Source organism: Eleutherodactylus coqui, chromosome 1 (genome assembly GCF_035609145.1).
Source record: "Eleutherodactylus coqui strain aEleCoq1 chromosome 1, aEleCoq1.hap1, whole genome shotgun sequence".
In the NCBI taxonomy this organism is placed as follows: domain Eukaryota; kingdom Metazoa; phylum Chordata; class Amphibia; order Anura; family Eleutherodactylidae; genus Eleutherodactylus; species Eleutherodactylus coqui.
The window spans coordinates 449,799,840-449,871,928 of NC_089837.1; the positions used below are offsets into that span (position 1 = coordinate 449,799,840).

At 46.0% G+C, this 72,089-nt stretch overlaps 1 protein-coding gene across 2 annotated transcripts; it reads right to left on the reverse strand.

The window, feature by feature from the left end:
• Positions 1-4,119: 4,119 nt before the first annotated feature.
• GTF3A (general transcription factor IIIA) lies at positions 4,120-35,936 on the reverse strand. Of its 2 annotated transcripts, none has more exons than XM_066583321.1 (9): positions 35,845-35,936; positions 16,808-16,908; positions 15,713-15,809; positions 15,022-15,110; positions 11,980-12,053; positions 8,464-8,550; positions 7,395-7,621; positions 6,395-6,445; positions 4,120-4,523 (listed from the first exon to the last, which is right to left on the reverse strand). In XM_066583321.1, the coding sequence occupies exons 2-9, from the start codon at positions 16,891-16,893 to the stop codon at positions 4,350-4,352; spliced, it is 885 nt and encodes a 294-aa protein (XP_066439418.1). In that variant the 5' UTR covers positions 16,894-16,908; positions 35,845-35,936; the 3' UTR covers positions 4,120-4,349. The 2 variants fall into 2 exon arrangements, with proteins under 2 accessions (XP_066439418.1, XP_066439407.1); XM_066583310.1 differs by lacking the exon at positions 35,845-35,936 and adding an exon at positions 18,297-18,490.
• Between the last annotated feature and the right edge of the window lie 36,153 nt (positions 35,937-72,089).

Sequence of the window (72,089 nt, forward strand, 5' to 3'; positions counted from 1 at the left end):
ATAGATACTGACAGCATGAGTCAGTGATAAGACTTTGGACTTTGATAAAACCTTTGGACTTTGATAAAACCTTTGGACTTTGATAAGACTTTGGACTTTGATATGTCAAGGACTTTACAGTTACAAGTCAACGAGGAAGGAAAGCAGATGGGCTAAAATACGGGAGCGACAGCACAGGACGGCGTATGGCGAACAATCAACAGAACTTGCCTACAGAGGTCCCTGTTCCCCATGATGGCCCAGCTGGTATACAGAATCGAAAGCAGCGATGACGGCGACACTGAACAAGAATGGGTGACACCTGGGTTCTCTGTAGCTGCTGCATCATTTGTCCAGTTAGCATGATCTTTGCCATATGCGAGTCCGGACAGAAGTAAGGTGGCCATATAACACTTGCCTTGACCACTCTACGCATTTCAGAGATTGCCAATTTGACCACATTCAGCTCACACCTGTTGGGGAGTATGAATATGTGCTTGTTGTTGCTCGAGTCTTTTTCAGGTTGGAGGCCCACCCGGATACTAAGGCAAATGAGCAGATAACCACACAGAAATTCATGAATGAGGTAATCTGCAGATATGGGGTACCAGAAGTGGTTGAGTCGAACAAAGGTACACACTTCACAGGTGAAATAATGCAACACATCATGTCTGTTTTGGGTATATTTCAGGCTTTTCACACACCCTACCATCCACGGAGTAGTGGGAAAGTAGATACGAAAGGCAATAGAGAAAATGGGTAAATTTTGAATTGAGTGTCTTTCATTAGTTTTTCTTTTTCTTAGGAGGGTACATGCCACAGTAGCTGAATTTGGGGAATGATTTTCTTGTTAATCTTGTCATAGGCCTCTCCAAGGAATTGTTAGTAATGCATTCTGCAGTCTCTGCTTTTCCCCAGGTCCTACAGATGAGTGTCACAATCTAAAACCAGGTGACAGGGTCTATGTGGAAAAGTTTAAGAGTGGTGTTTCTGCCCGAGAGAAACCCTGTTTGAATGTCCCTACCAGATGTTGTTCACCACCCCAACTGCAGTCAAGCTCAAAGGAAAACCCACTTGGCTCCACATGTACACATAGATGTAATAGGAGTGCCAAGGGGGAAGCGAGATTAATTTAATTCTAGAGATCAGGTTAAAGCAGGTTTTGATTCCTCATTTGCTTTGTCACTGTTAGTAATAATGTAGATTGGATGAATTATTTCTCTTACAATCAGCAGAGGTTTGTAAACTACACCAGAGATGCTTTGCAAGGGTTAGCTAACCAGTTAGGGCCCACTGCATCCATGGCGTTCCAAAATAGAGTGGCCGTGGATATGATTTTCGCAGAAAGAGGTGGGGTATGTAATTTCCTGTACGTGTATTCTCCCTTTAATGTGACCAATGTTTCCCTTGTTTGAAAAAGATGAAGAGCCAGTTCCGATAATGCCAACCAGGTACGTTACCAGAAGAATGGAGAAATGTACCAGTACTGCGCCTACCTCAGTCTCATAAGATGGACTGTCAGTGGACTTCCCATTTGCCTAGGGAAAGTGCAGAAGACCTTAGGTTCCGGCGAGGGCACACCCTGTGGGGTGTTAACTCGTACAGATAGAGGGTATGGATGCCCGGAAATAAGCCCAGGGAATCCATGGCCTCCTTCTGAGGTGAGGTAGGGATCCCTCCCCTTTTAGGAGTAGGGACTTACGGGCAGTGGGAAAACCCTGACGCAAGGGTGAGGCGACCTGGACGTGTTCACCATTAGGACTATCTCCAGGAGGGACAATGGTGTGGGTGAAGATTAGGGAGTCCCACGCCGTGCGTACCTGTGCACACTACTAGTATGTACTTCTAGTACAACACATTAGAGTGAGAAGAGAGGCTCCTGGTGATAGTTTTGATCTACACGTATACATTGACATCATAGGATAGCCAAGGGGGGTACCTGACAAGTTTTAAAAATTAGAGACCAAGTTAAAACTAGATTCAAGTCCATTTTCCCGATCATTAGGGTAAATAAATGTTGACTGGATTAATTATGTTTATTATAATTAACAGCGGTTTATAAATTATACTAGAGACGCCTTATAGGGACTAGTCGACCAATAGAACCTACCTCGACTACGACTTTTCAAAATAGAATGGCACTAGGTACGATTTTAGCCAAAAAAGGGAGTGTCTGTAAGATGATAGGGGAGACTTGTACCTACATTCCAGACAAAACGTGACCCACAGGTAAAACCGCAGTTGCCATTAAGAAGCTGACCGCACTAACTAAAAAGAGCTAACCTTAGTCTGTTTTCCTCAGTTAGGTACCTAACAGGAGAAGGGAAAAATATAGGAAAATAAGTTTTAAAACATTGTGTGTTTAGAACACTGTGATAGGTTTTCGCTAAGATTTTGCTTTATTTTATCTGCAGTGCACTCTGCTCATGCCATGCAACATGCCGGTGTTACAACGCCCCTGGTCCTGTTACCTTGCCGCCTCTGGAAAAGGGAAGTGGGAATAATCACCTTGTAGCTCTTTCCTTCCAGACTAATATATATGATAATGCACTTACTAATAAGACAGGGGTTCAGTCATGTTGATCAGTTATTAGATAGTCCTGATTCTGCACTCTTGTTGATGAATCGAGGTAACGTCAAGAAGGCGGGGTTCTATACAAGTTATGCAGTGTTTACCTGAAATAATGAAAGACGCACCTCTCCTAACCTGATTATATTTGTCACCTTTATAGTCATCCTAATTTCTGTTTGTTGTTGCATACAGTGTATTCCGACCCTGATGACTACCTGGTCCACCCGTCTCACTACGATGTCCAACAAAAAGCCCACTGTCAGCGCAAACGTCGTCATCATGGATCCAGAATACGATGATGTCGAACCATCCTATACCCCCATGACAGCAATAGCTCCAGTGTACAACACAATGCGAGTCTAGGGTCAGCGGTGGGGGTGGGACAGAGCAGGGCGAGTTTAGTGAAACAGATAGTTTCAAGGGGGGGTCTGTGGTGGAAGCCCAGTATATATCTATATGGATCGGTGGGCCTTGGCAGTAGACAGTTGTCAATTTAACATTCTGTATACATATTTGCTTTCTGTATAATGTTCTCACAGTTATGCAATAGCTACTTCCGCTTATATGAAATATCTGTTTTACAAACTCTGCTGGATGAAATTTAGCACGCAACCAAGATATAAATATATCTGTTTGTCCGGTTGCATGGGTGATTAAAGGAACTAGGGAGTAGACAATGAACCGAATCTGAGACAAGCTTCCGCTTTCAAGTTACCGCGAAAATTTCCCCAGCGACTTTACTGGAAACGTATGCAAATAACATGGGAGGTTTGTGCAATTTATAGTTCATGATGTAACATCCAATCATATCGAAGGAACCACACGTGGCTCCAAGACAACCCACTCATTTCATCCACCACCTGATGGCCAATCACAGATGACCGGAGGATGGAAGAATTGCAAGATGCTTATCCAATAATTAAACAACACGTTGTATCTATGTAATCTTTGACCTGCCCAGATGGGCGGAAATGTTAAACTCTTAAAATAGGCTACACGCCGATCATTAAAGTTAGAATTGAGGAAGCTATGCATGCTGAACCTCGTGTCAGTGTGAAAAACTTCTTATGCGCATTATCAATTCAGAATTAATATGGAGGGCTGTAAACATTCCAAATTGAGTAAGCCGTGATTCCGCAAAGGAATTCTAAGGTGGTAAAGTGGACAAAAGACATTGCTGAGGCAGTTGCATAGCCATATTGCCAGCCTTGTTGACATAAGGATATGACAGATCCTCTGTTACTTGACTTGTTAGAGACCACTCAATATACCCATTAATTATGAACACAGAACACCAGGGTGGTTTGCTGGGTGAAGCTGCAGGCAGCCACACTTACCTTGCAGAATTAGGTCAAGAGATCCAATCTACACCCTTGACCTTTTTACAATGTACTAATAAGCCCCAGAATTTACCTTCTCCATGGGGTGCATGCTTCACACAACCCAGAAGCTGTCCAAAATAAGTGCACAAAATGATCAATTTGGCTCCTAAATGCCATTTTCTACTCAACTAATTCAAACAATCCAAACAGCAATAAAGAGACTGTAAAGACCACCAGAGCTTTGCATTTGCTCCACCTCTTTAATACATCATATAAAGTGCATCTTGTCTGTTGCATCTCCATGAGCCTCCTGCCAGCAGTTTAGGAACATTCATAGAAACTAGATACAAAACTGAAGCAAAAAGTCATAAACCAGAACAAAAACTATAAAAAAAACACAAACACAAAGATTCCCAAAGAAATTGGTGCGTTATGTAACAGTAACATTTTGTTTTTCTGTGCCAAATACTGAAAAATTATTTAAGGCTCAGGTTTTCTAGTACTGGTGTTGGGTCTGGTTGGCTGGAAGGAAGTGGCTGTTTCAAAGACTCAGCGGCAGGAGTGCTGGCCCTCTTCTTGGACGACTTCTTCTTAGGCTTGTATCCAGAGAGGCGAGAAGCAAGGCTCCTTTTAGGACGTGGTGGTTTCACCTAGAGGAGAGGCAGAATGTTAACTACATGAGGAGAGTTCATTGAGGATTCTCAGTATTGCAAACATACATTGAAAATCTCCACATACCAGATAATCTTAGAGTATCTTTAAGACAGGTCATTAATAGTTGATTGTGAGGAGTCTGCTGCTGAGGATACCCAGCAACCAGCCCTTGCACTTACTGCAGCAGGACTGGAGCCACAAGTGCAATAGAAGGTATTGCTCCTATTGATTTTAACGGGATATACACACACCTTCTATTGCGCTTCCGGCTCCAACCCCAAGGGTGCCTGTCCACAGCCAGGATGGAATATCACTAACGGTATTCTGCCGCGGATAGGCTCATCGCGGAGAATCGCTATGATTCTCCACTCATGTGCAGTAGGCTGCGCCTTCGATAGTTATCCTGTGGAAAGTGTGCCATCCGAGCTCTGCGTGCGATTTATTACCGCAGATCTCACTAGGACATATCGCCTGTGGACAGCCAGCCTGCCATCAATAATGCAAGAGATCAAATATCTGGAATACCCCTTTAATTCTTCGTGTACTGAAAAATGTAAAAATTCAAGTGAAGTGAGATGGACATAGTGTTCTATGGTGTACACTACAGCAAAACAACAAATATCTAACTATTTTATGGCTCAGTATACCAAGTTTTGTTTTTTTTTGCTGTACTACTTACAGGAAAGTAGTAAAATTTTTCTGCCACTAACTTATTCTTCTGCCAACAATTGTGAAGGCCTATTTTTTTGCGGGACATCCTGTAGCTTCTATTAGTATCACTTTAGAGGACATAATTTTTTTATTGTTTTACTACTTTTTATTGCAGAAGAGGTGACCCAAAAGATGCAATTCTGGAGTTTTCCTCTGAAGGACTTTCACCGTGCGGGGGTTTAAAAAACAAAACAAAACAAAAAAAAAGGAGCGGAGCCAGAGCGGACTTTTATATATGCAGGGGACACCAAATAGTTTTTTCTTTATTATAACTAAGGCAAGAGTCTTTTCCCCCCAGTAAAAATCAGCTTATTACACTTAAGTAAAAAAAATTTTTTTAGTCCCCATAGGAGACAAGAACTTGCTATGGTTTGATCGCTCCTGCAGTATGATGTAGTACCATAGTATTACATTATATCGCGATCTGACAGGGATGGCGTGATAGGCAATCTGCAATGGCAGCTCTGGGGGCTTATATAAGGCCCCCAGCTGCCATGGCAACCCAAAATGTCATTGCAGGGAGCCCTGAACTTTGATCGGGGCATTTAAAAAGGTTAACAGCATTGCTGATTGTTGCATGTGGGAGTGTTGCTGGTGGGTGTTGGCCAGAAGAAACAGCCTGTACCCACATTGTATAGAGTGGGACGGACCCCCCCCCCCCCCCCACACACTGGTCCCCCGCCATACAAACTCTGGAGAGTTAAATTAGCACTCTTCCATTCAGGGGGTGGTGGAGCTGATAATTTAGCTGCATATGACAAATAGGTAATGCCCTTAGTAATCAAGAATTTCTAATAAAAATAAATTGTGCTGAACTTCACTAAATCAGCTCCATTAAGCTCGACTCATACCATTTGAGTGTCAACTATAATGTAAAACATTCATAAAGCTATAGTGTGCTGTAAAAGAACATGCTATAAGTTTATTTGTAGTGGTACATTAGAAGTGCAATGTACCAACACATCAGCCGAACGGGTGTGTGTGGCCAAGTTACAGTGTGCGTGCCAGGAAAGCTCTTGGTGAATGTTGATTTGGGGGACATTGGCGTAGGCACAAAGAACAGAATCAGTTGTGTTCCACGTCAGTTTCTGCTTCTAAGCAGCTGGTCTTGCATCATCTCAAGTCTATGAGGCTGGATGAAAAGTTATATCCTTACCATCTTTTTCTTCTCTGGGTCATGGGTATTGGCATGTCTGTCCAGGCTTTGCTGTAATAGAATAAGTTTTACCTTCAGTTTGATGCTTACATACAGAATACATCGGATTAAGCAGGTTGCACTTATGGGTTGAAAGGGTATTCCCAGAATCCCAAATTACCTTGCCTACTGGTGGTGGGGTGTCTTACTGCTGGGAGCGGTACCGATCCCAAAAACTATGGAGCAGACTGTTCAGTAATGAATGCAGTGATGGCTATGTGTGTGGACCACCACTCTATTTCAATGGGCGTGCTAGAGATGGCCAAGTATGAACTCTTGGCCATCTCTGGCACTCCTACTGAAATGAAGGGGGTACTGCATTCATTACTGAACACTCTTGACACTTTCTCTGAATCATGGTGGTTCAAGCAGTCAGACCCCCTTTAACCCTTTCCAATCCAATTTCTATCTTGGTTTTCCTAGGGGGCTTACACTTTTTGTGCTGTTGTACAACAGCACTATATGCTGGCTAAAGCCAGTACTGCATGAGGTGACACGTTGGATAGGCACCGACAGCAGAGAGGCTGGCAATATACAGTAAGAGAACCCCGATGGACGTCTTCCAACATCAGAGCTGTACAGCCTTAAATCGTAATGTATACAGAGGTCAGACAGTGGATTGGAAAGGGTTAAGCAGCAAGTGAGCCCCTAACAGGATAGGGCATAACTTGTGATTCTGGGAATACCCCCTATAACAGATCGCTACAACTTCACAATTTCTTTAATACTGAAAACTTTGAAGTAAGCCATCCATTTGGCTTAGCTCAGGCAGTGAAGACAACAGGCAATTAAAGGGAAAAAAAAACTCAACCCTAGTAGCTTACAATCTGACTTCCCCCTAGGAGACTGGGTATGATTCGAGTAATTAGTCCATACAACTGATGAATGTGTGTGCTACCCTTCCCCCTTGGCCATTGCAGGGGAAGTGCCATGACCTCTATTATACAGTATAATGGCTCACCTTCATTGGAAAGGTTTTTCCGCAGCCTTCATGTTCACAAACAAATGGCCGCAAGTTTTCATGGAATGAAAGTATATGGCTTCTGAGGTTGAATTTTGTAGTATAGGTCCTGTCGCAGTCCTCTCGTGGGCACTGATACACAGTGGTCTCGTCTTTGTGGGTTCTCTTGTGATCCTTTAAGTTTGAGTTCTTCTTGAAGGCACGATTACAGACATTACAGGTAACTTCTGTATAGCAAGAGAAAGTCACATGTAATAGCAAGGCTTTTTGTCACTAGTAAGGAACAAACCCTATATTACTTCACTTGTTCTAGCAAGGCAGAGAGAATCCAGCTGACCTTGCCATAAGAACGTTAAGACACTAAAGGCCCTTTTACACAGTTTGATTGTTCAAAATAACCATTGGTTTGTGCGAGACTGAATAATCGCTTAGTATAAACAGCCAGCTATTGAGTGACAAATGATAAATTATTAGCCCTTCATTTTCTGCAGGCACACAAGTCATTGTTCACATTTTACAGTAAACTTGTAAACGACTGAACAGTCACTCATTTTCATTCCCTGAAAGGCCAATGATCCAGTCAATGAGCAGATAAAAAAAAAATATATATCTGTCTATCTATCTATCTATCAATACATGCAACCGGCACATCTCAATAGGCAAACTATCATGGCAGCCTTGGGATCCCTATAAAGGCACCAAGCTGCAATGACACCCTACAAGGTCATCATGGTTGGTGCCATTCATCTGATACCAGCCATGTATGGAGAGGACTTGGCTCCCAAGTGCGCTCCATACATAGAATGTATGTAGACTTCCACAGCATATGCTAACTGCATGGGGCATATACAGTTAGAATGTATTATAGCTGGTGTCAAGGGGTTAACAAGCTCACAATATGTACATATTACAGGAATGAAACCTAAATGACACAAATGCATGCAAATGCCAGCTGGCTTGGCAGCATAGCAAGCAACTTCAGCCAATGTACAGACCAAGAGTGGCAAAATCATATTGAGTGTCCAACATCTTACATTTAAAGAAAGGCCCAACAAGACATAGATCTTACCTGAGTGAACAGCTGCAGCATGCTTCAAGTAGTCTGACCAGGTCTGCCCCACAAATGGACATGTGGCATCTTTTCTGCATGGATACCCTGCAGAAGATACAAGAAGCTAAACCAACGTACTGAGAAGCCATACAGCTCAGTGGAAGCAGAAGTTACATAAATATGCTGGAGAGGTTTTCTCTTACTCAGGCACTGCCAACTATAGAGTTAATTCATTTAGGGAGAAACTCAAACTTCTGGGGGTACCTGTTACTCACAGATTTCACCGTCTACAAGCAGCCATTACTAGGTAGATGTTCCTGCATACCCTTATTGATGTCAGTGTCCATTACAATGTAGTACTACATACCAGTCCCTCAAGTGTATGACCAACCAAGTCAGCAATAGGAGCTTCTTGGGTGCCCATACAGACAAAGTTAATTTTAACCAAAAATCATTTGCCAGATGAAGTTTAATGGACTGTTCTAACCAATCACATTATGCAGAAAGAAGCCTGTGTGAAATTTTCAAGTAGTCGATGAAATGAGGCAACTGCCAGATACTAGTAGTCGCTGTGCTAAGTGACCTACTGAGACTAGCAGGGAGACATCTGCCCCTCCTATGAGGGAGCTAGTGGGGCTGCCTGTACTTCACGCAGGGCATGAACTGCAGCACCTAGCCATAACACGTGCCTTTAGAGATCGATACAGCAGTCGTTGCAGTCATGACCCGACCTACCTAGTTGGAAGTCAATGACTCGGCCCCAGTGAATGGTTAATGCGGTGACTAGAGACCGCCACAACCAGTTATGATTGCGGCAGAATAGAATAGCACCATTATTGCTCCCAATGAAGGATAATATGGGCGCTGCTGTGCGCCATAGTTGTAAAGATATGAGGCACATATAGCAGCTTAATAGCAGTAATGCTTGCCAAAGCAAGCTGGAACAACGGTGACAGAATAACTCATACCATGGATGTGTACTCATTAAGGGGTTTGAGTGAAATACTATTGATGACCCATCATCAGGATAGGTCATCAATTAGGCCTCATGTCCACGGGGAAAATCAGATCCGCTGTGGATTTGTAACGTGGATTTGGGCCGCAGATGCAGTGCGGATGCACTGTAATTGTCTTATTTTTCATGCGGAAGATCAATTGCGCCATGTGCTCTATGAGCTCCCGCACGCATGATCCGCACGAAAATGGAGCATGTCCATTTTTTTTTCATGCTCCAGAAATTTTTTAATTACCATCTGCGGGTATTTATCTACCCGCGGGTGGTCAATGCATTCCTATGGGGCGCGGATCCGCGTGTGGGAAAAACGCTGCAGATTTTAATTCTTATTTTCCCAGTGGACATGAGGCCTTAATCGGCCCAGGGTCTATTGCTTGGGACCCCGACCGATTAGCTGAGCAAGCGCATGCTGTCAGCACCGCAAACACAGAGGTCTGAGCAGAAGCCTCCACACAGACCTCCGTGTAGTGGCTGGCGCTTGTAACTGCAGGCACGGCTTTCATTGAAATCAATGCGGATAGGTCATCAGTAGTATTTCACTGGAAAACCCCTTTAACCGAAACAGATGTTATGACCTATGGAAGATGCAGTGCCACTGCTGTTTGCCATCTACCGTGTTTCCCCGAAAATAAGGCACCCCCTGAAATTTGCAGAAGTCCCAAATATAAGCCCCCCCCCCCCCCCCCGATAGTAAGCCATAGTAAAGTGTGCAGGCAAGTCAAGAGGCCTGTCCCCCTGCTGCCATCCCCGTTGTCTCCTACCTCCAGATGTATAGGTAGATCTGCAGACAGTCTGCTGTTATCCTGTCCCTGCTGTGCTGTACGAGTGTGCTGTTGTGAGCTCCCCTTGCTGGCTGGAAAAGGCCACACTGTACGTTCTGTTTCTGCTGTACATGTCTGCTGTGATGAGCTCCCCCTGGTGGCCGGAAGCTGCAATACCATCCCTGCTTACAAGTGGTACAGGAACTTCTGTCTGCAGACAGGTACATTACTTTACAGCCCTTATTTTTTTATGGCTCTGTGTGTGTCAGGCAACCTGTGTGTGATTCTTAAGGCTGGGTTCTCACAGAGCATATTCCCAGCGGAGATCTCGCAGTTTGGCCACAGCGATAAACAGCGAGATTTCCGCCGGGAAAGCGCTGTTTCAAAACCCACGGCACTCAGCCGCTTGTTTTGAAGCGACCTGGCTGCACACTTTTCCGTTTCTGTGGCCGGTGAATCTACACCACAACGCTGGCTTCTCCCAGCTTTGCCGTGCCAGATTTGCTGTCCCATGTGGACGAGATTTCTGAGAAATTTCGTCCACAAAGCTGGCCAATTGAGGGATTAGCGGCCACAGACAAATTTGCCGCGGCGAAATAAGACTGAAAATAAGACGTAGCGCATATTTGGGAGCAAAAAATTAATATAAGACGTGTCTTATTTTCAGGGAAACAGGGTATAAAGTTTTAAGATTTTGACATTAATACCATGAACCCCACTATGGGAAAGTAGTGTCGCGGTTAGGTAACCAGTAGTCGTGACCCTAACAGGGTCTAGCTGTAATACACGTACCCTCTATTAAGAGCAATGGTGTTGCTAGTACTCACTACAGATGTGTATGCATGTAATACGGATGCTAGGAGGAGCAACATATCCACCTCCCTTGGGAGGAATAATGGTGCAGCAGGTACACCGCCTGACCAGAGAGCTCATCTGGAGCAACACAGGGCCATGTGCAAAAGATTTCAGCTAGGATGTGAAGTGTGGCCCCTCATGTCAAAGGCAGCATTCTTAGGCACTCCACTGCAGGGGTGCTGCGAGGCTGCAGGCTTGATGACCAACTTCCTTGCCATTAACACTGGCTCAGAGGAGCTGCTGCAGCCGAGTCCGCTCATCAGAAGCTTACCCAATGGGCAGAAGATGTGAGCTGGGAAGAAGGAAACAGAGGAACTATTTCCTAAAAAACACACACCAGAAGTCCCACCAGAGATGTGCAGGCTGTAAAGGCCTGAATCCAGGGCCTAAAATAGTGAAGCGGCCGCAGCAGCGATCTGAGCATCTGGTAACTTCTGAACCAGTTTTCCCCTTTAACTACAGTCTTAACCCTTTCCAATCCAATTTTGGATTCAGGGTTTCCTAAAAGGCTCTATTTTTGCTGTTATACAACAGTGCCATCTGCTGGCTAAAGCCAGTGTGTGCACACCAGAGAAGCTCCGACAGTGGAGTGGCTGGCAATAGACGGTAAGAATACCTTGTCAGACGTTTTCTGACATTGGAGCTGTACAAGCTTCAATCAGAGTGTAGGAAGATGTGATATAGTGGATTGGAAAGGGTTAAGGACAATTACTACTTGCATTTCTATATGGAATCAAGCACCTCTTATAGTGCCAGTATACAGCGTTTGTCTACCACAAAATGCAGATGAGCTCTGGCCATCAGGGCAGCTCCACCTGCGAGCTGCATGTACTGGCAGCCATAACTATGCTTTACTAGGTTTTCATAAGGGGTAAAGATAGAGATTTTAGCAGTTGACGATACCTGCATGAACTTTTTCATGGCGTTTAAGCCTTGAGGGTGAACCGTAGCTTTTATCACATCCTTCATGACTGCATCTGTGAGAAAGATAAAATGGATCAAAATTTAGGGTAGTTCAAAAATGTAGCTTTTTGCATAACAGAAAATTCACAATTCCACTGCAAAACTTGCATGCATTACATGTGGCTTTGATATGGAAAGACAGTCTGCCAAGAAAACATCACCCAAAGGCCGCCTGCAGACGGCCGGGTCAGATCCGGCTGCGAGAATTCTCGCAGCAGGACCCGACCGTCTGCAGAGAGCAGCGTGACACTCACCTGCTCCCGCGGCCCTGGCTCTTTCATGTGCCAGCTGTCGGGCAGCCGGCGCATGCGCAGAGCGGAGCCGGTGAGTGACATTTCTCAGAAATAGAGGATGCTGCGATTTGTTTGGTTTTGCGCGGCCGTCTGCCTCGGATTGCATTTGTTAACGCAATCCTATGGCAGCTTCCAGGGACGGAAATTCTGCAGGAAAGCTTGTCGCGGAATTTCCACCCATCTGCAGTCAGTCATGACTCGGTGCCTGCACCAGAGACTTTACATTTACCAGCATCTACAATGCAAAGGGGTGAATTCTGACATAAGACTGCCATACTGATTGACATTCTGCGAAGTTGAAATCCGCATTACTGCATACCATTTACACTGCGGATTTCCTTTAGTAAGCGCTCGTCTTTATGTCGCTGCTGTAGATTTTCCACATGCAATTTTACCAAGAAAAATCCAGTGTTTAAGCTGCATGTGAACACACCCTTAAGCCTCATGTACACAGCAGCTGCGGAATCCCATACGGAAATCAGCCCTTACCGTGGCAGGTAACCCTCCGTACCCATCTTCTTCCAACTTCTCTGTACTGCGGATGGTCCACACTGCTCACTGTCAGACATGTGCACTACAGATTTTTTATTTATTTATTTTTTAACTCCTGCTTTTCCTGCAGAATACGCGGCACATCTGCAATGTCAGTTGCGGATGGGCTGCGGGTCGGATAGCTTGCACTGACTTCAATACAAGCCGTCGGTGCAAGAAAACGATGCATGCTGTGATTTTTCAGCCATGACGGAAACCACAATTGGTTTCTGCTCATGTGAATGAAGAGCCATTTTCCCATAGCATGCCATGGAGGGTTATTGCTGCAGAACCCGGAGACAGACACCATCTCTGGATTCTGCAGCAAAAATCCACTTGTGTGCCTTAGGCCTTACACCAGTGTTCTAGAACACCCATTGTATTACCACCAGTATTTATGGCTGGCCATAATAAGTTATAGGGTCAGTACAAGCCAACAGCTGCTTTGTGCTTTTATACCAGGAGCAGTTTCACTCAAACTAAAGCTTTTCAGCCACTTGGCTATTAAAGCAACAACAGGGGCCATTACTCTGCCTTCCCAGATCCCCTCTCCCTAATCATTCAGATGGAATACATTTAATTCAGCAGAAAGTCCAGTGGGGATCTGTGGTCAAGTCTACATGTAACATGGATTTTGAAATGGATTTGACAGCCTCATTTGATAAGCTGCAATGTAGATTTCACCTATGCAGTGGATTTTCAGTGTTGCAGATTTAGGCCGCCTGCACACGGGCGGAAATCCCACGGCGGGATTTCCACCACTGAAAGCCTGCATAGGAGTGCATTACAATACGCACTCCTATGCAGATGGCTGCGGTTCGGCCGCGCGAAATCTCGCGCGGCAAACAAACCGCGGCATGTCCTATTTTTGTGCGGGGCTCACAGAGCCTCGCACAGAAACGTCACTCACCCGGCCGCCGGCTCCGGTCTGCGCCGGCTGCCGGCACATGAAAGAACCGGGGCCGGTGAGTACGCGCTCATCTCTGCAGGCACTCGGGTCGGGTCCCGCGGCGAGAATTCTCGCTGCCGGATCCGACCCGCTCGTCTGCAGGCGGCCTTAAGAGCCACACAGCAGTTTAATTCACATGACTTTTTCCTACAGCATGCGGATGAGAATTTTGAAAGTCTCAGCCGCTTTGAGACTGTAAATGCTGCAGACTGTAGATAATCCACCCAGTGTGAATATGCCTCAAGGGAGACTTCAGGCTTTTGCAATACCACTTCATGAGTCAGTTTTGACGTCTTTTTGTGGTAGACACTGCTGCGTCCAAGCTTTACTGCAGATTAATAGTAAAATATGTAAGACACTGCTTTTTAGTTGCTCCCCTTCACTATTGCCAATTTTTGGGGTCCATGGTATTTTTTCCAACACTCACACAGCTATGTCTGATGGAAAGCCTAAGAGCATGTTCACATGTGGTGTATTTGTAGTGGTAGAACAAAAAAAAAAAAAAAAAAAAAAAACTGCAATAAAATGCTGCAGGTTTACATGGATCCACTGCAGCAGATCTGCTATATGTGACCATACCCCGAAAACAGGCTTATTCTGTAGTTGGCAGGAGCACTCTACAGTGGGAAACATGCAGCTTCCCAGAAAGTTATTTCACACCCTGATGAATAGCAAGCATACAGAGGTGTGCAAGAAAATTGCATCACGTGTTAAGAAAAAAAATCAATTGGTACTGAAAAATAAGCAAAGCAGCACAAAACTTCTAAACTGCTGTAAATGTCTTTGAAACTTTCATTCAAAAGGAGATTGCCCCAAGTTATCAATTCTACAAAGTTTTGGGCTCTACATGCCCAAGTTATACAAAATGAAAATCGTGCCGGGCCACCACTTCAGAGTCATGGCATCTGAAAGGTGACGTCCCTGATGGCCTCCCATTGGCTACAGCAGTCAAGGGGATCAACCACCCATGTGACCACTGCAGCAGCCAGCGGGAGTAGTCCCTCACTGCCATGAATGTGAGGTTCCATGGGTTCTTGGAAAACCCCTTTAAATTTTAAAATCTTTCCTTCTACTTAGAACAGCGCACAGAGGTTTTATGCAGCTGCCATATTAAACACTGAATGGATCATGTGAAGCAACTCGTTTTTGCACACCATTGTATCCAGATGTTCACTTATCAGTAGCAGTATACAGCAAGTAGCCACTTACTTGAAAGGAAGCTGGTTTGTATGTATATACTGATGAATTTTTAGCTGGTTATGTTTCCTGAACTGCTGGCCACAGTCTGCGAAATGACACTAAGAAGCAAAAATATATATAGAAAGAGTTAAACAGGTTGTCATATTTACATAAAGAAAAAAAAATGAGCATTTTCACTGTAATACGGGGAAACTGAATGGGTTTGATGTTCCTCAGCCAACTGGTGGTAAGTCATATTTCACAATTGCAGCCCATTGAGAAACCCACTCAAAATGGCATTGAGCTTTGCAACAAAGTATATCAAAATATAAGTATATGCTGTATGTATATGGAGCTTTAGGAAATCAAGTACTCCTTATACTGTCCCATCTATATAACGCTTGCACAATATTCTGCTAGTGTGCCATACAGCCCAAGCAGACCAATAGTCAGGCCATGCGGAGGGAGTCTGATCCTTGAAGTGTAGAGGAACCCATTCCTGGGCTTAAAGGGGTTGTGCCAAAATTAGTGTTCTGATGAATGCGACTGACTGCTGGGGCCTACAATTCCGAAAGTCCTTACATGGATGGACTGCCGCCCCAATCATTTCAATGGGACTGTCGGAGATAGCCAAGTACACTTGTTTATGGTTGAGACAGGTAGTGCTCAGCTGATGTCAGAACATTTAAGTCAGAGCCGAAGCGAGATAAGTGCATCATACCACATAGAGATAAGTTGGAGAAGAATGAGCCCTTTTGAAATGTAGTTTCATGTTGGTTGCTGTGGTGAAAGCCAAGTCGCAGTCTTCTGCTTCACACCTAGAAGGCAACAAGATTTAGCATTTTGACCAATCCAAGGGTTTCTGAAGCAAATAACTACACAGAATACATGACAAACGGTAGAAGCAAGCACCAGAGGATTTCACCTCAGACATGAAGCTGTGCTGCAGCGCCCGCCCCTCCCACGCGCAAGATGCTGCAGCGCCCGCCCCTCCCACGCGCAAGATGCTGCAGCGCCCGCCCCTCCCACGCGCAAGATGCTGCAGCGCCCGCCCCTCCCACGCGCAAGATGCTGCAGCGCCCGCCCCTCCCACGCGCAAGATGCTGCAGCGCCCTCTTTAGTCGACCCAGCATGGGGGGGGGTCCCTCTAGGGCTGTGGAGTCGGAAGGCCAATCCTCAGGCCGCATGCACACGGCAGAGCCAGATTCTGCATGTGGCTTCCCGCAGCAGATTCTGGCTCTGAACACGGCCGGCGACCCTGCCTACCTGTATTCTTTTTCTGTACTGTGGATGGTCGAGGCTCCATCACACATGTGCACTACAGGTTTTTTCCCCTCAAATGTTTATTTTTCCTGCATCATCACTAGGCAATGATGCGAAGTCAACCTGCCTGCAACAATGTTAATTGCAGACAACCCGCCGGTCAGACGTCTTCCATTAACTTCAATGGAAGCCGTCTGTGCAAAAATGGAGCGTGCTGCGATTTCTCCTCCACTCATGGAAACTGCAATTGGTTTCCACAAATGTGCAGGAAGAATAGATTTCCCATAGCATGCTATGGATGGATTCCGCAGCAAACATCCGCCCGTGTGCAGGCGGCCTAAGCGTTCTGTTCACCCCAATATATCCTCCTTTTGCGCTGATACAATCACGCAGAGAAAGTTTCACTCCATTCTGACAACTACTTCTAGATGACTGATTTTTTTACATGGAGTTCCATTTCCCAAGCTCAGTTTAGAAAGGAAGTTGACTTAACTAACTATTGTCCTGTATGCGACACATCGCGCCGCAGCCGCCTGTAGCCGACATTACTTACTTGTAAGGTTTCTCCCCGGTGTGGATCAGAGTATGACGGTTCAGGTGATACAACGTTACGAAGCCTTTACCACAGCCTTCATACATGCAGGGAAAAGGTCTCTGGAGGAAACAGATGAGAGGAGTGAACGGACAATGACGGATTCCCAATGCCCCTAGGTGAGCATGCTGCCCTAAGGGGGCTGTCTGAGCATCTTTCCATACAGGGCACAGTGCCACTGATGGCGGCCGGCACCTGTAATCACCAGTTCGGTGGTATTGGTAACCATAGCGTACAGCCACATGTAAGGGATCTGCAGCAATCCTTTGGTTTTGATGTACATATTCCACTGTGGAAAATCTGCACCAATTCGGCTCCCTGTAAACGTACCCCGAGGTCTCATTCACATGGGCATTTGCAGGTCAGTTGCGTGAAATACGCGTTTTTTGCATATAAACTAGGTATTTTGTTCTTTTGCGTGTGAAAAACTGAATAGGACTGCAAAAAAGAACAAAACCTCAAGTAGGTCCCATTGATTTCTACTGCCGTCATGCATAAATAAAGGGAGTACATGTGGGTCCTCCAGCGGCAGGGTTTGCATGGAGTGGGCCCTGCAGCGGAGCTCGCTCCATACAGTGGGTGTCTGCTAGCTACCAACCCCCAAAGAAAGCAAAATTGGGGTTTTCTCTCATTTCACTCCACTTAGAGCGTTTCATACATTATAGGGTACAAGTAAATACAAGCTCTCAGACAGAAGCTTCTTTGAGAATGGGGAGGAGAAAAGTTATTTAGGTATTTAATGGTCACAAGTAGCGCTAGTGCCAACCTGACAGCTGCCAGGAATGAGGCAGGCGTATCCAAGAGCGCTTCATGTAACCCCATGGGTATATCTGTCGTCATGGGCTGCTAAGGGGTTAAAGCTGACCGTATGTTAGCAAATGAAAACTCCAATTTCAGCCAATAATGCACTTTAAGGCCTCATGGCAGCACAGGAGGATAGCGGGGCCCCCCAATCAGGAGGATAGCGGGGCCCCCCAATGTCATGTATGACAAGCCCTAATTACAAGTCAGTAGGGACACATTCGAGTGTAGCCCATACCATATTCCACAGTAACTGCAAGACGCTGCCGCCACCCCCCTTACAGGACCCCAGTACTAAAAGACGCTGCCGCCGCCCACCTTACAGGACCCCAGTACAGCTACAAGCACATTAATGAAAGTGGGCAAAAAGTGAAGCCATCAGTCCATAGCGACCAATCACAGCACAGCTTTTGTTTTATATGCGGCTCTCAAAAAATGAAAACTGCACTGTGATTGGTCCCCATGATCCCGCTACTAGCAGCTTGGTTGCTATGGGTAACGGTTTCTTCTTGTTAACTCCTCCCCTGTGCGCTGCGGACAAGCCGGGACATGACTGCGCCAACAGCAGAAGGAACCCCTATAGATGATGTCGCAGGCGCCACGAGCAGCACCGGTCTGGTAACAAGTAGTACCCAGCCCCGCCGCCTACCTCCCCCGTGTGTTTGCACAGATGGGCCAGCAGTCTCCAGTTTTTGTTGTACGTGGCATTGCAATCCGGGAAAGAGCAAATAAAGCGCTTATAAACGACCGGCGGCTCCCGCTCCCCCATGCTGTCCCCGACTGCCGGCTCCCGCAGCGATAACGGGCTGCACCACGATACCACGGACGCGGCCATTGCCCGGCTTACTATATGAGGACCGTACCATCAGCTCACATCCTGTAGGGGGGTAGGATCGACAGCCGAACAAGTTACAATTTGCTGATTAGCCAGAAAAAGCTTAACCTCGTTATTATCTACATTATTTCTTATAACAGTGTGTGAGCGGTGCAAGTTATTTCCACTTCATTCATTGTTTCTAGGCTTTCGCACAATTACGTCCTCCCCTCTACTAATGGTTCGGGCTCGTTGCGTCACGTGGGTAGCTTTGAAGTCTATACGCGCCATATTTATAAAGGGAAGCCCAAGTTTATAGCTTCAGTGTGGTTTATTGGGGTGGAATCAGGGTCATGCTTCTTTCACATGAGAGCATTTCTGCATGCCATTTCTTAGCCAGCTGATATGCGCTGTGATCTGATGCATTGGATTCCAATGCATCAGATTCAGATCACATGGGCGTATTTGGAAGACGTACAAACGGCCAATATAGCGCCGGGCGCTTAGCGCCGGGCGCTTTTACGTCGAGCCCAAAACCTAGTTCTGGAACTATGTTTGGGCCGGAATACGTCGGGCTGCTGCATGGTCTCCCCTGGCAGCGGCCATAGGTGGGAGGGAGTTTAGCAGCGTGGCTGCTGAACTACCTGCCTCTCTTCTCCTCCCCTTCCCCATGCAGGCTTAGCTCTCCTCCCCGCTCAGTCTCTGCAATCTGAGGGGGAGGAGCTAAGCAAGGGGTGGGATGTGGGTGGAGCCAAGCAACTGCCTTGTCTCCGCCCCTTTTTCATAGCCATCAATGAAAGGAGGCAGGATTGATTGGCGCTTAGCTCCGCCCCACCCCCTCCCATTGCACAGACCGAGCGGGGACGAAGATATGTAAGCCTGCGATGGGGAGGGAGGGGAAATGGGCGATGGCTTGGTGAGGTTGGCACATTTGTGCCGGCCTCACCAGGTCATATGACTGGGCGCACAAACGTTTGATTTGTGCGCCCGTTCACCAGTTTTTTTCGCCCCCAATGTAGCGTATATGCGCTCGTGTGAAAGAAGCCTCAGACAGCAGTGGCTGATTTATGGCAGCTTGAATAAACGTACTTTTACACGGAGCAATTAACAAAGCCCTATTTTTTTAATTTTTGGTTTTCCTCCCTACTTTTAAAAAATCTTAACTCTTTTGGTTAACCATCAACATAGCTGTCTGAGGGCTTGGTTTTTGTAGGACGAGTTGTATTTTTCAGTAGTATTATGTAATGTACCATATAGGACAAGACCTATCTTTTCCAGTCAGCGTAAAAGCGTCCGACCGGTTTTACACACCAAAAAATCATCCATCTAAACAAATGCATTGGAATCCAATGCTTCAGATGGTTGCAATTTTCGGCCGGCGTTTTATAGGTGTGACTGTAGGGGGCAGTTGATTGCGGCTAGCAGGAATTGCAGCCGGTAGGACAGGCAGCATGTTATTAGGAGATATGGTATGCCTCCCTGAAGAGGTGCGTTGCTAGTCAGTGATTGCCCAGATAGTTTTGGGTAGCGCGTTCCAGAGGACGGGTGCTGCTCTGGAGAAGTCTTGGAGGTGGGAATGAGAGGTTCGGGTTAAAAGGGCACTTAATCCGATTTTGTTAGCGGGCCAGAGGGCGAGGGCTGGGTGGTGGATTGAGATGAGGGAAGCAATCTAGGGCGGTGCTGTGGAGAGCTTTATGGATGAGAGTGGTGAGTTTAAATTGAATTCTGTATTTAATGGGCAGCCAGTGCAGTGACTGGCACAGGGCAGAGGCGTCCGAGTAGCGGCTGGACAGGAAGATGAGCCTTGCTGCCGCATTCAGGATGGATTGGAGAGGGTAGAGTCTGGTGCAGGGGAGGCCGATCAGCAACGAGTTGCAATAATCGAGCCGAGAGTGGATGAGGGCACCAGTGAGCGTTTTTAGCGAGTCCACAGTGAGAAAAGAGCAGATTCTTGCGATGTTCTTGAGGTGCAGGTGACATGTTCGGGCCAGAGATTGGATGTAGAGGGTAAAGGAGAGATCAGAGTCACATATAACCCAAAGGCAGATGGAGATGTCAGGATGAGGTTTGTTAGTAGAGGGCAGAAACACCAGTAGGTCAATTTTAGGTAGAGAGAGTACATAGTATTAGAGACAGCAGACAGACAGTCAGTGGCGTTCTGGAGGACTGGTCTTGTAATTTCATGGGAAGAGCTGTATAGCTGGGTGTCGTCAGTATAGAGATGGTACTGAAAGCCATATCTCCTGATGGTTTGTCCAATAGGGGCTGTGTAGATGGAGAAAATGAGGGGGCCGAGGACCAAGCTCTGGGGGACCCCAACAGCAAGGGGAAGAGGGGAGGAGGTAGAGTCAGCAAAGGAGACACTGAATGAGAAGTCAGATAGATAGGAGGAAAACCAGGAGAGAGCAGTGTCCTTGAGGTCGATTGAGCGAAGAATACTGAGGAGGAGTTTGTGGTCAACAGTGTCAAATGCTGCAGAGTGGTTGAGGAGGATCAGTAAGAAGTAGTCACCCCTCAATTTGGCCGTCAGGAGGTCTTTAGCAGTGGGGTTATGATGGCATGTTTGAATGAAGAGGGGAAGATGCCAAAGGTCAGAGAGGTTGAATATAGTAGTGAGATGGGAGATAAACACCGGGGAAAGGGACCGTAGGAGGTGTGAGAGGAGAGGGTCGCTAGCGCAGGTAGTGGGGCATTATTCCGCAATCTGACAGGCAACTTATTAAGCCACACCACAGGCATGGCTTGATAGGCAATCTGAAATGGCAGTCCTGGTGGCTTTCAGAAGGTCCCCAGCTGCTATGACAACCGAATGGCAACCCATTCTCTAATAATGGGCTGCCATTTGGGACCCCCGAACTTTGATTCGGGCATGTAAAGGGTTAACAGCTGTGATCAGCACCTCTCCATACAAAACTCGAACCCACAGAATGTAAATGTATGTCCTGGAGTGTTAAGGGGTTAATCATTGAAACGAGTGAACAAGTTATTTGCTTGCAAATTACGGCTGGTTACATGCACAGATAACACTGCCCAACCATGATTTTGTTTTGGGCTCAAAATTAGCATATCCTTATGTATTTACATCTGCTGAATTCAAAAATCACCATAAAAATGACCAATTAGCTCTAATTTTTTAGAGTTTACATTTTTATTTTGTGGGGATTTTTTTTTTTGGGGGGGGGGGTAGTTGTCACACCTCTCAACTGACATAACACAAAGTTCTCCATATGTTTGTAGGTTATAAATGTAAACATATAAACATAATAAATGTTGCTATGACTGAGTTTGATATGGTTTCTGGTTTTCTATTTTTCAGAATTTCTGGTTTTCGAGTGCTTTTGAAGTATAAAATTGGCTCGATCAAAATGCAATGAAAATGTGTAAATTTTGTGAATAATCTTTGTTACATTTGTGGTGAAAAACATTTTTGTCACGGAAACGCAATCTGACACCTCTTGTGAAGACTGCCTATCATCATTATTTTGGTATGAAGGTAGGGGACCAGCATAAGTCATGGGCTCCACATTTATGTTGCAACTCTTGTTCAGTTAAACTACAAGAATGGCTGAAAAATCAAAAACGATCTGCTTGACTCCGCCTTTAAAGGCAGGATTGTCAATGAAGAAAAAACGAACAGTTCAATACCCGAATCTTCCATCTGCTATTCGACCTATTCCACATTCAGATAGTCTACCAGTTCCTACTCCACCCCAACATTATGAGCTTGAAGTAGAAAATGAAGAGAGTGTGGAAAAAGAAGAACCCAACAAGCCTTCCACATCCAATAACCATGACTTTGAGGTAAAAGATGATACACCGCACAGACTGAGTCAAGCGGGATTGAGTGATCTCATTCAAGACATTGACTTGTCAAAGGAGAAGGCAAAACTTCTAGGGTCAAGACTATAGCAGTGGAATCTTCTCCAACGTGATGTCAGGGTCTCACAGTACAGAGAACCTCAGAGGGATCTACTTCATTTTTTTCTGAGAAGAAAAACAATCTGGTTGTTTGCTGTGACGTTAATGGCTTGATGAAATGTGTGAATTTGAACCATGATCCAACTGAATGGAGGCTATTCATAGACTCCTCCAAGCTTAGTTTGAAAGCTGTATTACTTCACAACGGCAACCATCTTCCTTCTATTCCTGTTGGTCATGCAGTTCACATGAAGGAAACTTATGCAAACATGACAGCCTTCCTCGACCCAATCACATATGCTGAACAGAAGTGGAAAAAGTGTGGCGATCTAAAAGACGTCGCTGTACTCTTAGGAATGCAACTGGGGTACACTAAATACTGTTCCTTTTATGTATGTGGGACAATAGGGATAGGAAATCACATTACATTAAAGCAGACTGGCCTGCAAGAAATCTTGACTCTACCGAGAAAAAATGCCATTGCCGAACCTCTCATGGACTCAAAAGATGTTCTTCTTCCACCCCTTCATATAAAGCTGGGTTTAATGAAAAATTTTGTCAAAGGTATGGACCAGGAAGAGCAGGCATTTAATCACTTAAGAGACAAATTTCCTGGATTGAGTGATGGAAGGGTTAAGGAAGGTATTTTTGTTGGGCCACAAATTCGACAACTTGCAAAGCATCCTGCGTTTGACCAAGTTTTCGAGGGAAAAGAAAAGGAAGTTTGGCAAGCCTTAAGGCCGCCTGCACACGGGCGGAAATCCCGCGGCGGGATTATCCGCGGGATTTCCGCCACTGAAAGTTTGCATAGGAGTGCATTACAATACGCACTCCTATGCAGACGGCCTCGGTTTGGCTGCGCGAAATCTCGCGCGGCAAACAAACCGCGGCATGTCCTATTTTTGTGCGGGGCTCGCACTCACCCGGCCGCCGGCTCCGATCTGCGCATGCGCCGGCTGCGCGGCAGCTGGCACATAAAAGAGCCGGGGCCGCCAGGCGCGGGTGAGTACGCGCTCATCTCTGCAGGCTCTCAGGTCGGGTCCCGCGGCGAGAATTCTCGCTGACGGATCCGACCCGCTTGTCTGCAGGCGGCCTAAGGGGAGTTTTTCATGGATTCTTAGGCAACAAAGGAGATGATAACTACAGTCAGTTGGTGACAGTACTGTTGGAAAAGAAACAGAGGCTGGGCAGCATCAAATAATAAAAAAATCTCCTTTAATCGTCCATAGCAGAGGAGGGTGTATAAGCCACATATCGACCTTAACAGGGGTCTTTGTCAAGCTAATCAATGCTAACACCCGCCTACTATTAAATAGGGCAAAGAGCCAATCACATTAAAACATAAATACAGTACAGGTGTAAAGAACACTCACCTACTGATCCGCTGGGGAGATGAGAGCAATGGCGGGGCGGAGCAGCCAGCAATGGCAACCAGTGTTCCTTTTGGGGAGTACTCGAAAAGGTACTTGGTGACAATTTGTTTCCTATACTCCTATTCTTTTTAGGCACACATATGTAATCTTTCTCTAAAATAATCTTCAAATCAGTTTTCCAGCACTTGCACTGCTCTTAGATCTGCAGTCAGTATGTACACAATATCTGCCTCTCCTGATGTCAGGTTTACCTAACCTGCTGTGTGCACTTACTGTATCTTTATGTTGTGGGCATTATATCTGTCTCCAGTTTGTTGTGGGAAAAGTAAGATAATTCTTATTGGAGTGTTCTTTATTAGCTGCTTTACTAGCTCTTGTGTGTTTTGCATGGTCACAGCAATATTGCAATCCAGGGGCGTAGCTAGAGGCTCATGGGACCGGGTGCAAAAGTTTAGCTTGGGGCCCCCTTCCAGACCCGTCCAACCCCCACTCCTTTTCAAAGCCACTTCTTGTAGATCACTTTTAGCTACAGTACTGGTTTTTTTTTTAATGACCCATCAATGGGTCATTAGTAGAGATGAGCGAACGTACTAGTCCGAGCTTGATATTCATGCGAATATTAGGGTGTTCGGGATGCTCGTTACTCGTAACGAGTACCACGCGGTGTTCTGGTTACTTTCAGTTTCCTCTCTGAGACGTTAGCGCGCTTTTCTGGCCAATTGAAAGACAGGGAAGGCATTACAACTTCCCCCTGTGACGTTCAAGCCCTATACCACCCCCCTGCTGTGAGTGGCTGGGGCGATCATATGTCACCCGAGTATAAAAGTCGGCCCCTCCCGCGGCTCGGCTCAGATGCCGTGTGAGTTAGTGAGGGAAAGTGCTGTTCTATTGGAGTTGCTGTAGGGAGAGTGTTTGTAGTGAGTGTAGGCTTCAAGAACCCCAACGGTCCTTCTTAGGGCCACATCTACATGTGTGCAGGCTGCTGTTAGCAGTGGAAAATTTTTATTTTTTTTTCTCAAAATCGGCAGTGCAGAGCATTGCACCCGGTATTAGGGACAGAAGTGGTGCTTAGGCAGGGAGAGTGTTAGGAGTGAGTGTAGGCTTCAAGAACCTCAACGGTCCTTTCTAGGGCCAAATTTAACCGTGTGCAGTACTGTGCTGGCTGCTGTTAGCAGTGTTGCATTTTTTTTTTTTTCAAAAAATCGTCTGTGCAGAGCATTGCACCCTCCATTGATACTACAGGGACAGAATTGTGTAGGCAGGGCCACAACACAGTTATTGTTCATTGAATATCCGCAGTGGGGCCTTCCCTTTGCAAAAAAGCGAAAAAATTATATTTGGCCTGCCTGTGTCAGTCCTAAGGTCTCCGTGTACGTGTGTGCTGCGTGGAGAACGTACAAAAATCAGACGCAACCAGCTACGGTTTACTGCAGGCTTGCGCCATTGTCTTTCCTGACTGGCAAATACCTGCTCTGCCAGAGTTAATAACTCTGCTACACTAAAGTTGTGTGACACTTTTTCAGGGCCACACCACAGTTATTAAACGTATTGTTCATTGAATATCCGCAGTGGGGCCTTCCCTTTGCAAAAAAGCGAAAAAATTATATTTGGCCTGCCTGTGTCAGTCCTAAGGTCTCCGTGTACGTGTGTGCTGCGTGGAGAACGTACAAAAATCAAACGCAACCAGCTACGGTTTACTGCAGGCTTGCGCCATTGTCTTTCCTGACTGGCAAATACCTGCTCTGCCAGAGTTAATAACTCTGCTACACTAAAGTTGTGTGACACTTTTTCAGGGCCACACCACAGTTATTAAACGTATTGTTCATTGAATATCCGCAGTGGGGCCTTCCCTTTGCAAAAAAGCGAAAAATTTATATTTGGCCTGCAGGATTGCGCCAATTTATTTCCTGCCTGGGAAATCAAATCACTGGTAATACAGCATGCTGAGGGGTAGGGGTAGGCCTTGAGGACGTGGACGCGGCCGAGGACGCGGAGGCCCAAGTCAGGGTGTGGGCACAGGCCGAGCTCCTGATCCAGGTGTGTCGCAGCCGACTGCTGCGCGATTAGGAGAGAGGCACGTTTCTGGCGTCCCCACATTCATCGCTCAATTAATGGGTCCACGCGGGAGACCTTTATTAGAAAATGAGCAGTGTGAGCAGGTCCTGTCCTGGATGGCAGAAAGTGCTTCGAGCAAGCTATCATCCACCCAGAGTTCTGCGCCGTCCAGTGCTGCAAATCCGAATCCTCTGTCTGCTGCTCCTCCTTCCTCCCAGCCTCCTCACTCCACTACAATGACACATGCTCAGGAGCGGGAACACTCCCAGGAACTTTTCTCGGGCCCCTGCTCAGATTGGGCAGCAGTGGTTCCTCTCCCACCAGAGGAGTTTATCGTCACTGATGCCCAACCATTCGAAAGTTCCCGGGGTCCGGGGGATGAGGCTGGGGACTTCCGGCAACTGTCTCAAGACCTTTCAGTGGGTGAGGAGGACGATGACGATGAGACACAGTTGTCTTGCAGTGAGGTAGTAGTAAGGGCAGTAAGTCCGAGGGAGCAGCGCACAGAGGATTCGGAGGAAGAGCAGCAGGACGATGAGGTGACTGACCCCACCTGGTGTGCAACGCCTACACAGGACAGGTCTTCAGAGGGGGAGGCACGGGCAGCAGCAGGGCAGGTTGCAAGAGGCAGTGCGGTGGCCAGGGGTAGAGGCAGGGCCAGACCGAATAATCCACCAAGTGTTTCCCAAAGCGCCCCCTCGCGCCATGCCACCCTGCAGAGGCCGAGGTGCTCTAAGGTCTGGCAGTTTTTCACAGAGACGCCTGACGACCGACGAACAGTGGTGTGCAACCTTTGTCGCGCCAAGATCAGCCGGGGAGCCACCACCAACAGCCTGACCACCACCAGCATGCGCAGACATATGATGGCCAAGCACCCCACAAGGTGGGACGAAGGCCGTTCACCGCCTCCGGTTTGCACCGCTGCCTCTCCCCCTGTGCCCCAACCTGCCACTGAGATACAACCCCCCTCTCAGGACACAGGCACGACCGTCTCATGGCCTGCACCCACACCCTCACCTCCGCTGTCCTCGGCCCAATCCAGCAATGTCTCGCACCGCACCGTCCAGCCGTCGCTAGCGCAAGTCTTTGAGCGGAAGCGCAAGTACGCCGCCACGCACCCGCACGCTCAATCGTTAACCGTCCACATAGCCAAATTTATCAGCCTTGAGATGCTGCCGTATAGGGTTGTGGAAACGGAGTCCTTCAAAGCTATGATGGCGGCGGCGGCCCCGCGCTACTCAGTTCCCAGTCGCCACTACTTTTCCCGATGTGCCGTCCTAGCCCTGCACGACCACGTCTCCCGCAACATTGTACGCGCCCTCACCAATGCGGTTAGTGGCAAGGTCCACTTAACTACGGACACGTGGACAAGCACAGGCGGGCAGGGCCACTACATCTCCCTGACGGCACATTGGGTGAATTTAGTGGAGGCTGGGACAGAGTCAGAGCCTGGGACCGCTCACGTCCTACCCACCCCCAGAATTGCGGGCCCCAGCTCGGTGGTGGTATGTTCAGCGGTGTATGCTTCTTCCACTAAAGCACCCTCCTCTTCCTCCTCCTCCTCAACCTCTGTCTCACAATCTAGATGTGTCAGCAGCAGCAGGACGTTGCCAGCAGTCGGTGTCGCGCGGTGTGGCAGCACAGCGGTGGGCAAGCGTCAGCAGGCCGTGCTGAAACTACTCAGCTTAGGAGATAGGAGGCACACGGCCCACGAACTGCTGCAGGGTCTGACAGAGCAGACCGACCGTTGGCTTGCACCGCTGAGCCTCCAACCGGGCATGGTCGTGTGTGACAACGGCCGTAACCTGGTGGCGGCTCTGCAGCTCGGCAGCCTCACGCACGTGCCATGCCTGGCCCACGTCTTTAATTTGGTGGTTCAGCGCTTTCTGAAAAGCTACCCACGCTTGTCAGACCTGCTCGTAAAGGTGCGCCGGCTCTGCGCACATTTCCGCAAGTCCAACACGGACGCTGCCACCCTGCGCACCCTGCAACATCGGTTTAATCTGCCAGTGCACCGACTGCTGTGCGACGTGCCCACACGGTGGAACTCTACGCTCCACATGTTGGCTAGGCTCTATGAGCAGCATAGAGCTATAGTGGAATACCAACTCCAACATGGGCGGCGCAGTGGGAGTCAGCCTCCTCAATTCTTTTCAGAAGAGTGGGCCTGGTTGGCAGACATCTGCCAGGTCCTTCGAAACTTTGAGCAGTCTACTCAGGTGGTGAGCGGCGATGCTGCAATCATTAGCGTCACCATTCCTCTGCTATGCATCTTGAGAACTTCCCTGCAAACCATAAAGGCAGCCGCTTTGCGCTCGGAAACCGAGCCGGGGGAAGACAGTATGTCGCTGGATAGTCAGAGCACCCTCCTGTCTATATCTCAGCGCGTTCAGGAGGAGGAGGAGGAGCATGAGGAGGAGGAGGGGGAAGAGACAGCTTGGCCCACTGCTGACGGTACCCATGCTGCTTGCCTGTCATCATTTCAGCGTGTATGGCCGGAGGAGGAGGAGGAGGAGGAGGATCCTGAAAGTGATCTTCCTAGTGCGGACAGCCATGTGTTGCGTACAGGTACCCTGGCACACATGGCTGACTTCATGTTAGGATGCCTTTCTCGTGACCCTCGCATTCAACGCATTCTGGCCACTACGGATTACTGGGTGTACACACTGCTCGACCCACGCTATAAGGAGAACCTTCCCACTCTCATTCCCGAAGAGGAAAGGGGTTCAAGAGTGTTGCTATAGCACAGGACCCTGGCGGACAAGCTGATGGTAAAATTCCCATCCGACAGCGGTAGTGGCAGAAGGCGCAGTTCCGAGGGCCAGGTAGCAGGGGAGGTGCGTAGATCGAGCAGCATGTACAGCCCAGGCAGTGCAACAGTCTTTAAGGGCCTGGCCAGCTTTATGGCTCCCCAGCACGACTGTGTCACCGCTCCCCAGTCAAGGCTGAGTCGGCGGGAGCACTGTAAAAGGATGGTGAGGGAGTACGTAGCCGATCGCACGACCATCCTCGGTGACGCCTCTGCCCCCTACAACTACTGGGTGTCGAAGCTGGACACGTGGCCTGAACTAGCGCTGTATGCCCTGGAGGTGCTTGCTTGTCCTGCGGCTAGCGTCTTGTCGGAGAGGGTGTTTAGTGCGGCTGGGGGAATCATCACAGATAAGCGTACCCGCCTGTCAACCGACAGTGCCGACAGGCTAACACTCATCAAGATGAACAAAGCCTGGATTTCCCCAGACTTCTCTTCTTCACCAGCGGACAGCAGGTGCACTTAAGCAATACGTAGGCTGCACCCGCGGATGGAAGCATCGTTCTCTATCACCATCAAAAACGGGGACCTTTTTGCTTCATCAATCTGTGTATAATATTCCTCCGCCTCCTCCTGCTCCTCCTCCTGAAACCTCACATAATCACGCCGAACGGGCAATTTTTCTTAGGCCCACAAGGCTCAGTCATATAATTTTTGTAAACAATTTTTATACGTTTCAATGCTCATTAAAGCGTTGAAACTTTCACCTCAACCAATTTTTATTTTAACTGGGCTGCCTCCAGGCCTAGTTACCAATTAAGCCACATTAACCAAAGCGATTAATGGGTTTCACCTGCCCTCTTGGTTGGGCATGGGCAATTTTTCTGAGGTACATTAGTACTGTTGGTACACCAATTTTTGGGGGCCCTCGCCTACAGTGTAATCAAATTAATTTTTAGCCCACCTGCATTACAGCTGACGTTACATCAGCTGTGTTGGGCACTGCAATGGGATATATTTATGTACCACCGGTGGGTTCCAGGGAGCCACCCATGCCGTGGGTCCACAGGGAATTGTAACTGCATGTGTCCACTTCTAAAGAACCCCAGTCTGACTGGGGCATGCAGTGTGGGCCGAAGCCCACCTGCATTAAGCACGACATTACCTCAGCTGTGTTGGGCACTGCAATGGGATATATTTATGTACCGCCGGTGGCTTCCTGGCACCCATCCATGCTGTCGGTCCACACGGAGTTGTAACTGCATGTGTCCACTTCTAAAGAACCCCAGTCTGACTGGGGCATGCAGTGTGGGCCGAAGCCCACCTGCATTAAGCACAACATTACCTCAGCTGTGACGGGCAATGCAATGGGATACATTTATGTACCGCCGGTGGGTTCCAGGGAGCCACCCATGCTGTGCGTGCACACGGAATTCCCATTGCGGAGTTGTACCTGCCTGTGACTATTTATAAAAAACCGCGGTTTGACTGGGGCATGCAGATACCTTGACAGAATGAATAGTGTGTGGCACATAGGTTCCCCATTGCTATGCCCACGTGTGCAGCTCCTGGTGGCACAGGATTATATTTCTCATTGCTTCTGTACAGCATTGTGGGCTATTGCCCCGCCCCTTTTAAAGAGGGTCGCTGCCTAGCCGTGCCAACCCTCTGCAGTGTGTGCCTGCGGTTCCTCGTCATGGCAGACGCACTTATAAATAGACATGAGTGTGGCGTGGCATGAGGGCAGCTGAAGGCTGGGCAGGGACAGTTTGCTGTGCACTGTGGACACTGGGTCGTGCGGGGGGGGGTTGGGCAGCATGTAACCCAGGAGAAGTGGCAGTGGAGTGTCATGCAGGCAGTGATTGTGCTTTGTTGGAGGTAGTGTGGTGCTTAGCAAAGGTATGCATTGCTAATGAGGGCTTTTCAGAAGTACAAATTGTTGAGAGGGGGGGGCCCACTCTTGCCGCTATTGTGGCTTAATAGTGGGACCTGTGAACTTGAGATGCAGCCCAACACGTAGCCCCTCGCCTGCCCTATCCGTTGCTGTGTTGTTCCCATCACTTTCTTGAATTGCCCAGATTTTCACACATGAAAACCTTAGCGAGCATCGGCGAAATACAAAAATGCTCGGGTCGCCCATTGACTTCAATGGGGTTCGTTATTCGAAATGAACCCTCGAGCAGTAGTTGTAGGGGGCAGAGGCGTCACCGAGGACGGTCGTGCGATCGGCTACGTACTCCCTCACCATCCTTTTACAGTGCTCCCGCCAACTCAGCCTTGACTGGGGACCGGTGACACAGTCTTGCTGGGGAGCCAGAAAGCTGGCAAAGGCCTTGGATAATGGTCCCCTGCCTGCGCTGTACATGCTGTCTGAGCTCTGCGCCTCCCCTGCTACCTGGCCCTCGGAACTGCGCCTTCGGCCACTAGCGCTGTTGGATGGGAAGTTTGTCCACCAGCGCCCTGTGGTATAGCATCATTCTCAAACCCCTTTCCTCTTCGGGAATGAGAGTGGAAAGGTTCTCCTTATACCATGGGTCGAGCAGTGTGTACACCCAGTAATCCGTAGTGGCCAGAATGCGTGTAACGCGAGGGTCACGAGAAAGGCATCCTAACATGAAGTCAGCCATGTGTGCCAGGGTACCTGTACGCAACACATGGCTGTCCTCACTAGGAAGATCACTTTCAGGATCCTCCTCCTCCTCCTCCTCCTCCTCCTCCTCTGGCCATACACGCTGAAAGGATGACAGGCAAGCAGCATGTGTACCCTCAGCAGTGGCCAAGCTGTCTCTTCCCCCTCCTCCTCCTCCTCCTCTGGCCATACACGCTGAAAGGATGACAGGCAAGCAGCATGTGTACCCTCAGCAGTGGGCCAAGCTGTCTCTTCCCCCTCCTCCTCATGCTCCTCCCCCTCCTCCTCCTCCTCAACGCGCTGAGATATAGACATGAGGGTGCTCTGACTATCCAGCGACATACTGTCTTCCCCCGCCTCCGTTTCCGAGTGCAAAGCGTCTGCCTTTATGCTTTGCAGGGAACTTCTCAAGAGGCAAAGCAGAGGAATGGTGACGCTAATGATTGCAGCATCCCCGCTCAGCATCTGGGTAGACTCCTCAAAGTTTCCAAGGACCTGGCAGATGTCTGCCAACCAGGCCCACTCTTCTGTAAATAATTGAGGAGGCTGACTCCCACTACGCCGCCCATGTTGGAGTTGGTATTCCGCAATAGCTCTACGCTGCTCATAGAGCCTGGCCAACATGTGGAGCGTAGAGTTCCTTTGTGTGGGCACGTCGCACAGCAATCGGTGCACTGGCAGATGAAACCGATGTTGCAGGGTCCGCAGGGTGGCAGCGTCCGTCTTGGAGTTGCGGAAATGTGCGCTGACCCGGCGCACCTTTCCGAGCAGGTATGACAAGTGTGGGTAGCTTTTCAGAAAGCGCTGAACCACCAAATTAAAGACATGGGCTAGGCATGGCACGTGCGTGAGGCTGCCGAGCTGCAGAGTCTCCACCAGATTACGGCCGTTGTCACACACGACCATGCCCGGTTGGAGGCTCAGCGGCACAAGCCAGCGGTCGGTCTGCTCTGTCAGACCCTGCAGCAGTTCGTGGGCCATGTGCCTCTTCTCTCCTAAGCTGAGTAGTTTCAGCACGGCCTGCTGACGCTTGCCCACCGCTGTGCTGCTGTGCCGCGCAACACCGACTGCTGGCAACGTGCTGCTGCTGACACATCTTGATTGCGAGACAGAGGTTGCGTTGGAGGAGGAGGAGGGTGGTTTAGTGGAGGAAGCATACACCGCCGCAGATACCACCACCGAGCTGGGGCACGCAATTCAGGGGGTGGGTAAGACGTGAGCGGTCCCAAGCTCTGACTCTGTCCCAGCCTCCACTAAATTCACCCAATGTGCCGTCAGGGAGATATAGTGGCCCTGCCCACCTGTGCTTGTCCACTTGTCTGTTGTTAAGTGGACCTTGGCAGTAACCGCGTTGGTGAGGGTGCGTACAATGTTGCGGGAGACGTGGTCGTGCAGGGCTGGGACGGCACATCGGGAAAAGTAGTGGCAACTGGGAACCGAGTAGCGCGGGGACGCCGCCGCCATCATGCTTTTGAAAGCCTCCGTTTCCACAAGCCTAAATGGCAGCATCTCCAGGCTGATCAATTTGGCAATGTGCACGTTTAACGCTTGAGCGTGCGGGTGCGTGGCGGCGTACATGCGCTCGAGCTCAAACAGTGGAGCTAGCGACGTCTGGACACTGCGCTGAGAGACATTGCTGGATGGGGCCTAGGACAGCGGAGGTGAGGGTGTGGGTGCAGGCCAGGAGACGGTAGTGCCTGTGTCCTCAGAGGGGGGTTGGATCTCAGTGGCAGGTTGGGGCACAGGGGGAGAGGCAGTGGTGCAAACCGGAGGCGGTGAACGGCCTTCGTCCCACCTTGTGGGGTGCTTGGCCATCATATGCCTGCGCATGCTGGTGGTGCTGGCTCCCCAGCTGATCTTGGCGCGACAAAGGTTGCACACCACTGTTCGTCGGTCGTCAGGCGTCTCTGTGAAAAACTGCCACACCGTAGAGCACCTTGACCTCTGCAGGGTGGCATGGCGCGGGGGGGCGCTTTGGGAAACAGTTGGTGGATTATTCGGTCTGGCCCTGCCTCTACCCCGGGCCACCGCACTGGCTCGGCCTGTGCCCACACCCTGACTTGGGCCTCCGCGTCCTTGCCCGCGTCCACGTCCTCTAGGCCTACCCCTACCCCTCAGCATGGTGTATTACCAGTAGTGCAGAAACAGAACGCTGTAATTAAATGTGCCGCTTATTGGCCTGTGGTTGGAGGCTGACTTCGCTTACGGAACGCCAGGAAGTAATTTTGCGCAAGCCTGCTGTAACACTTAGCTGGCTGCGTATGAAGTAGGAGGACTACTACACCCAGCACAGACCCAGAACACTGAGGACAGTCACAGGCAGCCCAAATAGATTTTTTTCCCCAAATGTTTTTGCAAAGGCCCACTGCCTATATTCAATAAATATATCTCTTCTCTCTCTGCGTCACCGCTACTGGCCCTGGAGTATGTCAAATAACTGCAGAGTGTTGCACTGTGGACTGGAATACAGCGGTGATTTAACAGCCAACACAGAGCCAGGAAATAATTTTGCGCAAGCCTGCTGTAATACTTAGCTGGCTGCGTATGAATTAGGAGGACTACTACACCCAGCACAGACCCAGAACACTGAGGACAGTCACAGGCAGCCCAAATAGATTTTTTTCCCCAAATGTTTTTGCAAAAGCCCACTGCCTATATTCAATAAATATATCTCTTCTCTCTCTGCGTCACCGCTACTAGCCCTGGAGTATGTCAAAGAACTGCAGAGTGTTGCACTGTGGACTGGAATACAGCGGTGATTTAACAGCCAACACAGAGCCAGGAAATAATTTTGCGCAAGCCTGCTGTAACACTTAGCTGGCTGCGTATGAATTAGGAGGACTACTACACCCAGCAGAGACCCAGAACACTGAGGACAGTCACAGGCAGCCCAAATAGATTTTTTTCCCCAAATGTTTTTGCAAAGGCCCACTGCCTATATTCAATAAATATGTCTTCGGTCCCTGCCTCACAATATATGTCTTCTGTCCCTGCCTCACCATCACTTCTGGCCCTGGAGTATTACTGCAGGGCGCAATGCTCTGCACGGCCGATATACCAAAAAAAAAATGTGCAACACTGCAAAAAGCAGCCTCCACAGTACTGCACACGGTTAGATGTGGCCCTAAGAAGGACCATTGGGGTTCTTGAAGCCTAAAATACTCCTAACACTCTCCCTATAGCAGCTCCACCAAGATAGCACTTTCCCTCCTCTATGTCAGAACGCATCTGTGGCGAGCCGCGGGAGGGGCTGATTTTTATACTCGGGTGACACCTGATCTCGCCAGCCACTCACTGCAGGGGGGTGGTATAGGGCTTGAACGTCGCAGGGGGAAGTTGTAATGCCTTCCCTGTCTTTCTATTGGCCAGAAAAGCGCGCTAACGTCTCAGAGATGAAAGTGAAAGTAACTCGAACATCGCGTGGTACTCGTCACGAGTAACGAGCATCTCGAACACGCTAATATACCGGTATGTATATATATATATATATATATATATATATACACATACACACACACATTCATTGGAGACAGCATAATAACAATATATAATAAAGACAACATTAGCTAACTTTTATAACATGTTAGGGCTCATGTCCACTGCCAGGTTTTCACCACTTATCATACATGCGTTGCGCGCACACACAGAGCGCAGTGAACGGAGTCAGTGAAAGCCAATGGACTGCGTGTAGATATGCAACATAAATAAATCCCAGCATGCTCTCTTTCTCTGTGTACCACGCAACGTGAGCTTTGTACACTTGTATGGGCTGCATATAATACGGTGCCCATACGCAATGTCACTCTAAACAGAGTGGGGAATTTAAAAAAAATCCCACTGTGGATGCGCAGTCCCACACAAAGCCATATGCGGTCCCTGCCGGCAGCGTGCATGGCTGGAAAATGTGTAAAATGCTGGTGGTCTCCCACAGTGTTGTAGGCTTACGGCTATGGCATTGAGCCCTTAGTCACCAATACAGCGGCTCAGTTCTAGTATACCTCTAAGGGCTCATGTCCACGGGCAAAATGTGATTTAAAATCCGCAGCGGATCTCCCGCGCGTGGATCCGCACCCCATAGGGATGCATTGACCACCCGCGGGTAGATAAATACCCGCGGATCGTCAATAAAAGGCATTTTAAAAAAAATGGAGCATGAAAAAATCTGGACCATGCTCCATTTTCGTGCGGGTCTCCCGCGGGGACGGCTCCCGCGGGCTTCTATTGAAGCCTATGGAAGCCGTCCGGATCCGCGGGAGACCTAAAATAGGAATTAAAAGCATTTACTCACCCGCAGCGGGCCGCGAAGCTCTGCTCTTCCTCACGGCCGCATCTCCCTTGCTTCGGCTCGGCGGATGTGCCCGGCGCATGCGCGCGGCACATCGACGACGTGCCGGCGACGTGCCGCCGGCGTCAGGAATTCATCCGCCGGCCGAAAATGAAGATCCGGCCGTGAGGAACAGCTGACCTTCTCCGCCCGCTACGGAAAGGTAAATGCTTTTAAATTTCTATTTTCGACGCTCATGTCCGCGGGGCAGGAGGGACCCGCTGCAGATTCTACATGGAGAATCTGCAGCGGATCTGATTTTCCCCGTGGACATGAGGCCTTATAGTGAAGTCAGGTGCCGGCTCGCTGATAGTGATTACCGTGCAGGTACCTACAGTGATCGCTGGTGACCGTCACTTTCAGTTTTCATCTCTAGCTGGCCCAGACCACCATTAGGGCTTTTTCCAGCCACCATTCGTCTCTGCAGAATCCGAACAGACATGTTTATCTACATGGTTTCCCAACACGCCGCACACTGCTAACAATTCCCTCCTTCTGCTCTTTAACCCATTAAGGACACGGCTTATTTTGGCTATAAGGATGCGATGATTTTTTGGGGTTTCACTTCTCCACTTTTCAAAAGCCATATCTTTTATATTTTTCCATCAACATGGCGGTATGAGGGCTTGTTTTCTGCGTGGCAAACTGTAATTTTTATTGGTATCATTTGTGTGTACATAAAATGTATTGTAAAACTGTTATTCACTTTTTTGAGGCCTGGGAGAGAAAACACATCAATTCTGCCATTTCTTTACGTCACTAATCATGCAGCATAAATGGCATTATACATTTTTGTGGGTCGGAATGATTACAACAATACTATCTCACAAAACGCTCCTCGTTGTCCTCCCCCCACTCCGCATCACACAGATCGCCCCTCGTTCTCCTTCCAACACCTCCCCATCATACAAATCACCCCTCGTTCTCAACCTTTCCACAGGATGCCCCTTGTTCTCCCTCTCCCCCCACACCCCATCACACAAAATACCCCTTGTTCCCCCCCACACTCCCTATCTCACAGAACACCCCTTGTTTCCCAATTACACAGAACACCTCTTGTTCCCCCCACTCCCATCACACAGAACCCCCCTTGTCCCCCTCCCATTCCCCATCACACAGAACACCCCTTGTTCCCCCCACTCCCCATCACACAGAAAACCCCTTGTCCCCCCCCACACTCCCCATCACACAGAACACCCCTTGTTTCCCCATCTCACAGAACACCCCTCATTTCCCCCCACACTCCCCATCACGAAGAACACCCCTTGTTTCCCCATAGAGAACACCCCTCGTTTCCGCCCACACTCCCCATCACACAGAACACCTCTTGTTTCCCCCACTCCCCATCACACAGAACACCCCTCGTTTGCCCCCACTCCCCATCACACAGAACACCCCTCGTTCACCCCCACTCCCAATCACATAGAACACTCCTCGTCCCCCCCACCCCCTATCTCACAGAACACCCCTCGTTTCCCCCATACACTCCCTACACACAGAACACCCCTCATTTCTCCCACTCCCCATCCCACACAAAACACCCCTCGTTTCCCCCACTCCCCATCACACACAGAACACCCCTCGTTTCCCCCACTCCCCATCACACAGATCGCCCCTCGTTCTCCTTCCAAAACCTCCCCATCATACAGATCACCCCTTGTTCTCAACCACTCCACAGGACGCCCCTTGTTCTCCCCCACACACCCCGTCACACAAAACACCCTGTGCTCCCCCCCCCCACACTCCCCATCACACAGAACACCCCTTGTTTCCCAATCACACAGAACACCTCTTGTTCCCCCCCCCACTCCCATCACACAGAACCCCCTTGTCCCCTTCCCACTCCCCATCACACAGAACACCCCTCGTTCCCCCCACTCCCCATCACACAGAAAACCCCTTGTTCCCCCCCCCCCCACACTCCTCATGACACAGAACACCCCTTGTTTCCCCTTCTCACAGAACACCCCTCTTTTCCCCCCACACTCCCCATCACAAAGAACACCCCTTGTTTCCCCATCTCAGAGAACACCCCTCGTTTTCCCCCACACTCCCCATCACACAGAACACCTCTTGTTTCCCCCACTCCCCATCACACAGAACACCCCTCGTTTGCCCCCACTCCCCATCACACAGAACACCCCTCGTTCACCCCCACTCCCAATCACATAGAACACTCCTCGTCCCCCCCACCCCCTATCTCACAGAACACCCCTCGTTTCCCCCATACTCTCCCTACAAATAGAACACCCCTCATTTCCCCCACTCTCCATCACACACAGAATACCCCTCATTTCCCCCACTCCCCATCACACAGAACACCCCTTGTTCCCCCCCTTACTCCCCATCACACAGTACACCCCTTGTTTCTCAATCACACAGAACCCCCCTTGTCCCCCTCCCCATCACACAGAACACCCCTTGTTCCTCCCACTCCCCATCACACAGAAAACCCCTTGTTCCCCCCCCCACACACTCCCCATCACACAGAACACCCCTTGTTTCCCTATCTCACAGAACACCCCTCGTTTCCCCCCACACTCCCCATCATACAGAACACCCCTCGTCCCCCCCACCCCCTATCACACAGAACACCCTTCGTTCCCCCCACACTCCCTACACACAGAACACCCCTCGTTTCCCCCACTCCCTATCACACACAGAACACCCTTCGTTTCCCCCACTCCTCATCACACACAGAACACTCCTCGTTTCCCCCACTCCCCATCACACACAACACCCCTTGTTTTCCCCCCCTTCCACATCACACAGAACACCCCTCACTCGCCCCCACTCCCCATCATACAGAACACCCCTCGTCCCCCCCCACTCCCCATCACACAGAACACCCCTCGTTTCCCCCACTCCCCATCACACAGAACATCCCTCGTTCTTCTCCCCCCACTCCCCATCACACAGGATGCCTCTCGTTTTCTTTCCCCCCACTCCCCATCACACAGGATCCCCCTCCCCCCTCTTAATCATACCGAACACTGCTCGTTCTCCCCCATCACACAGGAGGACGTTCCCTCTCACTGACTACACTTACTTTCACTAAGGTCTCTGCGCAGGCTGGCAACTTCTCCTGCACACCGGCGCTTCCTCCTGAGCCTCTGCTCAGACTCCCCCCCCCCCTGATGATCTCAGTGTAGGAGAACCAGATAGGGGAGGAGTCTAAGAGGAAGCGCCGGTGTGCAGGAGAAGCTACCGGCCCACAAAGAGACCTTAGTGAAAGTAACTGCGGTCAGTCAGTGTCGTGGAAAGTAAGCCCCCTGGGCCCCCGGGGGCTTAGGGGCCGGGTCACAATCGTGACCCCAGCGACCCCTATATGTACGCCAGTGTTGCAATTAACTGATGCTATGTCCTGAGTGCACAATGATAATAGCATATGTTAGGATGCAATTAAAGTGGACAAGTAGATGTTCTGTATAGCTTGATTTTGACCCTTCAGAATTGTTTCCTCTGGTGGGCTTAACACATGCCAGTACTATTATCAGTAGCTATAAAATGAAAAAAACGCAATTATTAATTATGTATATTTCAAGGTTTCAACTAAATACTGTTACAATTTGCGACTGTTAGCTTATCTCTCCTGGCGGTTGTGATACTCATCCTGTCCTCCCTCCCCCATACAGCCAGATCAAGCTTCTGCCTAGTCTGTGTCGGTGGCCTGGAAGGTGCATATGCATGTGTACATACACTCTGTGCTTTTAAAGAGCCAGCATGCACCATGAATATTTTCCCTGTCAATCAGAAGGTATCCTAAGCTATATTAGGCACCCTCCCCCTGTGGAGAGTGTCTGAGTTTGGTTTTTTTTGTTCTAGCTTAAGATGCTATTTAGTTCTGACTCTGCAGTTCCTGATTTAATTTTATTCTTCGTTCCTGACCTCAACTTTTTATATTGACCACATTTTTGTCTGCTGCCTTCCCTAACATCTGGCCTGTTGTATCATGTTGAACCCATTCTGCATGCCAAGACCCCCACCTTGTTCCTTTTCTGAAGTTGTACGCCTGCCCTGACTCAGGTTATCTGACTATGCTCCTGTTCACACCCTCAGATAGCACGCTTTGGCCTATAGTGGCGTCAGCTGCCACATTACTGAGACCGCTTCCAGTGTAACAGCCTGGGGATACCGCAGTGAAGCCCACATCCTGGCTGGTGGGGCTAAAGGCTAAAAACTAGGATTCCTCAGGTGTCACTTGAGGATTTGGCCCTAAGTCAAACCACTGTGTGACCCAGCGGATCCACATTCTGTGATCCTGACAAATACAATTAAAAGTTTGGTGAACACATCATAAATAACTATGTTAAAGTTTGGTAAAATGTTTTCAGCTGAAATCCCCACAGAACCTCTACTCATGGTCCTTGGCAGTATTTAGAGCGAGGGACGTCAGAGCAATTTGTTGTCATAGAAATCAAATTATGCTTTTTGTGATTGCCAGTAAGTAATTGTCAAATGGGAACTCTGTGACCTGAAATACCGAACAAACTGTTGAACTTGTGTTTTTTTGTTTTTCGACTAGACGTAGAAATTGCTCTATTATGTAATAGGACAGTCATATTCATATCATTGAGGCAAATTATCTCATTTGTTGGGTCACCTCGTTGTAACAGAATGACTTTGTTAAAGATTAATGAACCCAAAACTTTTCTTTTGTACAAGGAATGACACGACTTAAGCCATCTAAGAAGACTAAAAGCTGAAATACAGATAACACATAACTTTATCTTTTTGATGGTATTTTCTAAGATGTTGGGTGTAGTTTTTCCTTACTTCCATCTGTAGCTTATTTTTCTGTAACATTTTGTAACTGTAACATTTTCACTCCAACAACAAATGGTACCCAGGAGAAAGAGATACAGTAAAAAATGACTCTACCCACAAAGAATAGAGCAGAGGAGAAAGAGGTACAGCAAGAAATGACTCTACCCACAAAGAGCAGAGCAGAGGAGAAAGAGGTACAGCAAGAAATGACTCTACCCGCAAAGAGCAGAGCAGAAGAGAAAGAGGTACAGCAAGAAATAACTCTACCCACAAAGAACAGAGCAGAGAAGAAAGAGGTACAGCAAGAAATAACTCTACCCACAAAGAACACAGCAGAGAAGAAAGAGGTACAGCAAGAAATAACTCTACCCACAAAGAACAGAGCAGAGGAGAAAGAGGTACAGCAAGAAATGACTCTACCCACAAAGAACAGAGGAGAAAGAGGTACAGCAAGAAATGACTCTACCCACAAAGAACAGAGGAGAAAGAGGTACAGCAAGAAATGACTCTACCCACAAAGAACAGAGCAGAGGAGAAAGAGGTACAGCAAGGAATGACTCTACCCACAAAGAACAGAGCAGAGGAGAAAGAGGTACAGCAAGAAATGACTCTACCCACACAGAACAGACCAGAGGAGAAAGAGGTAGAGCAAGAAATGACTCTACCCACAAAGAACAGAGCAGAGGAGAAAGAGGTATAGGAAGATATGACTCTACCCACAAAGAACAGAGCAGAGGAGAAAGAGGTATAGGAAGAAATGACTCTACCCGCAAAGAGCAGAGTAAAAAAAAACCACAGCAAGTGGGTAAAAGACCTCAAAAATTGGATCACTAAGCTGTAGAAAAACATCCGCTGGTCAGATGAATCCAGATTTCCGTTGCGCCATGCTGATGGGAGTTCAGGACTTGGTACAAGCAGTATGAATCAATGTGCCCTTCCTTGTGAGCTGTTAAGAACATGTCAGCGCCTAGAGCTATTTCAGAGCACACACAATAAGCTCTCCTGTCTGCAGAAAAATGTAACACCTCGTAGCAACTTAGTCATGATGATTTCCTGTGATTCTGGAGGCCAAAAAAGGTCCAATGAGCTAGAAAATGGCTATCTCTAATAAAGTGGCCATTCAGTGTAAGTTCAATTGAAACACTGAAAAATGACGCATAGCACTACGCAATTACAATTACATTTGCTTGCTATTTAATTACAATGAAAACTGAATAGCATCTGTCTGACTTATAGAAAAAAATACAATCATTCTGTTCTATGTCTGGCGGCAATAATGAAGCTTTAACAAACTGTTCTGTTCCACTTCATGCCGCTGCTCCTCACTCAAGGCCAGAAGTCACCTTCATCATTGTAGCTTTCCTTGAAATATACAAAAGACTTTTTCATTTAGGTAACAGCAAAGACAATCAAAGAACCATAAAGCAATCTCTTTAGGCAATGTTCCCAGAGCAATTCTTCAATTTTGTGTCAGAATTTGGAGGAAGAGCTTTATTCTTCAGATGCTGTACCTTCCCCATTAATTCTGGAGGAAGAGGAAAATGGAAAAAAGCTAATAGCATCTTCTCAATCTGCGCTTCTCCTCTATCTTGTTAGAAGTTTACAGATGTTTGTAAGAAGTACATCCTAGTAGAAATACATTATTGCAACTTTTGTTTTTATGCAATGGAAAAGATGATACTTTAGTGGTAACTGAATTACAGACTGTTGCTTCATAAGCCACTGGTGACCTTAGAGCGACATAAAGTGACCATTAACTTAACATGTTGCAGGCATTAACCCCTTCCCGACACAGGGCGTAAATGTACATCCTGGCAGAGGGTTACTTAATGCAACAGGACGTACATTTAAGTCCTGGGGATAGTGTGAGATCAGGAGAGATCCCACGTTATCTTGCAGCGGGAGCCGGCTGTCACCGATAGTTGACGTCCCGCTACAACAACGGGTGTGCATCGGGACAGCAACCCCCGCTGTTAACCCCTTATACTCCGCGATCTATGTAGATCGCGGCATGTAAAGGCTTCACAGAGGGAGCGTGCTCACACTGTGACGTCATCGAGCTCTCGTGATGTAATCGCAGAGAGTCCGGCAGGTTACCATGACAACAGGATGCCACCTACAGGCGTCCTGTATTGTCAATGCCTATGATCGCTATGAGGGTGACTACCCACTGGCGTTGCCGTTTTTCGTGCGTGAAAAATGCTGCGATTTCGCAGTTGCGCATTTGCGTTTTTCAGGTGTTTTTCGTTGCGTTTTACTGGCTGTAATTTTGCAGCACATCACAGCTCGAAGCGTTGCATTTTTACAGCCCTCCATTGACAATCATGGGTGCATTAAGAGAAAAATAAGGAGACATATGCAACTGACAGTTGCTATGTCAAAAAGCGCAACGAAACGCAAAAAAAACCCCAAATGGACAAGAACACACTATATACCAATGGCTCTGCAGAAAAAACGCAAAACACAATTTGCCATCGCAGGGGAAAAAAACGCCAGTGGGTAGTCACCCTTACTAGCCATACGGCATTGCAGGCAGAAGTCCTGCAATGCCTTATCATAGCGATCATAGGTGCTATGGTGCAGGTCCCCCACAGGGATACAAATAGTGTAATAAAACAAAATAATATTAATGAAAAAAAAGAAAAATGGAAAAAAAAACTTTTTTGTGCTTTTTCTTATATTAGGTTAAATTTATTATTATTTTTTAAAATTAAAATCCCACATATTTGGTATCGCCATATCCGTAATGATGCGTACAATAAATTGAACATGCTTTTTATCCTGCACGGCAAAAAGCGTACCATAAAAAAACATAAAACGGAGGCAAAATGCTTATTTTTTTCATTTTGCCTCACAAAAAAACGCAATAAAAGTGATCAAAAGACATATATCTACCTAAAAATCATACCAATAAAAACTACAGCTTGTTTTGCAAAAAATAAGCCCTCAGAGAGCTCCGTCCATGGAAAAATAAAGAAGTTATAGAACTTTGAATGCAGCGGTATAGAAAAAATTATAATTTCCAAAAACAGGGCTTTTATTGCGGAAAAGTGGGAAAACCTAAAAAAAAATATAAGAATTCTGGTATCATTGTAATTGTACCGACCCACAAAAAAAATTTATTGTGTCATTTATGTGGCATGATTAATGCTGTAAAAAAACAACCCTAAAATCTATGGCAGGATTGATGCGTTTTCTCTCCCTGCTATCATAAAAAAATTAATAAAAGTTTTACAATATAGTCTATGTACCCAAAATTGGCAGCAATAAAAACTACAGTTCGCGACATACAAAACAAGCCCTTATACGGCCGCATCGACGGAAAAATAAAAAGGTTATAGCTTTTTAAAAATGGAGATGAAAATCCGCCAAAAATTGTTTGGTCCTCAAGCACAAAATAGGCCATGTCATTAAGGGGTTAATAACCATATTAATTTCATCCATTTTTCAGTGATATCAGCGGGTTTCAGAAAAACCAATGCCACCATGACTTTAGACTGCCACTTCCCACATTGGTAAAGTGGGGTAAGTAGTAGTCTGAGATTCTCCAAACTCTATGTTGGCATTTATGTGTACCTTGGTAAATTGAAAGATGGCTGTACAAAGATAGTGAAAATGAAATCATAAAGTGATAGAGAAGTCCTAGATGTGGAGTAATTGCTTAGAGAGGTTATACTAAAATAGAGTTTTGATAAAATTTTGATTGGTGAGGGTCTAACTGCTGAGACCTCCACTGATCCTAAGAACGTGGGTCCCATGTCCTCCTCTCTTCCTGAATGGTAGCTTGCGGCACACACCCACATTGTCTTACTCAATAGGGCTGATGGAAATAGCTAAGTAGAAGTGCTTGGCTATTTTTGACAGTCCCATTGAAGATGAATGGAGCGGAACCGCGCATGCTCAACCGTCGTTCCATTTAATCTCCCTCTCACTGCAGGCTTGCAGTAAGACTGCAGAGAGGAGGAGAGGGGAACCGTGAGGCCCTTACCGATCAGACTTTCATCATCTATCTTATGCATAGGTGATAAAAGTCAATTTTGGGAAAACCCCTTTAAAGGGAATGTCTCGTGTTTTTAATTTTAGATTTATTCATTAGGTCTACATCACAGAAGGGGAAATATAAAAACATAAAAAAGAATCATAGAAAATGGCCATATACTTACTCACTAAGGAGTGCATATAGATGCATCCTCTCACCATGCAGGTAGCAGACTTCCAAATGAGGGAGCTAATTACACCTGTGAGGAACACCGATGAGACAGCCACTCACACTGCCTCTTGCTATAGAGGGGGTAGCTGCTTGGTGTATACTCCCACACAGAGTGGATACAGAGCGGCAGACCTTCTGATACATGTAGGTCACCATGCAGACCAGCAACCTATTAATGACACCATAATAGTTTGTTGGGTTGCCCTGCACTTCAAACCACATTGGTACTGCCACCCTGGGCTCCGCCTGGCGTTTTAAAGCCACACTGCATATAATTAAAAGCTAATAAATGCAAGGCATTAGTTGGATTGTGGCCAAGATACATCAGCCCACTAACCACTTCACGGTTCCTTGCCTGTAGTGTGTCCCTACACTACTATAAATATGACACAGAAGGGGAAATATAAAAACATAAAAACAGTCACAGAAAACGGCCATATACTTACTGACTAAGTAGTGCATATAGATGCATCCTCTCATCATGCAGGTAGCAGGCTACCAAATGAGGAAGTGAATTACACCTGTGAGGAACACTGATGAGACAGCCACTCACACTGCCTCTTAATATAGAGGGGGGTGGCTGCTTGGTGTATAATCCCACACAGAGTGGATACAAAATGGCAGACCTTCTGATACATGTAGTGCACCATGCAGCTATATGCACTCCTTAGTCAGTAAGTATATGGCCGTTTTCTGTGATTAATTAGATCTAGTGTGATTTTATACAATAGAAAGAATCTTTTCTTTTAAGTTGTAGCTATTTTTATTAACTTAAAAATACTTTCATGGAGCAGCCATATTGGAAACATACTTCCATCCTATTTTGTCTGTGTAGACAGTATAGCAGGGTGTAGGGCATTACAGCAGCTGCAATGGATGACAGGTAACAAATATGATCTGTGTATAGTGTTATGCCCTATTTACACACAACAATTATTGTTAAGATAAGCTTTCAAATGAGCGAAACTGAGTCGTCCAAATCACAGAAAGGGAAATATAAACGGGAAAAAAAATCAGATAACGCAGCCATATACTTACTGATATACTGATACAAGAGGGCAAGTATATACACCACTTCTCTCAACATGCAGACAGCCAGACCGCTAAACAGAGGAGCAAGTAACACATGTGAGGACACTGATGAGCAGCCACTTACACACCCTCCTTAGGGCTTATTCAGACGACCGTATATTGGCAGGGTATTCACACCGGCCGATATACGACGTCCCTCTCTGCAGGGGGAGGAGGCTGGAAGAGCTGGGAGCAATGCACTGAGCTCCCGCACCCTCTCCGCCCCTCTGCACTATTGGCAATGGAAGGGGGTGGGCGGGAGCTGAGAGCACTGCTCCCGGATCTTCCATCCTCCTCCCCCTGCAGAGAGGGACGCTGTATATCGGCCGGTGAATACCCGGCCGATATATGGTTGTCTGAATAAGCCCTCATACTGAGGGGGTGGCTGCTTACTCCTTATTCCTACACAAAAAAGCAACTACAGGGTGTCAGACCACATGGCACATGTAATACGCCATGCAGGCTTACAAACCTATTAATGATGCCATATTTAAATCCAGCACAAGATGGAACAATACCTCTACAGCACCACCTACTGGACAACAGCATTCCTGCAAATCAATGTCTGACCCTTTATACAAAGCATACAAGTGATCTGTAGAAAACATCAGCCTATTTTCACTGTTCTGTCCTTTGACATCTTTTGGAAGTTGCGCCATGTCACTAGGCCTTCTATGCATGCCACTGGGGTCTTGGCCAAGACATTCTGTGATCCTGCAAGCTTGCTTTATTAGTAGGTTATGGTTCACTGTGGCATTACAATAATTAATCCTTCCTGGTCTTTGGCCTCGGTTGCCATAGTGGTAACTAATTAATTTGTTAGCTGCCTTATTTATACTTTAGGACTTCTTTCATGCCCTACCTGATTATCAATGCAGTTTGCTCCTAGTTGTGTTCGTGTAAACTGCAAAACCAGGTCAACCTTGTGATATTCAGCCTTATCAAGCCATAGTCTGCTCAGCTCTGCTATACCACTGCTAGAAATCTGCTTGGCCTTTCTACATTGTCGGAAACCAGCACAGCTCTAATAGACCATTGCCTGTGCCAGCTTGCCTCTTCTACACCATTGCCTGAACCAGCTCAACTCTGTGGCATCATCATCAAGCTTTTTCCACTCACCTGTGCTGCAACGCTACCCCATGACCACCAGTCAGATCATGTCTTTTAGGATCTACTAAATAGAACCTACAGTAGGAGTTTTTCCAGTGACGAGTGTGAACATTTTAATATTTCATTATTTTTATTATAGAAATAGTCACAATAATGTAATTTTTAATATCATAGCTCCCACTGGATTTTCTGGATTTTCTTAGCGTCTAAAGTGACGTCAGTGCTTCACTCTGGACCATGTAATGCACTGGGTGGTATATTCACTGTGCCCTTCAGTGCTGAACACTGAGAGAGTAACATCTTTTTCTGGTGCCAGTGCTGATAGGCTGGGTAAAAAACAAACCCTGCCAGCCTATCTATCAGTTATACTTGTATGTTATATAAACCAGCCGCTTAGCCCTAAGGGTGCCAGTTATACTACTTGTATTCTGGCCACTTTCTGTGCCAGAGCATTCTGTATTAAAGTACTCTGCAATTCTAGTACTTAGTTGTTAGGACTTCAGTTAGGTTATTACCTTGTCCCAGTTAGGTCTAGTATTCAGCAACACCAGTTAGCCTTGGATCGGTTTTTGGTCTCTCTCCCATAGTGGGGTCACCCTTTCCATGGTGGGTGCTCCACTTCAAGGACTAGTTTGGTTCAAGTGATTCTAGCACATTCGTTTGTATTGTTTCCCATATTCTAACCTACATTATCCTTCAGTACTTCGTAATGACCTGTATTATTGGTTACTGGTTCAATCCAATCTATTTCTCTGTTTCTGATTACATCCGTTTTTACAAAATACTCGGATGTCACACTCAATCTATAAACAGCAAAACTTACATAGCAGAGGGAAGCAACAAGAGTCACCCTCTTCTAAATTCTAAATTTAAAATATACATGTGAAATGTTGATGCACATGGATTTGTAGCATGTCATCCGTTCATTACATTATTGTGTATTATGCATCATTGTATTGTGTATTTTCTATCAGGCATTTCTCAAAAGCCAATTTGTAGTACTTGGGCAAGAACCTGGACTTTTCTCCCCCAGGACTACCTTGTGAGGTCCATGAAATGCTGAACACATGATAAGCACATATCAAATAAATTATATCATTAACCTAAAATTGCAACCTTTCCTTACTGTTCGGTAGGTCAAAAATGTTTCTGGCTCTAAACTAATTATGCCGATGACTTTACAAGCCATTAAGCATATTTTGTCATTTACTGCCTCTCCATGTAATCTGCAATCTGAAATTGATAAATGAAACACACTGAAGTACTTTTTGATTCAGTGTGGGTGTTAATTATATCTGTTATGAAAATAGTATTTCATTTTGGAGAAATAGCATCTATCTCATGAAATTAGAGCATAAAACATATTAAAGCATGAAGATGCTACATCACAACAAAGATGCAAGTGGATTCTTAACCATAAAATGCAAAGGAGTAATCAAGGACAAAGGGTGGAATGAAACTGAAAATACCCTGCAAGGTACTATCCTACATAAGTTGGCACTACTAGTAACAACAATAAGTGAGAAAAACAACACAATTATCTGGTCCTCAACATGAATGGGCTGCAACCAGGCTTGTATTGCACTTGCCCTCCAGTAACACCCAACATACTGCTGTTGGAACGTGCTGAGAATACTAGTTGCAAAACATCAGAGATCTGCAGTTGGTAGACCACTGATTTACAGACCTGTAAGCAGGGGTGGGTAGGGCTGGGAGGAGACAGGGAGGCATGAGACTCGCAGGCCTGGCCCCCGCTCCTAAAACTTTGCACAATATTATAGAATACCTTCATAGATACACACAAACAGTCACCGACTACTGTCTGATACCACACGCACGGTTGCAAAGCATAGCTTCTCTACTCTCCCTGGCTGCAGTACTCAGACGAGTAATGAAAATGGGGGAAGCAGTGAAGAAGCTATTGTGTGCAACAGTGAGCACACTGTCAGATAAGGTATATGGTTTAAAAAAGGGAGTCTTAAAATGTAATATAATATATACTTATGTTAATGGACCACACCGGTACCGATCTGATGACCTCATTGTCAGATGCCAAATTGGTAGATATGGAAGCCCATGATGAGAAGATTTTGCTAGCAATTATCTATCAATAGCATGAAATCACTCCATGTAATGTCAAGATACTTCTCCAGTGAGAACTCAGTGAATTCTGTTTAATTAAGAACATTGCCAACTCTTATACACCAAGGAAGAAGGCGTTATTATACGTTACATAGGTTACAAAGCTTATTGATCATAAGGTTTATTGACATCTACCAAATAGTCTTAAGGCTCGCCTAGTCAAAGAAATATCTGCAGTCAGGGTATTATTATCGCATTATACACTATTTTTTGCTAGTTTTGTGTGTCTTCTATGGTAACTCAGCTCAACCTTATTTAACTTTTCTGTTGACTCCTTATCTTAGAATCCTAGTTACCAAAGTATGTAGAGAAGATTTGCACCAGCAGCACCAATATGGTTCCACACTGGGTCAGGCCGTTACATACAATAGCCAGTAAGGGAGTTTCAAACCGCATACTCCATAGAAAGTCCATATAAACAAGATAGAGCTGGCAGCATATAGGGATGCAGTAGAAAAGAATGATTTATTCTCCCATCACAAATGACAGCAACATTTCGCCCTGACGGCCTTCCTCAAACTAGAATCCTAGTTATCGGCACTACAAATCATAGGTTTTAGTCTCCTATTTAGGGGCCAACAGTCCAATACAACATAAGAAACATACATGTATTGCATTCTGAAACTGAACAGTTTATATGCCATAACACTTCCCTTACTAATTTTGATACCTTACTGATTGCTTTGCATCGAGAACAGCATCTGCACAGAGTTGGTATGTTCTCTCTTTGTTTGTGTTAGTTCCTCACCCCTTCTTTCCAAGGACATACTTGTAGGATATTAGCTTCCTACGTAATTGGCCCCAGTGCATTTCTGAGTATGAGATAGGGAATTTAGATTGCCACCATTCATATCAGTACCTGCTCCCAATCTTTGTACAGCGCTGCAGAATATGTTGGTGTAAGAGGTTACATATATATATATATATATATATATATATATATATATATATATATATATATATATATATGTGTGTGTGAATATTACTGCTTGTTCCACTTATACAGTATATGTTCTCTCTAGAAGCTTCAGAGAGGTCACATCACTGTGTTTTTTTTTTACTTTAATTTTGTTGCTGTGGACTACAGGACCTGTTCTGATTGGCTCATGGGCTAGGCGAGAAGGCAGGCTGTGGTGGTGACTCAGCATTTTTTGCAGAGAGCCTTGTGAGGAGTGAGCTGCCCCAGTGCTGCTGGATAGCTAAAATTTCCTGTACCAGAGAGAGAATGCAACTCGGATTCCTGGAATGGCACTACTCAGCTCTTGCAATGAGAGCATCGGAGGGAGATCTGCCAATCATACAAGGAAATTTCAGCTGCAATTACCGACTGCAAGAGCCGAGACTTCATCAAGAGAGAGTCACCAGCGAGAACAGATAGTCTGACAACCAATATTCGGATATTCAAATTGCAGTGGTGTGAAATCGTGAGTCACTCAGAATCATCACCAGTAGAACACATCATTTTGATCTCATTACTGTACAACCTCCACAAAGGTGCTGTGCTAATAAGTTGTTCAGAGGACACCAGCTGCATTTTTCACTTAGTGCATTTAGTCATTTAGTTAACAGAAGTTCCTGCAAGACTAAAGTTACTTCAGAGGAGACTCCTATTTTCAACCACCATCTGTGGAGCCATTTACCCCTGGCCAGGGTAAACCATTTATTGGCTGTGATAATTCTATATTGTGTGCACAATATTAAGGACACCCTATCTGTAGGGTATAGACCGAGTTTTAGCATTAATTGAGCATTAGTAAATGCTTTGCATTGAATCCAAATAATACTGTTGTATGTTATAGCCATATTATTCTTTATCCTACATCTAGTAAAGTATTATTTGTTCAAGTGAGCTGGTGCAAAGCCTCTTCATAACCGGCGTCATATTCCGCACCTGCAACCCGTTCCATTGGTGCTATATAAGCAATGGAAAATAAATAACAGAATAATACGTAATTGAATGAAGACAATAAATTAGCCCACAGCATCGCTCTCTTGATCCACCCCTATTTTGTGAGTAATTGGGACGGAGCTGGCATTATTATTAGTGAATGAGAAGGTTGTCACCGTGAAAAAAAACAGTAGCTGTACTTGTATTCGATGTGGGGATCACTTCAATGGAAAATGTAAATCAGCTTCACAAGAAAAGCAGGGATAAAATAAAGTAATGGGGAGGATTATGTAGTGTGGGTGGGGTTACCTTTAAAGCGCCATGTTCGTAAGGATTGTATTTGCATTGAATAAGGACATCATTCGGAGTATCTGTCCATCTTTGCCTTTAGACACCATCTTGCCATGTATAAATAGCTTTTGGAAATAGCCATAAAAAGTCATTACATATTGAAAACAATGGGACCTCCGCAGTATCTGCTGGAGAGAAAACATCTGCCTCCTGTCTATCTATTTCCTAAATGTCCCTCGACATTAGCTTTTATTGAGGGGGTTATAAATGCCCCATTCTGTCGTGGCCCAAAAGTTAACAAACACTCTTGTGACCGGTAGCAGACGTTGCATTCAGCAGAGAGGTGCACTCGTGTAAGCACAGCTTTTTCTGACACCAGCTCGCAATTTCTGCACAGCCAAAACTAATCACATTACTAAGAGAGTGACGAGACAGCCACAAGGCAGGGGGATAAAGAGTAAAGGCAGAGCAAGACTAATCGTATTAGAAGGAAGCAAAAGACCAACGCCACATATGCATAATCGGTACTAAACTCCCCACTTTCCCAGGGCTGCAGTCACCTGTACCCCTGGATCTATGAAAAATATTATTGCACATTAAAGATGTCTTCTGTGCTTGAAACATCTAAGTTTATTATGTATTAACGAGCAAATGAATATTAATATGGAATTAATGCCATGCTGCCTCACAGGGTGTAAAGGCATCTAGTGCAGCCCCAGACCAGGAAAGGCTTCGAGCGGCCTAGATGTGAGCATTGGGATGGGAATACCTGAAATTTCATGTCCCGTATCTACTATATATGTCTACGACTCAAATCAAAGGCTCTTTCAGCGTATTAAAAACATGACTTCTATTTATGAAGTATGAATAAACCCTCTTTTTCAATGTTTAAATGGCTTGCCTGATGTAGACAATCTTTTTGCCCATATTGCATATTAGGTTGCAGAGAGTGGTCATCAACTTTAGCTCTTGAGGCCTGCAAGTATCCATTGGAATTTAAGAACACAAATTGATTTTCGATGGTATTTAATTCTTAAAGGGGATATAGGCTTTTCAATTGATGATCTATTCTTAGGAAAGGCCATCAATGTTAAATTGGTGGGGGTCAAACCCCACCCAGGATCCTCATCAATCTGTTAGCAAGTGTATGTAGATCTGCTGTCATACTCACTGGTTTGGCTTTTGGGCCAAATCTAGACTTAACACCTGAGAAACCCTGGTCTTCACTCTTTCACCCCACCAGTGAATTTGGTTGTTACACTGTAAGTGGTCCCAGTTTCCTGCCAGCTAACAATAGATAAAGGTGCGGCATAGTTAACAGAGTCTGAAATCAAGGCAGGCAACATATATTCCAACATGTGAGACAGTCCAGAGGTCAGGGTACACAGAGTAGGTACAAAAGGCCAGGAGTCAGGGCAGTCAGCAGACAGAAATGGACAATAAAGTAAACCAAGGTCAGGAGTGGAGAATGCAGAGTAGTCGAGGCCAGGAATTTAGAACAAACAACTAGAACCTGAAGCTGGGTCTAGAAGACCAAAAGGGGGAATATACTTGATATGAGTTGGTCAGGGATTGGAGGGGAACAGATTTCCAGGAACACGCTGGCCCTAAAGGACTGTGGGCATGTGCTCATGTGTGCCTGCAGTGAGAGACTGTGACTGGAAGCCAGAGTATGGTACGAGTCATGGAAATTAAAGACAAGATGGTCAAGATGGTGATGGTGCCACAAATCGTAACGCAGCCATGTAAATGAAAAGGTTATAGTTCGCTCTAATGCACCATCGCACCTTGATTGAGTATCCCGGCACAATGCCATACTCACGAGTGTGGCTGTGCCTGGCACAGCAACTCACGGACTAAGCTGCAGTACCAGGCACAGTCGCATCGCTGTGCACACTGCTGTGATTGGTTAATCGTTAAAGAGGCTCCTATTTTTTGATGTTCTGGGAGTAAAACCTCTAAAAACCCTAGAATGATGAGAGTTGAATAAATAAACTTCAGTCTGTCTCCACTTGGAAAGAAGTTAGCCAGATTGTTTTTTCGTTAATGTATGCAGGTTTAGATACATGAAAGATGACCAGTCTCTGTTATAAAGGCAGTTAAGTGCTGGTAACCATTGACCAATAGCTCTGTCCAGGGCTGATATTTAGCATGTGTGGGCCCCATACAGTCAAATAGATAGGGCCCCTTAAAGCTTCTCATTCTTCCAATCTTCCAATGTATCTCACATGTGCATTTAATGGGCCCCTCGTATGGTGGAGTTGATCTTAATTTGGATAATATGGACTTTAGGGTAAATTCACACGAACGTATATCGGCTCGGTTTTCACGCCGAGCCGATATATGTTGTCCTCGTGTGCAGGGGGGGAGGCTGGAAGAGCCCAGGAGCAGGAACTGAGTTCCCGCGCCCTCTCTGCCTCCTCTCCACCCCTCTGCACTATTTGCAATGAAAGGAGGTGGGGTGGGGGCGGGGCTAAGTTCTGATAATTAGCCCCGCCCCCACCCCACCTCTCCCCATTGCAAATAGTGCAGAGGGGTGGAGAGGAGGGAGAGAGGGGGCGGGAGCTGAGTTCCTGCTCCTGGGCTCTTCCAGCCTCCCCCCCCCTGCACACGAGGACAACGTATATCGGCTCGGCGTGAAAACCAAGCCGATATACGTTCGTGTGAATTCACCCTTATATGCAGAGGGGTAGCGAGGCTTTCCTTCATTCCGGGCAAAGATCCAATTTGCCCCCCAAAAACCTAAAGGGGTATTCCGGGCATAGAAAACATTTTAAAATCTAATGTATATCACCGCAATAAGTCATTTTGTTGTAGTGTCCCAGAACACCATCCTGCTCCCCTTCATAATTGTCATACATGTTTGTCTTATGTAGATGCACTGTGCAAAGCTGTCATGTCTAATTTTCTGTATGTGTGTTGCACAGCTGCAGTGCCTGAAGGGTTAACTACATTAACATCATTGCTGTAGGTTTGGTTGCCTGTTGTGAGTGCATCTATCTTGCTATGTCATGTGACATGTTGTGAACGAATTTATAAAGAGGGGTGTATGTGAGCGGGAAGGAGGTTGATGATCTTCCATCTGCCCATGCTGTTGGAGGACCCACAGTGATGCAGGGAAGCACCTTCAGCTTCCCTGTATCGAAAATGGCTAAGAAGGAGAGGCTCCCTAGTAGGAGCTGAGGATCTTCCCTCTTCCCCGATCAGATGGAGAAACCGCAGGGGCGCAGAGGGACATTTCTGGTTTACTTTGCGCCTTATATGGAGGAGACGGAGAGACTGCCAGACCGTATGTGAAGCACATGGGAGTGAGTGAGCCTAAATGTTTTCCCCACAAAGTCCCATCACAAGAGAGAGCCGTAGTGAGGAATGACCCTTGCAAGTGACAAGACGTTTATACAGTTATATAACAGTGCAGAAGTCTACTGAACCGTTGAAGATATTATTGAGATTTATTGATGATTCCTATGCAGCCATCTGGAGTATAGATCACCGTATAGTGGTACACCCGTAACTGACACCCACGTGTGCTGAAGACTATGATCATTATAGCCATTCTGTGGCCATTGACTTTCATGTCAAGTAATTGCTGAACATGTACTAAGTTTTCCTGCACTGTAAATTCTGCATACTGAAGTCTACTATATGATATTGAGAAGTCACTAGTAAAGTTTTACCAGGCCTCCACCATTACTGAGGACCCAGGGTACTATGCACTTGTCCAGTGTCATTTAATGCACCGATTGTGAATGTCGGTGTATTAAACGGTGGCGTCACGAACTGACAACTACAACCCTCATCATTGCCTGCCATTACAGGTAGCAAGAAAATTTGTATATAGGTGATCCCTCAACCCAGTGTGACATAGTTGGAGTATGTATATATATTCAATTGCCTGTTGCAAAGTCATAGGCTCACTGTACTGGGTCTAGCTACTTTCAATTTCTATCTATGTCATGTGACCCTCCACATGAAAAATATCTCCACCTCCTCTGACATCTTGTCCGCATTTATTATTTTATCCCCTGTCCATAGCCTCCAACATAAGGTGATCAGAAATCCTGATTTTGGCGGGACAATCCTGCTTTGTGACCCTGTGTACCGTTTTTCCCCAGGTCCCAAGCGGGACAGCCATTTGTCCCGCTTTCGGGATGTCTGTCCCACTTTTGTACCACTTTCAGGACGTGGGGACACCATGAAGGTGATTACCAGCTGGGGTGCCGTGACTCCCCGGCTTGAAAACCTCAGCGGCGCTGCTGTGGGATGCACACACTGCATCCTTAGTTCCTCAACTTTTATTTCTTCTGGCAAAGCCATTCTTTTGGTGATTCGGAGGTCTGCTTTGGATCCTTGTCGTGCTGAAAGGTTAAGTTCCTCTTCATCTTCAGCTTTTTAGCAGAGGCCTGAAGTTTTTTTTTGCCAAATTGGACTGCTATTTGGGACTGTTCATAATTCCCTCCACCTTGACTAAAGCCCCAGATCCAACAACAGAAAAACAGCCCCAAAGCATAATGTTGCCCCCACCATCTTCACTGTCTGTATGGGGATCTTCTGGTGATGTGCAGTGTTGGCTTTGTGCCACACATACTTTTCAGAATTATGACCACAAACTTCAACCTTGGTCTCATCAGACATAACACATTCTCCCACAGACTTCTGGCAGACTTGATTTAGGTTTTGATGGAACTTGGCCAGGCTTGGATGTTTTCTTTGTTAGAAGAGGCTTCCGTCTTGCCCCCCTACCCAACAGCCCAGACATATGAAGAATACAGGAGATGGTTATCACAGGCACAAACAGTACATAATAATAATCTTTATTTGTATAGTGCCAGTTTATTCTGCAGCGTTTATGGTGCACAGGGGAGCTGGAACAATACAAAGGATACCAATGGTATTCAAAAATTATGGAAATAAAAGGAGGGTGGGGGTGATACATAAGGTACACAGCAGGGGATGGAGTAAGGAAGAACACAGGTGCTTTTTTATTGGAGCAGACAGGGCATGGGTAATGCGGGAGGTACGGAGAAGAAATGTACATGATAGGCGTATTATGGGACGGACGGCTAGATCAGGAGATTTGGTATACGTCTTTAAAGAGATGAGTCTTTAGGGCGCATTTTAAATGCTGTGCATCAGGGATTGTCTGGATGTTTTGGGGTAGAGCATTCCATAGGATTGGTGCTGCTCTGGTGAAGGCCTGGAGGCAAGTATGTGAGGTTCGGATTAGAGGCACATCTAGTTGGAATGTCAGACTTGCCAGAAACGCCTACACCTCCTTTAATGTTGCTGTAGGCCTCTTGGCAGCTTCGTGGACCAAGTTTCTTGTGGTCTTTTCATTAATTTCTGAGGGGCGTCCAGTTCTTGGGAATGTCACTCTTGTGCCAAATGTAACCCACTTCTTGATGTCTTCATTGTCTTCCATGATATATGTAATGTCCTATAGATGTTTTGGTCTCCTTCTCTTGACTGATACCTTCCAACAATCAGATACCTTTGTGCTCTAAGATCTTTACAGACCAACTAAAAAAATGTCAGGACAATCCTCCTAGAAGAGCCAAACTGCATATGGAGAAATCAGAATCCCTGTAAATAATGGCAGTGGAGTGCTGACTACTATTTATCAGTAGTTTAGATGTGATTGACTAATTCTGAACACAACTACATCCCTGAATATAATTGGTGTGGATTTTGACTGGATATCAGCTGATTTCATACTATGCGGCACACCCCCTCACCTCCTCCGAAGGTTTCTCGCTGTCAGCAATCCCAGGCTTCCAGTTCCCGGTGATCTGGCCAAGTGATGCTGGTCAGGTGTGGCCCCTAGCTGGGAACCAGAAACCGGGGAGTGCTGACAGCAGGAAGCCTTTGGAGGAGGTGAGGGAAACGCTGCATAGTATGAAATCAGCTACGGATACAGTCAAACTCCACAGCAATGGTACAGATGTTTACTGTTTCTTGGATGCAGAAATACTGTGGAATTGGTTTGCTGTCTTTTTTTGACAGCCTTGTACTTTTATAATGATGGAGGTAAAATCATAAGTCATGATAAGCACCTCCCCCTGACCACTCCCCTTTGTCCTGCTTTGACCCTGGAATAATCTCTTCACCCTACTCCAACACCCTGTGAGCAGTGCATGATGGGAGGACAGGAGTGGAAGCACTGCTCTGTATTGCTCACGTGCAGCTCAGAGTGCTGGACAGTCCTGTCTGTCTGCTTCAGCAGCTTTCTCTGGCACTGAGTGGGAGGGAGGTTGGTGCTGGTAAGTTGTAGGACCTGCTAGATGTGGGCGGAGCTACAGTGCTGGTCAGGAGACGAGCTCTGTACATGCTGGAAGTTGTAGGCAAAAGTCTGCCACTGTGTTTACTGCAGAAGTGACGCTTGTAAATATAGGATCAGATCAGCGGCTGTACAGGATGAAGAAGAGGGTCCAGAGAGGGAGATAAATATACAGTGCATATTACTGCTACTTAGCTGTACTTCCTTAATTTCAGCATTTTCAGAATTTTCATTTTGAGACTGGAAAACCCCTTTTAGGATGTGTTCACACATTGAGAAAACGCGGCCAAGATAGTGCATTTCGGCTGGGCGCTTTTACGTCGGGCAGGAAAGATAGTCCTGGAACTATCTTTCCGCCCAGAATACGTCGACCGCTGCATAGACTCCTATGGGAGCTAATGACAGTGGCTGGAGAAGGAAGGGAGTTTAGCAGTGTGACTGCTAAGCTCCCTCTCCCTCCTCTCCGTTCCTTGCCGGCTGTTTGCAATGGGAAGGGGCGGGACAGGGCAGGAGCTAATAGCTAAGCTTCTGCCCTGTCCTGCCCCCTCCCATTCCTGGCTGCTGACAAGGGGCAGAGTGGGGGCGGGAGCTTAGCACACTAGCTACCGCCCTGTCCCGCCTCTTCCCCTTGCTGAGAGCTGGCGAGGGGGTGGAAAGAGGAAAGGCAGTTTAGTAGAGCTAAACTGTCTTCCTCCACCCCAAGGCAATCCGGGCTCAGTGTATATGCGCCAGGCCATCTCAATGGGCACACAAACGACAAATTTGTGCACCCGTTCACGCATTTTTACTTAAAAACAGCTACGCTACGCCCGTGTGAAAGAGCCCTAAGCATTCACTTCCGGGTGCAGAGATAGATATAATGTCATCAGCTGCTGCAGTTAATCACCACATCTGTCACATGACCTGGTGTCAGTGACATTAACGCTCTGCATCCAGAAGCGAAGGCCGGCAGAGACCAAACATCAGTGAAAAAGCAGTGGTGAAAGAGCAGGGAACGTGAATATATTTATTTATTGTAATACAGAAGAACGAACAGCTTTTACAAGAAAAAACAACTGGTTTCTGAATAATTCCTTTAATTGCATCATTATCACATTGACTGTCAATAACAGATGTGAGGGGTTAACAATTTATAGGACAATCAGCAGATATAGTACTCAGTTGGATATTAACTGATATAAAGGATTCCAAGGAAGATATATAAAGTTAAGAAGTGACACACATCCACATAGAAAGTAAAGAGTCAGGGACTGTCCTCAGTCCTAACCTGCAGACTTCAGGTGAACAACTGAGCGAAGAAGCTGTGGACTCCTATTATGTAATCATGATGTCATCACAGGTCCTTTTTCCCTTCTACAGCTAATCCGGCAGCCTCCGAATGAATGATGGGGGAGAGCTGCCTGTGATTGGCTGAGCACCTCAGCCAATCACATTCAGCTCTTTCAGCAGGCAGGAATTTAAAATCGCCGCCTGCTGATGGATCAGCACCACAGTGCAGGGGACAGCAGGAGAAGATGCGGCTGAGCCCCGGCAACTGAAGTGAGGTGAGTATCTAATTTCTTTTGTTTTTTTAAACCACTTTTACTTGATTTTTCAGGGAAGGGCTTATATTTAAAGCCCTTCCCTGAAATCACTTGCCGGCAGCAGAATTCTCTACCGCAGCTGTCATGTGTGACAGCTGCAGTAGAGAATTGAATTCTCTGCTGCTACATCAGTCACATCTGTGACAGATGCAGCAGAGGAATTCTTCTTTTAACTAGCGGGGATGAAGAAAACATCTGCCACATGCGGCAGATGTGTTCTTCATCCCCACGGGGGTCACAACAGCGGCAGACAGGTAAGTGTGTGTATATATATATATATATTTTTTTTTTAACTAAAATGTTTCTTTTTCAGGGAAGGGCTTATATGTAAAGCCCTTCCCTGAAAAAGAATGCAGGAGTGCCAGCAGACCATTGTTTTCAATGGAGCCACCGGCAGCAGCCGCGGCTCCATTGAAGGCAATGCGTGCATTCACTATGGTGCACGCATTTCCTATCTTTGCAGGCACACGCCTGTAAAGCACGGACATGTGAACACACCATAGGAAATGCATTGTTGCAAATAGAAGCGTGTTTTTGTGCATGCGTATGCACGCACAAAAGCACGCTCGTGTGAAGCCACCCTAAGTGGAGCATCTGGTCGCACATGCATGGTACTGCTCCATTAATTTCAATGGGGCTGACAGAAATTTCCTCCTCACTGCGGGGATGCAGGGAGCCTACAGTGAGGAGGAGGGGGACAAGGGATCACTGGAGGTCTTAGCAGTGAGACCCTACCGAACAGACTTTTGTCACCTATCCTGTGGATAGGTGATAAAAGTTAATTTTGGTACAACCATTTTAACAGTGAGCTGTGGGTGGCCCTCTCTATAAAACAATTAATATTGTTACATTTAATACAAATATAACGGATATGCAGTCATGTTTATTTAAAGGAGATATTCGGGGACAATTTTCTATTCAGTGCTCAGACTGCTGTACAAACTTAAAAGAAGAAATACCTCCCCAGCTCCCCACTGCTCTGGTCTTCTCTTCTAGGTGCAGAGTGATGAAGTTCCAACATGAGGACATGGGGCCGTTGCACCTAATCCCTGCTGGACTAAGCTAGTGATTGGCTGCAGTGGTCACATGGCCCTGTCAGTGACATTATTGCTAGCTACCTGCAACTGGAAGTGAAGACCAACAAGAGATTGGTCATTCATGGAACAGGAACAGTGCGGAACCAATGAAGGTCAATATGTCTTTGATTGTTGGTACACCAAGCTGAGCAGCTTACAGAAGAAAAATGGTCCCTGAATAATCCTTTTAATGTGAATTTTATATCAGTTTCAGGGTGATTTCACACATAGCTTTTTTAGGAAACATTAGGTGCATTTTTAACGCTTTTCCCAAAGCTTTTTTGACATTTTGTTTATCAAAAAAACACCACAGCCAGATGTTAGTTTAGGATCAATAGGGAGTTCTGAAATGCACTACAAATACATTTTTTCTCACTTTTGGTCCATTTTCCGGGTCCATGGCATTTTTTCAAAATACAGCATGCTCTAGGTGTGATGACTGGGAATAAAAAGTACCTGAAAGAAACATTTATGCATTAGTAAAGTTTTCACTCGATGAAGATCCCATGGTCTTTATGAATCTAGAGCAGCTAAGTACAGTCTTTCTATTTATAGTGTGATGGTTAGTGATGAGCAAACTTTTGAAAAGTTCAATTCAGCCAGTTCGCCGAATTTCACCAAAATGAATTAGTTCAAACCATAGCAAAACTACACCATTATCCTTCAAACTCACCTTGGAATGTATCTTTTGAGCTGTTTTCAAGACAAAGTTAACCCTTTGCAATCCAATTTTGGATTCAGCGTTTCTTAGCGGGCTTTCTCTTTCTGCCATTATACAATGGCGCCTTCTGCTAGCTAGAGCCAGTACTGCAGTATGGGACATGCTGGAAAGGCCCCCAACAACAGAATGGGCAGTAATCTACAGTAAGAATACCCTGTTGGACGCCTTCCGACATCAGAGCTGTACAGGCTTCAATCAGAATGTCTTCAGACGTCAGACAGTGGATTGGAAAGGGTTAATGAAGAGTAAGAAGGAAAAAATGAAGAAAAGAAAAAGCAAAAATAAAAAAAAAAGAAGAGATTCTTGTTACTTCTTTACCTTCCCTTTTTTCTTCTTCTTCATCATTTCCCTTCTTCTCCTTTTTCCTGTTATCAGCTTTAGCCGAGATGAGCCGCCCAAGGTTCAAGTTTTTGCCGAACTGAACTTTAAAGGGGTTGTCCCGCGCCGAAACGTTTTTTTTTTTTTTTCAACCCCCCCTTCCCGTTCGGCGCGAGACAACCCCGATGCAGGGACTTAAAAAAAAAACGCACAGCGCTTACCTGAATCCCCGCGCTCCGGTGACTTCTTACTTACCGGTTGAAGATGGCCGCCGGGATCTTCTCCCTCGGTGGACCGCAGGGCTTCTGTGCGGTCCATTGCCGATTCCAGCCTCCTGATTGGCTGGAATCGGCACGTGACGGGGCGGAGCTACACGGAGCCGGCATCCTGCACGAGCGGCCCCATTGAGAAACGAAGAAGACCCGGACTGCGCAAGCGCGTCTAATTTGGCCATTAGACGCCGAAAATTAGACGGCTCCATGGAAACGAGGACGCTAGCAACAGAGCAGGTAAGTGAAAAACTTCTTATAACTTCTGTATAGCTCATAATTAATGCACAATGTACATTACAAAGTGCATTAATATGGCCATACAGAAGTGTATAGACCCACTTGCTGCCGCGGGACAACCCCTTTAAGTAAGGTTCAACCCAAAACAGGGTTCTACTGTTTCGGTTTACTCAACACTAGTGAGAATCCACAGGTTCTCTGATAATCTATTGGTGCTGCCTGTACTCCCTGGTCATCCAGATTCGCTAACAGACGCACTGTAGTGTAACAGTGGTGAGACATGATTTGCTTATGGAAAGTCTTTACACAAGTTCAGTTAAAAAGAAAGACTTTACTAAGTGTCTGATAAAGTAAGCTATGCCAACAATGTATTATTTGGACACAGTGAACAGGTTACTAATGCTCAATTAACACTATAACTCAGTCCATACTCCATGAATGAGATACACGTAATGCTATGCGCACACTTTTGGAATATCACAGTCGATTTACGGTTTCCCCTGGACAAAGTTAAATAGCTCCACAGATACTATTTGGAGGTTAGAATAAACATTCACTGACCATTTTAACAAGTGATTAGCACAGTACCTTTGGGAGGCGGTACACTGAGGAGTCAAGCATGATCCAATCTATCGGAGATGACATGGGGTAGGGGTACTCACAACTGTACACACCTCTGAATTTAAGTTGTTCAAATAGTTGCCCCAATCTCTTCATCACTGCTGTCTAACGTTATCCAATTGAAATCTCAGAGCCTGCTTTTGATTACCAGAATCAGGCAACAGAAGTCTCCTCCAGCATAAGTTCTAGCTGTCTGTGCAGCCCGGACCGTATCTAAAAGCGAATGCTGAGTCTTACTCTTTCTCTTGCGCACCAAAATCCAGCTGTAGGTCAGCTCTACTGCTGCTCTCATTGACTGATCTCTCTCTTTCATGCACTCTCTGATACTGGTGAGTCACACCAGAGTTTGGGAATAGGACCTCTCTTTTATACCCAGCCTTTCAGCCAATCAGTGTGCAGCTCAGGTCCGGGTCCTGTCAGTCGATAGCAACAAAAATCAGAGTGAACAAAGTCATGTGACCTCTCCCTAAAGGTCCTTGCAGGAACATTAATAAAGTACAGCAGTTATATTCATTATCTATATATATAAAATTGAATGTATGTCTGTATGCGTGTCTGTCTGTCTGATTGTTTGTCCTTTATGCGCTACTACACCAATTATCCGATCGCCATGAAACTTTGGGAAGTTGTTGAGTACACTCCTGGGAAGATTATAGGCATAGTACAAATATTCTACGATAAATGGCGCGTGCGCGAGCGTTGTCGACGGTTACAACCCCCCCCACGTAGATCGTTCGATTTCCATCATTGCCACTAATTCTCTCAATTCCCGATGTTGTAGAAACATGAAATTTGGCACGAGCATTGATTATGTCATAAATAGGAAAAGCTAATGGGTCCAAACTCGATTACTCAATTCTAGGCGCAAAAGAATTAGCGCCAAAATTTTATGTACGGAATCTAATTTTCTCACCTCCCAATGTCATAAAAACTCGAAATTTGGCACGAGCATTGATTATGTCATAAATAGGAAAAGCCAATGGGTCCCAACTCAATTATTCAATTCTATGCGCCAAAGAATTAGCGTCCAAATTTTACGTACGGAATCTAATTTTCTCACATACAAACTTGAAATTTGGCACGGGCATTGAATCTATATATATAAAATTGAATGTATGTCTGTATGCGTGTCTGTCTGTCTGTTTGTTTGTCCTTTATGCGCTACTACACCATTCATCCGATCGCCATGAAACTTTGGGAAGTTGTTGAGTACACTCCTGGGAAGATTATAGGCATAGTACAAATATTTTACGATAAATGGCGCGTGCGCGAGCGTTGTCGACGGTGACAACCCCCCCACGTAGATCGTTCGATTTCCATCATTGCCACTAATTCTCTCAATTCCCGATGTCGTAGAAACATGAAATTTGGCACGAGCATTGATTATGTCATAAATAGGAAAAGCTAATGGGTCCCAACTCGATTACTCAATTCTAGGCGCAAAAGAATTTGCGCCAAAATTTTACGTACGGAATCTAATTTTCTCACCTCCCAATGTCATAAAAACTCGAAATTTGGCAGGAGCATTGATTATGCCATAAATAGGAAAAGCTAATGGGTCCCAACTCGATTATTCAATTCTATGCGCCAAAGAATTAGCGTCCAAATTTTACGTACGGAATGTAATTTTCTCACATAGAAACTTGAAATTTGGCACGGGCATTGAATATGTCATAAATAGAAAAAGCTAATGGGTCCCAAATCCATTATTCAATTCTATGCGCAAAAGAATTAGCGTCCAAATTTTACGTACGGAATGTAATTTTCTCACTTCCTGATATATATAAATGAATGTATGTCTGTCTGTCCTTTATGCATTACTACACCATTCATCCAATTGCCATGAGACTTTGGGAAGTTGTTGAGTACACTCCTGGGAAGATTATAGGCATAGTAGAACTATCCTACGATAGGTGCCGCGCGTGCGAGCATCGTCGACAGTTATGCCCCCCAGACAAAGATCGTTTGATTTCCATCTCAAGCACGAAAGCAAAAAGCATTACGAGCAACGGGATGAGTGTTCAACTACAAAATGATGCATCCGCCGAACGTTTCGCAAGACAATTGCTGGATATTGAGAATGCTGAGGTAAAATGAAAGCTGTGCTGTGATTGGTTGCTATTTCTTATACTGCTGAGGTAACATGAAAGCTGTGCTGTGATTGGTGGCTACTTCTTATACTACTGAGGTTGCATGAAAGCTGTGCTGCGATTCGTTGTTATATATTATACCACTGAGGTAACATGAAAGCTGCGTAGTGATTGGTTGCTATATATAATACCGCAGAGGTAACATGAAAGCTGCGCTGTGATTGTTTGCTATTTTTTATGAAAGTTGCGCTGTGATTGGTTGTTATATATTATACCACTGAGGTAACATGAAAGCTGCGCTGTGATTGGTTGTTATCTAGATATATAAAAACGAATGAATGTATGTCTGTCTGTCTTCGCAGCAACGCATAAAAGGACCTTGCAATATTTCAGTTGGCTGTCCTCTTTAACCACAGCATGAGAGCAGCTTTGTCGTACCTTACAACTCATTACTTCACTCTAGGCCAACCTGTATATACAGTTAAAGTTGAAGGAAAACTAAATGCTTCTATAAGTCACTGAGCCAAAAAAAGGACTAGCTGCCCATCTACTTATTAATTGTGTGTTGTTATATTAATTACAGGCACAATCCATTCTGGCGCCAGTAATTTCTCTAACTAGAGAATGTCAGCAATTGGCATACATAAACCTGCCAAGTACTTACTTATGGATGCTGATTTGCTGTAATGCGTTCTAATTATCACCACCGTGTTACAATTGACTTCAAACGTCTGCCACTGGATATAATAAAAGTAATAAAATCTTGTAAATATATTTCAGTACATAATCTAAATGGAATAATTATGTAATTATATCCAATGGGATGCAATGATCTTTGTCTCTTCAGCCGAATATAATCCATAACTGTATTAGCATTTTCTAATAGGCCATTTGCAAAGAGAGCATGGAGCATTGACTGAAATGTGATTATTCAGCCTCTTTATAAATGGAGTCTATATCAGGAAATGAAAGATCAGTCATTAGTCCCAATTACTTAGTGCCTTGTCACATTAGCGGATATGAAATATAAGCTCGCGGGGTGATATATGAGCTGGACTTAATTTCAATGTGTAAAACTCTCTGCCGTTCTGTAGCATAAATTACCTAGTGCAAATATTATCTTATAGATACAATGCCATCTATGCAATCAATTGATTATTCAGTTAGCTGGAAACTTTGTAACACTTCAGATTACAGGGAACATTCCTCAAAAGTATCTGTAATGATATTGTAACTACTGGCTTGTGTGGATCGTAAAGTTGTATACATGCACAATCTGACCAAATCTATAATGAATTAGTTTTCAATAGTTTAATGCAAGTTTAGATTTGTCATAGTCAATCATAAGACTAAAAGATATTGTCGGTCTTGGAAAACCTATTTTCACATATCGAATTAGGGAGGGGATCCCCTGTTCAATATTCTCACCTATCAGCATAAGAGGAGAGCAAATACAAAGAGGGTCTCTCACTTTATCCTGCCTTTTAACGGGCAGCTTAATGATTCAAATTGCAAATTTTGTAATGCTTCTCTTCTCCTGTTGAGGCGCTGCAGAGAAACTGAACACTTGCTGCAAGGTTCGCTCACTGATCAGAGGAAACACCATATGATCAGCTCTTGTCAGGAGAGCCTTATAACAAAAATAGTTTGTCCAACTAGGGCAACCTCTTAGCCAGAAATTGTTAAAGGGGTAAATATTTCCTTCATTATATAACCGTTTTAAATGTAGTTTCATACATAATCTAACAAAAGAAACCCTAGTCCACGTGTGTCTGTGTAAAGTAAAAGCCATACCGAGGTGCAGTAGGGTTGGGTAGGATTCTATGAGCGCTACATTACACCTTCGTACCACTCCATACCATTAAAGTAAGTACAGTAAGAGAAAAAAAATCAGCATGCTCTTCAATAAAAAAAAAACTGAAGCTCATAAATTCAAATGAACCCACATGACTGTCTATGGTGGAATAATACCAAAACAGTGAAACGTCCAAGAAAACAGTGCTTGTGAGATCATCTTTAGAGCAGCTAGTGAGCATCTATAGAAAACCAATCACATTGTAATAGGATCATATCTAGATTGTAATTACTATCATTTATAATAAAGGCCCATTTACACGGAGCGATGAATGCTCAAAAGCGATCGTTTCAGCGATAATCGTTGCGTCTAAACGTGCGGCCATCGTGCACTGCTAGCTGATCGTTAAATTTAGGCCAACCTAAAAATCATTGTGTGGTTTTATCAGGACCGCACGCTGAGTTCTCCGTTATCCATCTGAGAACAAAAGAGCTGAATGCAGATAAGAGCCCTCTGCATTCAGATAAAGGCTTCATTTGCACGCTAATAAGCTGTTAAGTAGCTGAGTAGTTACTTAATTGTTTATGCAAAATGATCGCTCAAAGCGGTTACTCAAACTGTCGTTTGAGTGATTTTTGAGCAATCATCACTCCGTGTAAATGGGCCTTTATATATAATGTATGGCCAGGGTTTTCTAAGATACCGTAAATGTTTTCTTTAAAAATCAGATCATACTCACCTCTCCGGGTTCCCCGCTCCCTACAAGTCCCCAACCAGCGGCTCTGAGTCTCCACTGTGATGTAATGTTTACAGGCTGCAGCAGGGGACATGGGTGAAGTGTGGAACCAGGAGGGTGAGTATGATCTAGTTTATTATTTTTTTCACATGGGGATCAGATTTTAAAGAAAACGTTTATCTCAGAAAACCACTTAAAATGATCAGAAAGACTATTTAAAAGTAAATTAGCAGAATGTGAAAAAACAATATTGCTGCATATTCTTGCTGAAAGGGTATCTGTCACATCCTCACGGCAACATAAAGTAAGTTACAATGCTGTTAGGGGACGTGACGGGGAGCCGGGCAATATATTTTCTGTACTCACCCAATCCCTGAATCCAGCGGTGTCCTCCTCTGATGTCTCAGTCTTTCAGAGTGCTGTGCTTGGACTCTTATAGAAGTCTATGGGAGAGGCATACACGGGACTCTGAAAAAAGTCAAATCCTTGTGCGCCACTGGGACATCAGAGCAGGACACCAATGGATCCAAGGAGCGGGTGAGCATAACAAATAAAAATAAACTTAGTCTATGGTGCTGTGGAAACGGGATGGGTTCCTTTTAATTGTGTTCTCTAACTCTAGCTGCACCTGAGCATATTGCGAGCACATTTATGCACCCCTAATATTGACAAGTGTTCAGGTCTGACCCAATCTCAGGGGATTATAAATTCTTGTGCTGCTCTGTGTTTGGATCAGTAGACCTGCGGTCAGGCCAGGACACTCTTCCGTATTATAGGAACATAAATGTGCCCCTTGTATGCTGAAGCAAAACAGACCTAAATAATAATTTGGGAAAAACCTACATAACCCTTTAATCAGCTTCAGAAATCCTATGAGCCATGAATTAAAAAAAAGGAGATTTTACCTATGGCAATCAGCTATATTCCTGCTTTCTTATTGTGATCTTTACCTTAATGGGCAAGACCATTTTTTATCTGCATTACTTCTTCTATTTGATGGCCTAATTCTAAAGTAACAACTAAACTCTGAATAACTGACTGAAGAACTTCAATATTTCCCCCACTGACCAGCCTGATTATAAGCTATCAAAGAGCGCCACCTGTCAGACATTCAGAGTAATGCACCTTTCTGTCAGTTCTGTTGCAGTTCTCTTCCTCTGTTTTCAGACAGGTTAAAGGAGTTGTCCCGCGCCGAAACGGGTTTTTTTTTTTCAACCCCCCCCCCCCCCCCCCGTTCGGCGCGAGACAACCCCGATGCAGGGACTTAAAAAAAAAACAGCACAGCGCTTACCTGAATCCCCGCGCTCCGGTGACTTCTATACTTACCGGTTGAAGATGGCCGCCGGGATCTTCTTCCTCCGTGGACCACAGCTCTTCTGTGCGGTCCATTGCCGATTCCAGCCTCCTGATTGGCTGGAATCGGCACACGTGACGGGGCGGAGCTACACGGAGCTACACAGAGCCCCATTGAGAAGAGAAGACCCGGACTGCGCAAGCGCGTCTAATTTGGCCATTAGACGGCGAAAATTAGACGGCAACCATGGAGACGGGGACGCCAGCAACGGAGCAGGTAAGTGAAAAACTTTTTATAACTTCTGTATGGCTCATAATTAATGCACAATGTACATTACAAAGTGCATTAATATGGCCATACAGAAGTGTATAGACCCACTTGCTGCCGCGGGACAACCCCTTTAAATGTATCATTAAGCCCTTACGATTCTCTCCCTTCACATTCTGAGCATCATAATATTTATATAGATGGTACATTATTTTAAAATTTTGTAGGTATTACTTATATTTAGGACAATTTATATTATGGGATTTTAAAAAAATCAGCAAAATAAATTGCAAATTTTATAGTACCGCTTCTTACTGTTTTGAAAATGCCAGATGTGTGTACATTATAATCTGTCATGTTTATTCGGTATACTTTTAAGCTTGTTGAGTTTTTAATGCCTTTTCCTGCAGATTTCATTGTGATGTTATATAACTTTGTAATGTATTTTATTAATGTATTTTTCCTACAAAGTTTTTTCCTACTTGTTCACTTATGAGAAATCTGTTCACTGCTTCTAATCAAGAAGTGGATTGCACTGACTGTGTAGGGGGGAGCTAGTTGCCCAGCCTGCCATGCTTCAGAGAGAAAGGAGCTGGCACACCCAACAGACAGAGACAGATCACTGATTGCAGAAAAACAATCATATAGGCTCTGCCTGGAGCATTGCAGGCTGAGCGGCCGGCTCCCTAGGACAGAGCCAATGCAGTCTGTACACATCTTAATTGGAAGCAGTGTACAGCTCTATGTAGACAAGTAGTAAAGCTGGTAAAAGCTGTTGGGAGGAAATTAATAAAATATGTTGCAAAGTTACTTATTATAACATATCTGGATGTAATATGAAAAAGTCTAGTTGCTCTTAATATAATCTTTAACATTTAAAGAAGTTGCCCAGAAGTTGGAGAACTTAAAGGGGTTGTCTCGCGAAAGCAAGTGGGGTTCAGCACTTCTGTATGGCCATATTAATGCACTTTGTAATATACATCGTGCATTAAATATGAGCCATACAGAAGTTATTCACTTACCTTCCCTGCGCTGGTGTCCCTGTCTCCATGGCTCCGTCTAACTTCAGCGTCTAATCGCCCGATTAGACGCGCTTGCGCAGAAGGGTCTTCTGCCTTTGGCTCGGTTCGGCAGCAGCGGCGTTCTGGCTCCGCCCCTTTGTACGTGTCATTGCGTAGCTCCGCCCCGTCACGTGTGCCGATTCCAGCCAATCAGGATGCTGGAATCGGCACACGTCATGGGGCTGCGCTACGCGATGACGCGTACAAGGGGGGGGAGCCAGAACGCCACTGCTGCCGAACCGAGCCAAAGGCAGAAGACCCTTCTGCGCAAGCGCGTCTAATCGGGCGATTAGACGCTGAAGTTAGACGGAGCCATGGAGACAGGGACACCAGCGCAGGGAAGGTAAGTGAATAACTTCTGTATGGCTCATATTTAATGCACGATGTATATTACAAAGTGCATTAATATGGCCGTACAGAAGTGCATAACCCCACTTGCTTTCGCGAGACAACCCCTTTAAGCTGAAGGGAGAAAATATTATAAGAAAAAAAAAAAGCATCACCCACTTGTTAAATCCCCTCTGAAGTAAGTCACTACCCTTTGGGCCTCGTTCACACGGCTGAGAAAATTGCATGAAATTTTGCATTGCGAGAGTAAGAGAGAGAGAGAGAGAGGGAAAGAGGGAGAGAGAGAGAGAGAGAGAGAGAGAGAGAGGGCGAGATCACCTGAGGGATGTTTTACTACCTTCTGGTATTCTTTCCCAATCTGCGATCTTTTTTCCACGCAGACGATAGACACACTATAATATGCATACATCTGCGCTGAAAAATGTTTACATCTGCGATATTCCTTGACCATTCGCAATTACTTTCCGCAATGTATTGCAGGTCTTCTGCTGCGGAAATCTGCATGCAGAATCCGAACCGTTTGTGTGAGCCCAGCCTTATACTGTATATCTATAATATTGCAGGGTATTAGTGTATCTTGACGCCACCATAAGTAGTGGTGGAGAAAGATACAGTGTGTCTGACAGGTGGGTGACGCCCCCTGTTTCTGATTGGCTGGCTGCCTCTCTCCCTGTGTAAATCCTAACAGGTCCTGTTGGACGTCGGCGGCCTCCCTGCAGCAGTGGAACTGATGGGCTGCACTCCCTCCGGTGAATCTGCCTGGCGGTAGCGTCATGGCCACTGACAGCCGCCAGTCGCCATGTGTTAGCGGTTGTAGCGCGCCCTCCGTTGAGTGTGGCTGCCGGGTGCGTCAAGCCCACCGACATCTGGCGGTCGCCATGTATCTGCGCTGGCCATGCTGGAAGGGCAGAGCAGCCTGTCGGCAGTGCAGCCGCAGAACTTCAGTGGGAATCCGTGCTTAGCGGTGCCTAGAGCGGTGTGTCAGCAGGGGAGCTGGTTGGCCGCAGCGGCAAAAGAGAGGGAAACACCAACACTGGGCACAGGTGCTGAGGGGTTCCGGAAGCGCAGTGTCAGCAGCGGATCTTCTTTCCCGCAGCGCTGCGGGGCGAAAGGATTTCACTGAGGAGCGGTGCTGAGCGGGCCCGGCAGCGCTGTATGAGCAGCGGAGCTTGTTGGCCGCAGCGTCGTGGGGGGGAAAGTGGAAGGCAGAGCCTAATGCTTGCATTGGACCTTGTTGCCCGGAGCGCCACGGACGGAATAAGGGAAACACTAGGGAGTGGTGCTGAGCAGGGCCGGAAGCCCTGTGTCACCAGCGGAGCGTGTTGGACACTGCTGCAAGGACCTTCGGGACTTTACCCAATAGCAAGCTAGGTGTCTGACAGGGGCGTTCCCCTGTCAAAACCCTAGCTGGTGGTGGCGTCAAGATACACTAATACCATATTGCAGTGGGTTTGTCCACTTTCACAAAGGTCAAAACATGCATATTCAAACACACAGAAACCTTTCAACACATAACTATCAACATACCCACACTCTGTTTTATATTGTATTAGTCAATATCTTTTTCAGACTAATTACAATGTATTATACTGTAAATAAGCCTTTGAATACATTTTAAAACATGACTGATCTAAATATAAAAAGGGATTTTACAGAAAATTACGATTTTTACTCCGCAGTGGTTATTTAATATATCTCAGCAGTGCAAAAAGTTCAAAATGAATTATTGCTACCAATGACTAAAATGGTCTGTGAGCACAAAGGTTTATTATTTAAGTACTAATAAAGATTTTCAATTTTTTATATATTTTTAATCTAATTTTAGATGGATTTCAGTGAAAGCCTTTCATACAATTCCATGTAAAAGAGTTTATAGGTAAATTATTGGACAAATCTCTGAATTGTCCAGTGAATTCGCAAATCATTCAATCTGAACAGAGACTGATTACAAGTGGTGACCACAAGGGTCTGTTCTGGGCCATATTCTCTTAATATGTCCATAAGTGACAGGAGAAGGTGTAATAGCTAAGGGTTGTCTGTCAGCTGTGCAATAGGGCTGATACCCCCGGTGGTGTCTTGAACATGGAGAACAGTTTAGCTCTACTGGATAAATTGTTACAACGGAAAAAGCAGTTCAATGTTTCCAAATGTAACCTAATGCATTTAAGGAAAAAGGAATTCTTGGACTGAGTATAATATTGGCTCCTCTGTTTTATCCAGGAGTTTAGGAGAGAAAGATTTAGGGGTTCTAATTGCTTCAAAATGAGTCCATAGTGCCGCCAGACTGCAAAGAAAGCAAGTAGGATACTCAGCTTCATAGTGAGAGGTATAACCAGTAGAAAGAGGGAGATTGTGATCCCGTTTTATAAAGCTCTGGTGAGACCACATCTGGAATACTGTGTTCA

Bases quoted from the DNA above. Each gene is read 5' to 3' on its own strand.
- GTF3A (XM_066583310.1), bottom strand. From the start codon at position 18,482: ATGGCCGCGTCCGTGGTATCGTGGTGCAGCCCGTTATCGCTGCGGGAG. The intron at 12,054-15,021 runs GTAAGTGGCTAC...TCTTTCTCACAG, and splicing joins ACAAACCAGCTTCCTTTCAA to ATGCAGTCATGAAGGATGTG. The intron at 8,551-11,979 runs GTATCGTCAACT...TATCTTCTGCAG, and splicing joins CCATGAAAAAGTTCATGCAG to GGTATCCATGCAGAAAAGAT.